This window comes from Alosa pseudoharengus, unplaced genomic scaffold, assembly GCF_046254945.1.
Source record: "Alosa pseudoharengus isolate Yale_2024_CS ecotype anadromous, Long Island Sound unplaced genomic scaffold, YU_APseudo_1.1 YU_APseudo_1.1_scf_12, whole genome shotgun sequence".
NCBI classification, from domain to species: domain Eukaryota; kingdom Metazoa; phylum Chordata; class Actinopteri; order Clupeiformes; family Clupeidae; genus Alosa; species Alosa pseudoharengus.
In genome coordinates this window covers 31396256-31468344 of record NW_027468587.1, presented here as the reverse complement: position 1 = coordinate 31468344, position 72089 = coordinate 31396256, and the positions used below count along the sequence as shown (strand labels likewise).

Sequence of the window (72089 nt, the reverse complement as noted above, 5' to 3'; positions counted from 1 at the left end):
AGAACGAGGGGAAATAAAAAAGAGGGATTAAAAGAGAGAAAGAGAGGGGGAGAGGAGGTGGGGGAAGTAGAGAGGGAGTAGATGTGTAAGAAAAGAAAGAAAGTGTACGGAAGAGATGAGTGGAGATAGAGAGGGAATAAAGAGGGGAAATAAAAAACAGGGCATAAAAGAGGGCGAGAGAGGGAGAGAGGAGGTGGGGAAGTACGGAAGAGATGAGTGGAGATAAGCATGAGCCCTGAGCAAGGCATTAATGTCCGCACTGAATCTGGCATTTATTAATAAATATTTATCTGCGTGCTGCGGTGGGAAACAAAAACAGCCCCGAGTGAATCGGCACCACTCTGACCAAACATGGCCGTGTGCGCATGATGGGCAGGGAGGCGAAGGACGCTGTGCCTGCGTGCATGAAAGGAACAAGGGATAGAAGGATGGAGGAAGAGGAAGACAGCATCCGTGTGTGTGTGTGTGTGTGTGTGTGCTCTTGTCCTGAAATGGCTCTTGAGGAGGGGCCAAGCTGAGGCCAGTCTGCTGGTGAGAGGGCGAGAGGAATGCACTCTGCTCCGAGAGAGAGAGAGAGAGAGAGAGAGAGAGAGAGAGAGAGAGAGAGAGAGAGAGAGAGAGAGAGAGAGAGGCCACTGGCCTCCCACCCTTGCTGAGGGCGAGCCACGCGACTCACCCGACTCTCCCTAGCCCCAGCAAACACAGCAGCAACACAAAGAGCTCCAATCATCACACGGTGCCCTCGCCAGCCCTGCACTGCCCTCTCCACTGTTCCGTGTCATTCTCTGAGAATCTTCTACTGAATTGCTCTGCGTCATTACCCCTTCTGTTGCTTCAATTTTTCAATATTCTTTTCAATATCTATCATCTATCTCTTTTCCCACTCCATCCCCGTTTCCCATTCTATATTCTCCTCTCCTCCTCATGCTCCGTTTAGCTCTTGTCCATCCTCCTTCGCTTTTTCAGCACAATATTATGTTCTCTCTTGCTTGTCCATCCTTCTTTTCAGCTCCTTCACTTCTTCACCTCCTCTGGTCCCTCTTCCTCATCCCTCATCCATCCTCCACCCCCCCCCCCCGTTTCCCCCGCATCTCACTTTCACTTCCCCCTCTCGCACTCCTCTTCCCACTCTTCCTCCTCGGCAGAGGCCTCCCCAGGGCCAGGGCCCCAGCTGCTGCAGTGACATAAGACGAGCCACAGACAGAGGGGAAGGAACAGACCGCAGCACAGACAGAAGGGAAGCAATAGACCACACAGTCTGGAGGGAAGAGATCTTTTTTGCTGCAGTGCCGCTGTCCTACTTTTTAACTCCCCAACTTTGCCTTCTGCCTTAAGAAGATATGATGCAGAATTACGAAGGATGAAGGAGTTCACAATCCTACCAACAGAGTGGTGTCAGGGATTAAAAATATAACCACACATCCCATGCACAGACTGTGTCGTAACTCAGTCATAACTCACTGAACACTGATGTAATGAAAGCCGTTAGAAGAGATCACAATGGTGTGTCTGTGGTAGAGCCTGACTGATCGGCAGTTGACTGGAGCATGTTTTGAAGAGCCCACTCATAGTCTACGCAAACTAAATGGACAATGTGCCCCCATCAGAATCACATGGCTCAGTGCTCACTCATTACAAACAAAATTGGTCAACAAATTTTGCTACGCAAGTTCATGCCACACCCATCATGCCTAGCTCTATGAGATCATGTTGATTGTGTCGAATCTGCCCTTACTCCCTCACTGGTGTCAGGCTTCAGTTTCTTGCATTTCAACAAAAGTGTTTACACCAAGTAAGCAAAAGCATAGTTTATAGCTGCTGGGTGAAAAATGTTTTGCTTGCATAAAGCGATAGCATTTGCGAATACCTTGAAAGCAGTTATTGTGACAATAGAGGTTATCAAATAACAATGACCTAACACTACTTATTTAGTAATAATCATTACAATCAAGAGCCCTTTCATTACAATACCAGATACTTAGGCATATTCAAACACATTCTGTCCCACCTTGATCAATATGGTAATTATTATTGATGAACAATAAAATTGTACTTGCTGAAAATTAATATCTGGCGATTTATCAGTTATCTTTTTTTTAAATCCTCAGTATCGGTTTTTAAAATCAGTTGGGCTCTAGTCTAACATTTATAGACATGACGAGAGATTGTTGACAGACCGTGTGATGTATAGTCACACAGTTTATTCGTTCATTTCAAATAACATTTTACATGAATGCTATTGACACAGACCAATTGTTTCACAATAAATATTACCAAAGCTTCCATTTCATTTTCAAATCGCACAATATAAGTTTAATTACTCATGCTAGTACTAGAACCTCCAAACAAACTCTAAGTCACTCAAAAGGAATGATTGGAGATGAGGTCAGGGACCGCAGAGGGGAGGGGAGAGGATCACTGGTTGTCAATGCAGCATCTTAAAGCTTAAACCAGCATTTTCTCCAGGAAGTGCCATATCCTCCTGATATCCCTGGAGCTGAGCGATAGGACTTACTGGAGCACTGCCTCGCCAGAGAGAGGCAGAAGAGCTGCTAACTAAGGCATGAGCAAGCCCTTCTCTTCAGGCAGAGACCAAGAATTAGAATCGCCTTTGGCTCCTAAAATAGCAACACACATAATCAGCCCGCTAAAGTTAGACATGAGTAACTCTGCGTCTGACGATGGAGAGAGTGGGAGGGAGCAGAAAAAAATTAATTGTGGGGAATAAAGGTCACCACAACGTTGACAGCATTCGGCAGCAAGCTGACCCTGCCATTCCAGAGTGTGTGTGGGGGGGGGGGGGGGGGGGGGGGTAGGGGGGTAGGCTGTGTTTGACGATGTTGGCATTCCAGGGACTGGTGCCAAATCTGTCTAATGCTGGAGCACTGGTCACTGTCACTGTGACTGTGGTGATGTCATGGCAAAACCTGCGTGGTGATTTCTCTGCACAGGAACATCTGTTTAACCACTGCCAACAACTGTGTGGCAGTTACACAAGCACAAGTGTAGGGACCTCAGTGGGACTGTGTACCAGTAACAGTTTCTGGAACACTGACAGTGACTCCAGCAGCTGTGCTGGGGTAGCAGACCCTCTTTCTGAATACAATTTTACATAGGTACAAAACTCAAAGACAATACAGACTCATGCGAAAGTTCTAGAACATGCCATCGTGTTCTGAGGCTTGCTATCAGTATCACATTTCTCTCCCTCGACCCAACAGAAGAAAAGGACGTAATGACGCTGAGAGGAACAGAGAGAGGAAGAGAGAGAGAAAGAGAGAGGGAAAGAGAGAGGGAAAGAGAGAGGGAGAGAGAGAGAGAGAGAGAGAGAGAGAGAGAGAGAGAGAGAGAGAGAGAGAGAGAGAGTGTCCTCAAATTCCTGACAGTTCCTCCAGGGTTCTCTAGGATGAGTTCATTATCTTCTGATTGAGTGATCACTGCCCTCCCTCACTCAGACAGAAGGCCCTTGAGCAGGACAGACACAAGTAGCAAGGCACTCTGAATCTGACAACTCAGCACTCCAAAACAATTTATTCCAATCAGTGTGTTCTGTCCAAATTCCATAAAGTAAAAGGACATGTCTAGGCTTACGATTAAACTGACACAAATCAAGTAGATGTGGCCTACTTAGAATTAGGGATGCACCGATTGTGAAATTCTGGGACGATATTGACGTTTAAAACAACCTTTTGGCAGATAAGTGATGCTAATTCCAGTGTTTTTCTACTCATTTGTTTACTTGATGTTAATTATACCATTTATTTGAAAACAAAAATGACCATTAAAAAAAGTAACTGAACCATTTCGAAATTCTCTGAATGCCCCAGTCCGCACATAACACAACATTAGGCTAGTGCAGAACTGATATAGATAATAGATAGGTAATAATAGGTAAATGTCATAAATTTGCAGATATCCATCAACAAGGCTGATAACGGATGCCAGGTTGATAAATTGGTGCCTGATCCCTGCTTAGATTGTTGCCAATAATTCAGTTATCGGTGCAAGTAAAACACATCTATTTTCAATTACCATAGCAGACATTTCTCATAGTGTAGGCCTATTATATTTAACTGAATGCAACGGTCACTCCTGTTGACTAACACTGGATGAGGCTAATCCACTGTGATCACAGACACTGATAACTAGGAAGATTCTGCCTCTAAAGCAGTGTTTCTCAAAGTGTGGTCCGGGGACCACTGGTGGTCCGCAAGCTATCCCAAGTGGTCCGTGAGCAGACGTGATAAAATATAATATAGATGAGTTATTTGAAATATTGAACCAACTTGTATGTAAATCCAAACAGTTCTGCAACACTGTCTATGTAAGATATGCCAGTTTAAATCACATGAATCCTCTGACACAATAAGCAAAGTGCAGAGACAATAAGCAAGGTGGTTCAGTGAGTAGGCCTATTGTGTAGGCTAATATACTGTTGAAGTAGGTCTAATCTTTTTTTTTTTTAGCTAGGTGCACTGTCCGTGCATTTCTTTTTTATTGGTTAAGTGGTCCTTCGTCAGAAAAAGTTTGAGAAACACTGCTCTAAAGGGATGTGATGCAAACAGCTCAATTTAGTAATACAGTGTGTCAGAAATGTGGCCTGTGCCAACAACCCAAAAGGAGAATGAAGAAATCCTCTACTGAATCGATGCCAACATGTTTTTAAGCAAAATGAGACCAATAACATGCAGTAGCATGCTTGCCGGAGGTAGTCCAAAAGATCTGAAAATAGAACACACTCACACTTCACCTCAGTAGTCATTAGATGTGAGATGACTTAAGCACTTAAACATCAACTCCAACTAACGGGGCACACTGCCACAAGACAAAGCGAAGCTGAATCTTCTTTAGTGTCAACAACACTGATTATGTAATTCACATATAGGCCTAGCGAAGGCTAAGGATGAGCTTTTCCACAAATCCACAGTGGTCTCGCTCATCTCCACAAGAAGCCTGACATTTCCAAACTCTCTGCTCCTCCATAGCAGTCCTTCCCTGGGGCAGGATGAGTGAAGACAGTGTGAGCACTGCAGTAAACACAAGAGTAGATAAGGGATGCTGATGGATGATTTGCATGATTGCTTTCCTACTTTCCAATAACATTATCGTAATTTCCCAACTATTAGCCGCGGCTTATACATTGTTTTTGCAAATTTCTTCAGCTATGAAGTTAATACACGGGGACAGTTCACATGGTATTAATATGGTTTTGTTTCTTTTCACTTGCATAAAACACTGTCCTGCGGCTTATACACAATGTGACTAATACACAGGAAATTGCTGTAATACCATATTGGGTGTGCTGCAGTAACCCATGTGTGTTGGCCTAGGCATACCATGGTAGATGCATCCTGAGAAGACAATTTACTGGCCAGCTTGAGTGGAATACATTTCACAGAGCCAAGGCAACTCAGAGCCAGTTCAATTTAGCAAATAGCCAAGAGATTCAAACATAGAATCAAACATGATAAGGCTTGGTTCACACTCCTAGTTGAAGTAGTTGTTTGTGTGGAAAGCTAGCCTGGAAATCCAGAACCAAATCTAAAAGAATTTAGGGTATGACTATGAGTAATGAAAATGGCCCAACTCGAGGGGCGGCACCAAGCATGCATTTGAAAAGATCACTGCACGCAATTGGATAACACTACGACCAATGTTGACTGACCGATTCCTGGACTTTGACGTTGCAGCGCTGTCGTCATCTGTTTAGCTCACCTCTGGCCCGCCTATATCAGATTTACCGATGTGATTGGTGCAGCTCGGATTCAAGGGCATGGGTAATGAGCATTATTACTGATTTCCAGAGTGACTCGCTGAGCAAATTCAAATTGTGCTCTCGCGAGAACTCTGGATTTCCAGGGTAGTGGAAATAAAAAAAATAGATGATTCTATGTGACACATGAGACATGGGAAATGACATCAGATTTCTAGGGTGCTTTAGACGACATCATGAAAATCCCATAAGAGGACATGAACGCAAAAACTGAAAAAACGTCTGTCAGACTGAAGATAAGTGCTCACTCGTCACCTCCTCTGCTTTTCTTCCACTCACGCCTAAACCCCTTTGGCTCCAGATCGGAGTACTCATAAGAGCGTTAGATTTCGTCGGGCTGTCTAGGAATTGATGAGGGCTTGGGGGAAAACAGAGACCTTTGTACCATTTAAAATTTGAAAATAATTAAACACTAGCCTAGACTGGTTTCTTTGAGCTTGCACTTTCAAACTCTTACCATATTTGGAAAATGTCCTAAAAGGAACTACTGATGTGACCATGACTCCTACTATGAGCAAACTGTTAAACCACAGCGCACAGCAGCACAGAGCCTGCATAAAGACACACACACAGAGTACACCTTCTACACTCTGCATCTGTTACTACATCAACACTGCTTCTGGCTAACAAGTTACTAACCACAACTAATAGCTCCATTCGCTCTATCCTTCAGAGTGGCAAATAGAGCCTTTAAGCTCAAACCCCCTCCTTCCCAGACACACACACACACACACACACACACACACACACACACACACACACACACACACACACACACACTCACACTCTCGCTCCCTCCCTCCCACCCTGCCGTGTGTCTCACTCATGTGAATCCCCACGTGCTTGCACTCCTGCTGCTGTCCTGGCAGCTTTACGTCAGTCTCCGTGATGTCAGCCACAGCCTTGCGGTCCTCCCAGAGGGAGGGTGTGTGTGTGTGGGGTTGGGGGGGGGGTAGGGGCGGGGGGTTGGATTATGGCCTGCCTGGATGTGTGGCTGGGCTGACTCTGCCGCGGAGTGAGGCAGGGCGGGGGAGGACGAGAAGGCCATGTGATCCGCGGTTCTCGAGTACACCGCATGCTGAGCACACAGACGCATGTCACTGAACCTCAGCATCCCTTTGGACATTCAGGGAGCTGATGTTGCTCTCAGGGCCCTGCGACATACTTCTCATCCCAATGAATGTGGCCAGATAAAAGAGGCGTGAACATTCTGGCATGTGGCACAATGTAACACAACTCTCTCTCTCTCTCTCTCTTCCTGCTAGGAAACCACCATTGGCCATACGGCCATTCCAACGCCTTTCTCAATAGTACTCTGCACAGAAAAGCCCATAGAGCAGCAAGGTGTGAGCGATGATCAGGTCTCGCCACCACCACCAACCATCAAGAGCCTTCCTGTTAGCGGACGGATGCAGGGAGGCAGGGAGGCAGGGAGGCGGGCCACCCTGTTGGTGTGGTGCCTGTTTTGGGGCCTCTCTTCTGGCGACACAAACAGGCTTGGGCATTCAAGAGGCGTCACATGGCTGGCTTGTGTCCAGTGGTGCCGGAAGTGGTGGAGGTAAACAGGGGAGTTTTGGGGGAGGGGCTTTTTACGAGTGGCTGCCTGCAGACAGGGCAACACAGCATGGGGGAAGCAGGAGACACAGGCCTGCCATTTATCAGAAGTCCAGTGCCAGTCACAGCAGCAGTGTGTTTCATATAAAAAACATCAAGTACTACAGCATAGCCATTCAGGTTTGAAAGCTGTACTTACATTATCCTTAGTCTAACCTGAAATAGCTAAAATGAGACAGAGAGACGAAATTCTTCCACCTCAAAATATGAAAGAATAGTGCATAATTAATTGTAGACTTTTAAAGAATAGCAGTTCATGAATGAATTAGTATGTCTCTAAGAGTATCACGCACTGCCATACTTATTGGCATAATCTGCAAAAAAAAAAAAATTCAAGCCTCAAAGCAAAACAATGAGAAAGAAGGTCCTTTAGACACGGTCTACCCAACCTGCCTTTAATTGACTGATAATGAACTTGGCACTACCTGCTTGGATGTCAAAGCCCGTTCATTACATTTTTATTAATGAAAAACATTCACTGAAGGCCTTACAATCCTGTCACTACCATCTTAAATGGTTTGATATTTTCTGTCAACTCTGTTTTACCTGCCCACAGCCAAATACCAGCAAAAGTATGTCCAGTGATTTTCAAAAGCTGAAAGAATCACTGGCTACTTTTAAGTCAGATCTTGTTTATTTTAACAAACATGGCACATTGTCTCTCCATCAACATAGACAACGAACACAGAACTGCAATAGACTGATCAGCTATGAAAAGCAAGGCTAGGTCCAGTTGTCGATATCCTTACATTTCAAATCACTGTTAAAATGCATGTAGTAGCCTATGTCTTAAAGAAGCCCTATGCAGGTCTGGTTATTCCTTCGCTGTTTCTGGGTTTTCGCCTGATTTGGGCTCGCATTTTTCACGACATACTCCCCCTGCAGCTTCGGTAGCAAGTGACTGCTACGCTAAACCCACACTAGCTAGTGAGCTAGCCATCAAGAAACCAAGCTAAACACATACAGGGCTCACAATAAAACGATCGAGCAAACACATTGTTCAAGAGACTATCAAACCACATTACAAAAACGAAGTTCACCCAAGGGTAGGCTACTTACAATTTCAACAGCAACAAAGCCAAGTCGGAGTCCGTTTTGCAGTCTTCTTAGAAACTACAATCTGACTACATTTTCGAGGCGCGATTGGATACTTCGGCTGAATTACATCCGGATGTGTTCGGACCGCGACCAGAAAGTTGCATATTCGTTTTTTCCGCGGAGAAGCACTAGGGGGAGACGAAGCACCCACCAAACGACCCAAAAAGTGTTGTAGAACCATCAGAATGACTCTTAACCTGCATAATTAAGGTCATTTTTGCTCAAATTGTTGCATAGGGCTTCTTTAATGATGTAGTGCTCTCCTGTTCACAGTATTCTTAGAAACACCAGCAAGAACTGGTCAGTCATGCTGCATCTCAGTTACAGCTCTGTTAAAGAACGGAAACGGGTTTATAGACCTGTCAAGACCTCTAGTTAAGACTGAGTCTGAGACAGCATGCCCAATTCCCCTGACGGTGGACTAACTCCATTCTAATGACAAATCCGGATCCCAAATGAAAATGTACAGAAATCATCCACAAATAGACACTAGGTTGTTGTTAGACTGGAGCCTTCCTTTCAGTCTTTTAAAGTTAATAGTACTCAATTCATCTAACTTAATCTGGTGCTTTATAGTGAAGCAAAGAGTTTGCAGGTATAATGATTGGGACCCACTGATGCAAATGGGGTCAATAGAGGGGGAAGCACAAAAGACAAAAACTGGGAGGCTAAAAAAGCAACATGTGCATCAACATGACAGAACACTTTTAGAGGTGACACCGTCACAACAGTTACTGCAGTATGGAGAGCCACTGAGCCCACAGGGATTCAGGTCTTGTTCCACACGCGCACACACACGCACGCACGCACGCACACGCACGCATGCACACCCACGCACGCACACCCACACACCCACACATTTCTGTTCTGTTTGATCCATGAGGTCCGCACCCAACAAAAAGATCAATAGCTTCTCCACTCCTCAAAGAAGATGGATTTTCTCCACGACGCCTTGCTTTTGGAACTGTCCAGAAAGGCAAGCTAGCCAGGTCCCAAGACTGCCCTACTAACCTAGAGATCGCATCGGTTTACTTATTCATTTGACACTGTTTGTGGGGGTAGGGGAGCGCAGAGGAGAGGAGGGAGGAGTGCTTTGGGAGCATCACAGTTCCAACTAGGCTTGGCATCGGCCATGACACCGGATACCAAACCCTTCTCCACACCAAACACACATAAACCCGCCTGGACACGATCATTTGCTCATCCAACAGCTGTTCATGGACCCAGCCTCAGCATGCGCTTGCCTGAGGTATACACCGTATCTTTCTCCGCCACACAGACAGACATAAAAGGGTGTTTTGGTCACATCTAGCAGTCAGACTCAGAGTAGCCGAAGTTATTAAAATAGTTGGGCACTCATGGCTCTAAATCATCATACAGAGAGTAAGTTGGCAGGCTGAAATATAGTCACGCAGGCTATGTCATTTCTGGGTGACTGCAAGATCAAGTATCATGTGACTAATCAAAAAAACTTGATAATGAATGATGATTTCAAAGGACACGCTGACATAGATTGTTTCTTCCATCAAAGTCCAACGAATTGGGTGTTGCTTTAAAAAAAAAGAAAACATTTTCCAAGAATGACTATACATTCCTAAGTGCATGACTAATGCTCAGGTTGATAGGTCAGGGTCCAAGGTGCAAGACAAGCTTGTCAAATAAGTTAGATAATTTCTAGCGCTTCTGATGAAACAGTGTCATGGGAGTATGACAATCATGCTGTGCGGTCACACACACAGGAAGGGTCTTGATGAATTGAGTCAAACAGGTTCAGGAACGTACAGAGAGCAAACCGTTCTAATCACTGTATCAAAGATAAGATGCCAATGCCCTGTTCCAAATAATACAAACCACTCCTATTAGTCATTCAGCACAGAAACTGTTCATGGGATTAAATAGGCATTCACTCTCAAATCATACACACACTGCATTTGCAGTTTCACTTTGCATTCAGAATCTTCTCCAACAAGCAGTGTTGACAGTTCTTGATGGCATTGTATAGTCCAAAAACATGCTCAACGCAAACACAAACCTTGGCATTATTTGTAAAACCAGCTACAGCCTCATAGTAAATCAATGATATGGTCAGTGCAGCCTAAGCTGCATTACTGAGAAGGAGAAACAACCAGCCTATGGTGTCCCTCGCTGTCTGCAGCCGCAGGTACAGTATGGGGTGTGCTGCTACACGCATGGCTGCATTCCTTGAAGAGCTGGAGCTCTTACGTAACAGAGCCTGACGGAACAAACTCCTGTGCGCCCTCACATACACAGGCACACACACACATCCCTTAAGGAAAACACACTTCAAGCAGTGCACTCTCAAAGGCACCTCTAATAATACTCAAAGTGGACAGAGAGAGAGAGAGAGAGAGAGGACGTGAGTGTTCACCTGTGAATGGTAGGAATGAGTGGGATAACTGGACTACTGTCCAGTCTTCCTCCCTCTGACACTTTCATCCTTTCAGGGTCATTTGCCATTCCTATACATGAAGGCTAATAGACATTTGCTTGTAGTGGGGTGATGGCACGTTGAAACGATGCAACAACACACTAAAGTCACCAGATCGATCTAACGTTCTATCATACCCAGTGCACACTTTATGTGAAAAGTGTAAAAACCACTTAAACTTTGATCAAAGTTATTTTGTTAAAACATAAAAGGTGCAACCAAAATAAGGAATTGTATGTTACTGAAAGGAGCTATATCCAACTAAATGACAAATAGAAATCCTAAACAGAAATTAAAGGTTGGTTGATTCAACCCTTATCTTTTAAGATTTCTCACATTCCTCTGGCGGAAATGAACAGCTTCAAACTATAGACAAGGCCAGAACAAAGAAATCCAAGCATACCCTACACTTTCCAACAAATGATGCCTTTCTTCAAAGGGAGACCAAAACAAAATGCTTAAAAAACAGGCCCCGAAGGCCTGCAAAGCAAGGCCTTGTTTTCCTACTTTCATGTAGAGGTTGGCTGTGGACGCCGGACAACAAGCTGACAAAAGAACTTGTAAATAAAGGCCTAAATAATTCAAACGCCTGGTGTAATGCTAGCCTCTTGTTGCAGGCATGTTGGCTATGGCACCCTGACCGTCATTTGCCGGAGAATTTTAGTTATGGGACTCCACCGGCGCAGAACTATACAATGGACCAATGAAACAACGTTACCACCGGTTTGGCTCACCTCCAAAAGAAAGTCTGACCATTTAACACTGAGGTTGCTAATCAATGCTTTACTTTCCAATAAAGGAGTAATACATCATGATTGAAAGTTGACCACTTCAAAGACATAGAATAAGTTAGCAAACTTAACTTAGATGAGGTTCTCAATCAACACATAACAGAGGCATAACAGACATTTTTTCAGTGCAGTGCTTTCTACATAACAATGGGATTCATGCAACCACGAATCAATTTAATGGATGTTATATTGCGTTTGGCGTCCAAAATGTGTATCTGCTGTCCGAGATATGTCAGCTCCTAACTAAAAGTGTGTGATGTTGTGATGGACCATCGGAACCCGTTATCTCTTGTTAGCTCGCATTGCTGAAGTTTCTAGTTAGCTGACGTTAGGTAGCAAACGCCATCACAACAAAACATCGCCTAAGTTTCATGGTGAAATACCAATGTGTGGGAAATTACGTTAGCCAACTTCAGTAATAGATTTATTGAACTGAAGCCCCGTAGAACAAACATACGGTTACACGAAGAACATGTCGCACTCAGAGAGAATAAGCAAGACAAAAAAGAAAGCATAGCTGGACCATCCATACTTAGCTCTCTCTCAGAGCTAATGTTGGCGAGCAACGCCAGAAGTTACATATTAATGTTGAGTAACGTTAACTAGCTATTCAAGTTATGTAGCGTAGCTGAAAAGCTAAGTAGTTGGAAAGTAAGGTCGTGGCGAACATAGCACCCTTCCAAGTGAATATAATTTGATTGTAACAGCGCAGTTAGTAGGCTACTGAACAGAGATTATATATATCGATAGCAAGCTAGCTACTATTAGCTAACAAGGGGACTAGCTGCTATGTGGCCAATGCTAATGTCAGCAACCTAAGGAGTAACATTTCGCGAACAGACAAACACGTAAAATCAACAAATGACTTGCAATTCACCCAATCTTACAAATTAGGGTATATTTATTCAGATATGAATGTGAGACTGAATTAGCGTCATTGAGAACTATCATTAGTTAACAAGAAGTTTTACAAACTTATGTCATTAGGAATGTTAGCTAAACACAGAATTGGACAGACAGAACCATTATGTCTATGGAAAGAACGGCAGTGAATAGGTTTGCTAGCCCGAGTTACTCAGTATCAACAGTTTCAAACCATTCATTTTGAGCATTGCATGCGAGTAAGTTCGTATGTTTCAGAAATGCTACAGTCATACCACGATACGAGCAACATATAAACATAACTAAAGTCTAAAGAGGTCAAACCTTTACCTGATAACTAATACAACTAGTCTACTGTGCAAAACTGGTCAGACAGATTTCAGTGCTGCAATGCTAACTAGCTAGCTGCGAGCTAGCTTGCTATCCGAATGGCCCTTGTGTGCTTACCTTGAGCAGCCTCGTACATTGGTCTTTCATCGTCCCACAGATTAATTTCATCATCTCAAATATTCAAAGAAATATTTCCAGATTTGTGATGAGTTACTCGTGGGTTTATCTTATAAATTGTAACCACGTCCCAAAGAATAATGTTTAAAAGACCCGACGATAAAGTATATTCTCACTCCCACAACAATGTCAACCAAGGCGCTATAGAGTCCGCCCACCTCTAAAAACTTGAGTCACTTGCCAATGAGAGTGTACGTGACTTTGATTGTCAGTTGACTAGCCAATGACTGTGAAGAAATGTTCTCATGCTTTTCCCGATTGCTTGAACATCAAATGGCTCCAGAGAGAACGAATGACGATTATAATAATTGGCTAAATGAAATAGAACTTCTAAGGTATCAATTTATAAGATACATTATTGTGGCGATAGGGAATATTACACATCAAACCTATCGACATGTGTCTTGAATTTAGCTGGGGAGAAAATATTTGGACTAAGAAATGACACTACAAAACTCCGTAACATGCCTGAACTGAAGCCAAGCAATAATAAAAGGATGTAGAGCTACGGCTGCTGTGGGCACTTGGTAAAAAAAAAAAAAAAAGAAAAGGTTATTGTTATTTTACCAAATTTACCAAAGTCCTGGATGTACCAGAGGTAGATCTACAATAATAATAATAACAATAATTAGATCTACAATAATAATAACAGTAAGACGAATAAACGGTCATAAAGTAGGACAAACACATTTATTTGGAAATGACTTAAAAAACATACAACTCTCTGAGCATTTAATGAAGAATAATGAACTGGTTTAATTCTACAGTTTTTATTTTTTTCAAAACCAGCCCAAGAAATAAAATAAAAACGCTATCCTTAGAACCAAACCCATAAGTGAACATAACAAAAAGCGACACACTCTTTATGGACAGGTCAATGGACAAGTACACAGAAATCCTTTCTGGATATACATTATCCAAAAAGCCACCATTATGGTCATCATGACCCCATGACACCACAATGCTTCAGCGGCGTCTTCTGTCTGGGCTCCGGCTGCGTCTCCGGCCTCCCCTGAACAGAACGCAACAAATGACTTAGTATTGAGGAGGTACACTGTGTACAGAAATTCAAACAAGAAATGACTAGCAGATTATTTGAGTGTATTTGAGAATGCAATCAATGGCCTCACATTTCCTACATTTTCTCCTGGGTGTTTCAGGCCTGACATGCACTTTCCAGGATTTAACACAAAACACTTAACACGGCCCAAATGACTGGGGAAAGAAACACAAACTCACCTTCTCTTGCTTTTCGGGGGTCCCCTTACAAAGCCCCAGTCCACACTAATTGGTTGGCCCATTAGGTCTTGACCATTCAACCCTTCCATGGAAGCTTGGGCTTCTTTGTATGTCTCATACTCAACCAACGCATAGCCCTGTAAATAGACCAGAGGGTATCTTCAGACCACCACTTCAAAAATAAACACTGAAAAACAGGTGGAGTAAGCAGATGAAAACAAAAACACAAACACATATGTTCCAGGCTGAAACACCATCTCTGGACAGTTACACAAGCATCAGCCCCAAGACAAATGATCCCCTGAGTAATGCTGATGTGTGCACTGTGCAACATCGCACATATTTGATAAACTACTGCCATCTAGTGGTTGTGCAATTAAACAAACTACACCAAATGTTCCAGTGTATTTACAATACAACCACAACAACTACCTACAAGTATTACATTATGCCATAACAATGTATAACAATGAAACCATGTACTATAAAACTACATCAATGGAATTGATCAATTGATGTATCTGATAAACAAAATGGGATTTGTGTTCACACAGTTTCATTAATCTATTCAAGCCTCTCATCTATTTTATGAAAAACCAATAAGACGCCCATATATTTGGGGACTATGTAAAGCTGCACACCATTAGGGTTAAGAGAAGGGTGTAACATAAGCTAGATAACGAGCCATCATCTCATTATGGAAATGGAATGGAACAAAGAAATTATTTATATACATCATTAATATTATTTATATAATCATTTGTTGGCTACATCATTAGCTATACAAAACAAAAGACAACCAAGATCGTATTTGGTGAAGAGCCTGAAAGAAACATTAATTTTTCAAAAAGAATTCACCAATATAAGGCAGCCTTGCATTTTAAAGCATCTGCTGAAATTAATAAATGTAAATTTAAAGTGAAACATCAAATATGTTAAATGGCTTCAAACATTTACATTTAACCAGAGGATAGAACTGAACCAGGTGTAGTCTACACGGGTAAAAAGTTAAGCGATTGCAGGGATGTGTGGATGACTATCATGTCTGACCTTAACTGGGGCTATGCAATAACACTTCAAATAGGCCTACTTTGACAATTCCACGACAATTAAACGACAATTCCAACTGAGAGGGCCCAAATGGAAACGAGCAATAATGGTTCTGAATTTAAGGACGTTTCAGCATGCCACATATGCAAAGCTCGAAATTAACCTTTTTCCTCAGTGTCCTGCAGCAGTCCCGAACTCTACTTAGTATTTTCCCGGACTTAACCACCAAATTCCCAAATTCAAGTTCTTGTTTTTTCCATTGTCCATAATAAACATAACATAATAATCTAGTTTCAGTAACTTGCATCACTTAATTGACTCATTCTGGTCCACCATGTAAGTTCTGAACACTTAATTTATTAAACATTTTATGAACATTATTCATTATTAGGGATGCACAATGTATCGGTGGCCGATAAATTATAGGCCGATAAGTGGAAAAAATAAAATATTATTATCATTCCGATAACAGAATTTCGGCCGATATTTTGCGACTAACAGCTTCTACACACAGTTGTGATCCGTCAACGCATGCCAGTGGGTGTTCCCGACGGTAGCTATGCAAATGACTTGAAGTATAACCGTAATTTGATTGGTTGGTGCTGTCCGTCGATTGGCTTTATTGGCCGGTGCAGCCTATTGGTGCAGCAACAGCTGAACTTCTCAACGCGAGCGACGGGAGAAACGCGACGCAACGGACCCACAATTCAGTTCAGGCAACAGATGACGTGAGCCCATGTAAAGTGAATGGGATGCGTCTCCAGCACTGCAACACACGTAACTGTGTGTAGGACCCGTAAAGGCCTAATTTCCCAATTGCGTAAGGCCTGTCTGGCTACACAGTACATGAGCATGATAAACTACTTCTTTCTCAAATTAATGTCAGCTGTGTGGATGTACTTCACCATTCTAACAAGATCTGCGTTGAATCTATGCAGCCCAAAATCCTCTTGTGAATGATCTTCCTTTTAACCTAAGCAGAGCGGAGCTCAGCCTACCCAGAGCGAATTGCTTTCTTGGTTGTGTGTCTACACTTTACCACGCTAGTTGGGGAAACAAATAAACAAACTCTTTTTGTTAGTCAGGTAGATAAGTAATTCTCTAAGTAGTATTATATTTGCATTTTATATTTGCATTTTTTGTTGCAGCTTTATTCAATTACCCGCTGTTGAATCTATACATATGTTTCCTCGCTAGGTTTGCTTGCTAGCTTTTTCCCAGCTTCATGCCGTTTATCTGTGTCGAGTGTTTACATTATTTACTCGAAAACGATTCACACACTGTTGCTGGCCACTCACTCGCAACTCACTGACATCACGTTCACTTAAAGGAGCCACACATAGGCCTAGGCTACAGCTATTTTGTTGACTGCTGTACCATTGAGAACTACTATGAGTTGTCAGTCTTTGGTGGTAGGTAAAATTACTGCACCTAAATTATGCTTATTAAATGATGTCCCCAAATAATTTTTTACTTTTTTCCCCCCAAGAGTAATATTGGTTATTGTATCGATATCGGCCACAACAAACCGATAAATATCGGTTATCGTTATCGGCCTCTCTCTAATTATTATGTAAACATTCCGTCAATAATCTATGCGTCTTTCATGTCTCTTTAATGTCAGTTTGGTGTGATTTCACTGAGAGCTGTGGCCATGACAACAAATAACCAGTAGCCTGAGAAATTACCACGAAGCTGTCAGATACTCTCTGTCAGATCAGCTGGCCAACGCTGCTTTTGTCTGCTGCCCGTTACGCCAGGACAAACCTGCTGTATTTTTGCCATTACATTTTTTTTTTATTCAAACGAGAACGTTAGTTTCCCATGTGAACAGTTTAGGGAAAAAAGTAACGATTTTGAAATTCGCTTTTGATATTTTTTTATACTGTCCCAGCAATCTATCCATTGTGACCCGGGAGCAATTTTTATGGTCCCCGGGAGATTGGGACACTGTTAATTTTGAGCCCTGGATGAAAGGGGTAGAGTAGGTCAGAAAAGTATTTAGGAGACAGAGCATGGAAGGACTTATGTAAATAGAATGCAGAATTTTGTAAATAATGTGGAACTTGACTGGTACTAATGGAGCTGCATGAGGGTGGGGGTGGTGTGCTGCCAGGGCTTAGTGCCTATCAACATCTACATTTACTAGAGTGTAATGATAAAAAATCAGTTCCATTTGAAGGAAAGCTGGAGTATACATTTAAAATAAGACTGGATGTTATTCTTCACCTCCAAACTATTTTGAATAATGAAACCATGTGGGCACTCTAGGAAAACAAGCAATCCCACCTTAAGGTAGCCCGTTCGCCGATCCAAGTTCAGATGTAAGTTCTTGATTTCTCCATACTCTGCGAATTTGTCATGGATGTCCTCTTCTGTAGCTTCCTCGTGTACACCAGTCACAAAAAGGATCCAGCCCTCTACAGCTGAAACATTATTTCATCAGAGTGATTAAAACTTTAAAATAACACAGGGCTTGTCCTGGGTCAAACAAATGGCCACCTGCTTATGATCATTTCCAAACAAATACCATGCAACCACCACGTAGACAGATGAAGAGTTCCAAATAAATGGGAAATGTGACATCTGTCCATGCAAAACAACTAAAACTAATGGCCACCTTACACCAAACAACTTTAACAAGATTTGGGAAAGATTCTTGAAAGATTGTAGTCTTTTAACTAATGCCCTCCATTCAAGCTTTACTCAAAAGACTCCAGTCTTTCAAGAATCTTTCCCAAATCTTGTCAAAGTTGTTTGGTGTAAGGAAGCCATAAGAAGTTATTTTTATCAGATGACTTATTAGTGTTGTTAAGTAAGAGCACTTACATCTTTGTGGCCCAGGCTCATCGCCATCCTGTTCCACTGTGTCGTAGTCTTCCCTCACTCTGGACCTTGCACCTTCATCTACAAATTAAAAACACCACTGACTGAATCATTTTCTATGTTGATTGCTGCGATAAAAAGAACTCTGGCCCTCTCATAAAGTAAAACTTGCCATTTTAAAATAGAGATTATGATTGCCAACTTACCCGAACCAAAACCACGTCCCTTTCTTTTCTTGGCCTTCTCTTTCAACTTATGGATGCTTTCTGGTAAGGGAAACAGAGCATTAGTACATTGTTATCTTGCAAATGTTATCCGTCCAAAAGCACGTTGTTATGTCTTGCTGAACGAACACTGGAAGGAACTGTTAAAATTCAGCAAAAATAATCTTGCTGGCCGCCTGGTAAACAGCTAGTGGTAACATTATGAACACATGGGCTCCCTCTGTTTGGCTAAGTTTTTAGGCCTTGCTGCATACTATGAGCTAATGTTAGCCATCTGCTAACTAACGTGAAGTTCCTTAAGCTAACGTTAACCTACCCAACGCTGCGTATTTGTATGACTTAAGAGTTTCAACAAAAGAAACCAGCAGTTTATCCAGTCAAGAGTGAACAACATGCAACAAAGCATGTTCCCAAATACATATAATGTATGCTATAGAACGTTTTTACTAAGGAAACTTAGCTAATATATAACCGTTTAGCAAGCTAGCCAGCTAGTTTGAATGATTTACCCGGACCACCATTAGTCACTGCCTTGTGAAGGCATCAAGATAGATCAAATCTGACTCCTTTTGTTGACAATAACGGCATACACTTGGTATTGTTTGGAAATGTTAGATATTAACCATCACCATCCTCATCCATAGGAAAATCCTCGCCCCCAGCTTCGTGAAGATCCAAAACGTCCGCCATGATGTCTGTGTGCCTGGTACTTGAAAACGCAATGATTCTTGGGATACATAGGTTGGAAGAAGGAGGGAGGCGCAAATATTTTAGTAGGCTCCGCCTTTCAAATTTAAAGCATTCAAGTCAAGTGTCAAAACTGCAGTTTTCTGAGTAGGCCTATCAGTATTACAGTTTGTTATGCAGGAAATGCAATATTTTGGACATAGAAAAAACTGCATTGTACTAGGTCTACACAGCAGGCTACTGTAGGCTACTTTAGCCTAATTCAGAAATGCAATATTTTGGACAAGAAAATATTATTGTACTGCACTGTAGCCTACTTAATTGTTTTTAACGGGTAGTCTTATTTTATACTGGCAATGTAAGCCGCCCGCAGACCGTTTGTTGTAATAATAGGCTATAGTAGGCTAAGGCTTACTGAAAATATCCTGTAGCATGTTCTAGCCTAGGCTAGGCCTACATTTGGGTTGCCTGGTAGAAAATCTGTGTGGACAACATAGCAAAGCGGTAACATTGTATCAAAATGTTATTTTGTTGAAGAAAATGGCTTCATATCTTGTATCAGAACATACTGTACTTTGTAGGGTCTTTTTGTAGTTTAAAAATACTGCCAAATATTGTTGGTAAAACCAATAGCCTACTTCTGGTGATGTGATGACACTAGTGGGGCTGGAAAATTCACCACCTTCAAAGTAGGGAATGACAGAAAAAGTTTGAGTACCACTGGTCTAATCAAATAAAAATTTAATTAAATATGCCTAAAACAACCATATTCATCTACGGCTAAAAGCTTTTGGATGTTTGAAAGATGTTCGTGCCACATTTTTGGCTGGCACTAGGCTGGTAGGCTGTCCTCCTTTGTGTAGCCCAAAATGTTTCTGTAGTCAAATGGTTGGATACGGTTATGGATATGGTTGCTATGGCAGTTGCTAGGTTGACATTATGATAGTGGTTTCTAGATTGTTGCTAGGGTGATTGAGGTGGTTGCTAGGGTAGACATGGTGGTTGTTATGCTAAATAAAGAAGTTGCTATGCTGGTTGCTAGGGTAGTCATGGTCGTTGCTAGGTTGACATTATAGTAATGATAAATGCATTAGCCTACATCTGAATAACAAAGACCATCCAACCCATCTCAGATCAATGGTAAACATGAGGATGTTCAGGGAAAAACTGGACAGCCACTGGCAGAGCAGAACAAACAACAGAAATGGCAAAGACATGAAGAAGCTGTGAAGTGCCACATCCTGCACTGCCAAGCCAGCAAAATGTGCCTCCTCCAAGAGCCAATGCAGGCAAACATGCCTCGTTCTGCAGTACCGAATCAAAAGGTGCAGCGTCCTGCAGTGTCAGAGGTGCCTCAACATGAAGAGCCGAAGCCACAAGAGCCTGAACAGGCTGTAGCAGTGTCTCAGCTTGAAGTGGAAAAGCTGGTGCACACTGTGGTTAAGGAGATATGGGACATACAACCTCGGATGTGTCTGCAGAACGGCTGTAATTAAGATGCCCAAGCCACAGCCCTCTGAACAGTTCCTGCAAAACTTAACTTCTGCACCCAATGTCAAGACGAGCGTCAGGAACAGTTACTGCAAGGTTAGGCGATTGGATCTACTGTATCAAAGGGATGGAGATATACTTATCAAACAAATTAGACTTTGATTAGACTTAAACTAGCCATAAGCCACAAGTCTCAACAAATAATATCACCAGATTGACACTATTTGTGTGTCAATCTGTCAATTTGTGTGTGAAGCATATATTTGAACTCTGCTGGGAGATCCTTTTGGGCCTGTTTCATTACATGACATTACATTACATTACATTTGGCTGACGCATTTTTAACCAAAGCGACTAACAACATGGTAAACAGTTTAAGTTTTAAAGCAATTCTCAACAATTTTAGGACCATTTAAAAACGGTAGAGTACAGTAAGAATAAGTGCATCAGTGAGTGCTGTTTTTAACTGTTACGTGTCAGTTCAAGACGGCTGGTATATGTGCTAGGCAAGTGCTAGTCAGGAAATTATTCAGGATATGCTTGGTATAAGCCACGGCCTGAGGAAAATATTCAAACAACTAGATGTACCGCATAGCGGTACAAAATATGACCGCCGCTCAGTCCTGTACATCCATTCCACGAAAATAAATCATATTAATGAATTTGTCTCCATCTTCTACTACATCCCCCACTCTTGAAACTTTTGTGTATGCTTGTTTGGAATGTGTGGGTGCGGGCCACACACAAAGTCGCCTACTGGCACTGCAAAGGTGAATAGATTTGTAGCACTTGCCAAAAAAATTGTAGCATTTTTATAAAACTTTTAAAATCTCTAAACAATCACAAGTAGGGCAGTTCATCACAGTTCATCCATTGCAACTGGACTGATGAAAGGTACACATGTAGGCTACATTGTATTTGGGAAAAACAGAAGGTAGCAGCATAATGTATTTATTTATTTATTTATTATTAAACAAAACAATCCCTGTCAGTTCCATGCAGTTTTCAACAGCTATCAAGAAGAGAGGTCATGTCATAGATTTTTGTGAATGTTTCTTCTTCTACATATGCATAAGTTTAGTCATCTAGTTCATATGATATTCAGCTTTATTTTCCACGCACTGGTGACACCCCCCCCCCCCCCCCTGCGACGTGTTCGCCCCCCGGTTTCAGAGCTATTCTAAATGCAAAAATGCATAGAGGAGTTATGACAAAACCGTGACTGTTAACAAACTATATAAGGTAGGCCCTATGCTAGGCCTATTACACAACATAAATGGTAACTAGGCTATGCTGGCGACCCAAATAAAATCTCCTTTGGGAACCAATGGCTTACAGTATCAAGCGGACTTAAGCTGCCACCTATTGGCGAAAAGTTAATAGTTTTGCACATCAGTAGTAATACATTTCACGCAGCTGTGTTAATCACGGAAAGCGCGAATAAAGTGGACTTCTAAATGGAACCCAACCCACTGTACAGTAGCTCAAGGTCTGTGGCTAAAGCAGCCATAATGAAAGCGTTATCATTGTTTGGATATTTCACACACGTGTTTTTTAATCGCATAGACTACAACTACCAAGCTGGAATCAAAGCACATCGACTCCCCTCTCACACCCTAAACACGCACTTCGAACAAACAAAAAGCATCTCAGTCTATGGTAGCCATAGCCAAAACTGTATCGGACCGGTGTAACGTTGGTACTAAATCATCCAACGCAAAGAATGATTTTTGTAGCACGTGCAACACATATGTGTAGGTACAGCCCTGGCTGCCCTGGATACATCTCTCAATGTGCGCTCTACAACATTTGGTTTAAATGGAGATGTAGATAATCACGGGTGCGTTAATAAATCTACATTGCGGCGAGTTGACACAAATGATTCACTTTGACGAATTTATGTAGTTTCAGTCCTAGTTACTTTACTTTGGGCCATGCTCTTCCTTACTTGAATCACCTTGAAGTAGCCTATATGGGTGTTTGGGAATGAACGTTGACTCAGATGCTTTTTGAGACTTTGAGCAGAAATGTCCCAGCCCGGTGTTTAGGATGCATCATAGACAGGTTATCTTTCAGGTACCCTATATATTTTCCATTAAAAAACTATGGAGGGGGATCATCATGCAATCCACAAATGCAATCAAATTGGCCAGCCTCCATCACTCAACCAATGCTAACGGTAACATTATTGTACCTAGGTCCTCTTGATATTATAGGATTAACGTAACTGCAGTAAAAACCAAGCATGTCCGATAAACATTCTCAGATTTATTTCGGCTTCAAGAAGAAATGGGAATTACATTTCATGTGAAAATCGTCCTATCCTTATTAGACGTTATCTGCGGTAAACTACAGTCCTTGTAGGAAGCGTCCATTGTTTTTCCAACCCACTTTAGATTAAAGGGAAACTTGGCAGGATTCCCCCCTCTGCTGGAGAAATTGTGCATTATGCTATTTCAAACTGTGGGAAAAGGTAACGATAAAGCACATGGATTTGTTTACAAGCTAGCGAACGGTTAGCATAAGTTTGGCAGAACTATGTGGATGTTACAAGGTAAGAAACTTGATTTAAAATGAGTTTCTTGTTTCTCACTTCTCTTTCCGGGACGGTAGTCTCAATGTTGCAAGGTTGGTTTTCCGTCTGGGGACACTAGGTGCAGCGAAAGTCACCATTTTCACCGGAACAGGTCATTTAACCATCCAAATGATTTCTAAACGGGTTTATTACGTTGAAATAGTTGCCAAGTTCCCCTTTAACTTCCAACAAAATTACGTCTCACTGCAACAATGCGCCATCTGGTGGACAAACGACTACGTATCGCGAATACTGGAAATGCAGCCATGATGATGAATATTTGGTTTTCCTTTAATCCTACTGAATTTGTAATTATGTATCGGCCGTTCTAATTGCCGATACCGATAGTATGTGCGTGCCTGTGTGTGTGTGTGCGTGTGTATATGTGTGCATATTCATCTACAGGCCAATGAGTGCACAGTCACTAAATGTACACATAACTTAAATTGTTTTTAGACCCCCCCATGGATGAAATTCTACGAAACTTGGCATACCCCCAGAGAATGTCAGGTTAATCATACACATAAAATTTGGTGCAGTTCTGAACATCTTAACTGAAGAGAGGGGCGATTAAAGCAGAATGATATTGCATTTTCATTTTTTACCCGGGGGGTGCAAATCACAAATGAGTGATTATGGGCTTGGTTGATGTGGGCCCTTGAGACCAACATACCATAAAAATATCTTCATCCTCGGTGCCACGGTTCAGGTAGTTATTTAGGAAAAACTGCATTTTTGGGGTTTCGGGGGGCCCAGCGCAGAGGGGGAGTGGCCCCTGGGGACCAAACAAAATTTTTCCGTAAAAGTCTAGTGGGGCTACATACCCACCAAATTTCATTTGCCCCGGTGTTTCGGTGTCCCGGGTATCGTTGACCAAAAATTCAGGAAGTAGATGACGAAAAAAAAAAAAAAAAACGTTGACAATCATTATATGACCGCTTCACTAGCTTCGCTAGCGGCGGTCATAATAAATTCCTCCATTGACCTCTCCAAGATTCAGGTAAAAATTCAGAAATGGCTCATAGATGTGTCCTTTTCAACACAGTCGTACCACAAAAGACATAGAGTCTTTATTGTCCTATAAGGATATTCTTTTTCACACATATCATTATTACATTCCATGCAGGATATACACAGCCTCATACATATAACATATAACATAACACACCCCATACCCCCCCCCCCCCCAGTTTCCCTCCCTCCTCAACACCATACAAGCAAAAAGGTGGACAGTGCAGACAACTTAAAACACAAAAGAATAGGGGGGATGGATGATTGTCACAGGAGTTTATTTAGTGCAGTGATTGCTGAGGGTACAAAACTTTTATTAAAGTGCGTTTTTTTCCAGTCCAGGGCTCTGTATCTGCGGCCAGATGGGAGCAGACATGGGCAGTATTTGAATTATACTGTATGTATTTCAAATACGTATTTAATTACTTTAGCGTATTTTGTCATTTGTATTTTGCAGGATTGGAAAAACTCAAATGTAGTTTGTAACAAAATACTTTGAGGGATTGTATTTGAGTATTTCAACTACTTAAATACTTCTCAAATAAGCCAAAATGTCATCACTCAATTAAATATACTACCCGCTATAACCATGGCAATAGGCAATGCTTATCATAAAGCCAAAGGCCAGAATTTTGGTGAATCTGGTTTTAAGAATAGGATAGGGTGCCTGGAGATATCCTTTGGGCAATTCCCTATATTCAACTGTAAAGTTGACCCAAACATTTCATTACCTTTTTGGAAGAAAAGTATGAAATGTTTACCCATTTTCCATTTTCCTTGCTGTGGTATGCCACATTGTGACCAACTTAAAGGTGTGAAAAGTCAATTGTGGGAGCCAAAATGGTTAACTTTATCACCCTTCTGTAAGGACAACATGGGGTGTAAACCCAATTTGTTTGTTTATGTCAATTTTTGTCACCCTAGACAACTTAAAGCCCCTTAGAACCCCTTAGAACATGTCAGGAAGTTGAAAGAAATTAAAAAAGTAACTAGGAGCTTGAATTGTCAGGTGCGTTACTGTAAGTGCTACAAGCCTAAAATTTGAAAACGATACAGATAAGATACTGAGGGAGAATATTAGGACCACGGCCTTTGACCCCATGACCTTGAGTACCTAATAGCTGATGTTCATTCTTACTACAGGACAGTATTAAAACTTGGATTTGACATGAGGATTTATGTAAGGAGTAACATCCGCTGAAGTGTCCAGATATTCAGAAATAATGGAGGAGATGGAGACAAAGACCTCCCGGAGTGGAATTCTCTCCCAAGTTAATTCATTCCGTATATTGGGACACCTTATAGGTTGTAATTCTGTTTATCCCCCATGTTGCGAGCAGGCATGCATTTATAGCACAACAAGGGAAATGTAGTTCAGTTTAAAAAGAGGCCGACCTGTTCAATTTGTTGTACTACTTTCATTGGTTACGGAAAATGATGGTGGGTAGTTTGCTTTGTTACAGTTGATTCCACTGTTGCAAAGCCTGCTTGTCAGTTCAATCATTGTTTACATTGATATGGGATGGTGATTACATTTTTTACCAGATCTATTCATAGGTGCCCCAATGTACAGAATTAATAGCCCCGTGCCAGCCAATCAAAAATAGTATTTCTTGTCTCTTGGGGATACATTTTCAATAATATGCCTTGTTAGTATACCATGATTATTGTGTGGGTATTTTTGTATTTCCAAATTACTAATTACTTGTATTTTAATTAAATACATTTTTCACATCAGTATTGTATTTTATTTTGTTACATTTCATGAGCCAGTATTTGTAATTTGTAACAAAATAGTTTTTGATGTATTTGTGCCCACCTCTGGATGGGAGTAGGGTGAAGAACCGGTTCAGGGGATGGTCAGGGCTGCTATGGTGCGTGCAAGGCGTGTGTTGGCTGTGTCATTTGCATCAGTGAGGCTGGGGGTGGGAAGCTGTATTATCTTGGATGCTAAGTGTGAGATTTTAATGAGTTTGTTCTTGCTGGTGACATTTAGTATGGTGAAGAACCAGGAAGATCTTTCGATTGTGTGGATATCCAACTGAACTGAAAGAAGCAAAGCATACTCAGTATCATGTTGAGGATGAATACAAGCTTTACCCAAGACCCAAGTGTACAGTTTCCAGCATGCAGTGGAGAATTAAACACATGTTTGTGATGTAACTTTGTATACATATAATAATTAGTCCAAATATTTAAGATACTCTTGATCTAAACCAAGCGAATTCACATAGGCCTACTTTATGATTTCAGATACGTTTTGCGGTACTGAGAAATAAGAAAAAATTAAGTGAAGATTAAAGTTGCCAAATGATGTTGTTGACTACTTAATGGAGCACCTTTAAAAGCTTCAAAATATTTTGTAGTATTATTATTAAATAAAGGCCAGAGCATGAAATGGTCAACAGTGACACCCTGTGGTCTATAATTTGGAATGACTGAGGGAGGCAGTGTATTATGTATTGGAGGCACTGAAAGGAGCATATACATGATATTTTATTCATTGTGGTGTATAGGACTGCCATTGTGCTATTTAGGACTATCTGCCAGGCCTACATCTTTTGTGTTTACAACCACTTTCATGGAATCATGTGGAATGTATTATTTTATACATTAAGTGTAACAAAAATATACTTTGGATTTGGAATACTAATGTATCTGACATTAAACACTATTGCAATTCATTCAGTTGTTTAGAGTCTTTCAACCCTTTTGGTCATTCTGTCAACTCATCGTAATTCTTTTCAGTAAGACTTATGTGAATGCCATTAATTCCATCACTGTCTGTCTTGATAACAACATTTACGATTGTTATCATCTTTAACCATTAAATGTAGTCAGTAATAAAAGCTAAAAGCTATAGAACCAGGCTGAGTTTGTCTATAGCATATCTATATCTGTCAAGAAATCACAATGGACGTTTGAATTGGTCAATTGTCAAATCACAAAAAATACACAACAAAGGAGATTAATATATATAGGACTTATCTGTGGATTTACAGTATATTATTTATAAAGAATCTTACCAAAGACTAAAACTGAGAATGTCAGAAAAAACAGGTCTGTTTGGATTCCAGATTTATTCAAAAAATGAATGGCACTCAAGAAGGATATATAAAAATGTATTTTCTTATTTGGCTAAACATGCCTACGCGTTTCGCCTGACTGGCCATCATCAGAACAATTGTCAATCAGCCTAACTGGCCTTCAATCAGGACAAAAGAAAATATATTTTTTATATGCATCCTTCTTGACTGCCTCGGATTTGAGAATGATTCAATTTCATTTCTATTCCTAGACATTTTTAAACTTTTTTTGGTAAGTAAGGAGAATATTTGCCTATTCAATTCTTTTTTGTCTCGGCCAGTAGGCAGATGAAGCTGAAAAAGATTAGACTTTGTACCCTGAACATGAAACTTACATGTCTTCTGTGAGTGAGTGAGTGAGGACATAGCCTTTGTCCTCACATACACTGATACTTTGCACTATTATAACCTCCTGACTACGTACAGTACACTCCAGAATTATTGGCACCTCTGCTAAAGTTGACTAAAAAGAGGAATATAAAATCATATTTTGGAAATGTATCTTAATGCCTTAAGTGCCTTAAGATTGGCGTGCAGGGTTCTAAATTAACTTTTTTGATCACCAGCCAATGTGGCTGGTAACTTTCTAAAGGTACTAGCCAACAGTGGCGCCGCAGCCGTTATCCAGTACGCACTGTGCGTAGGCTACAATTTTTCAACGCTTTATTCATGAAATTATTAACAATAAAAATAGCTTGTGTACTGTCTTAATTGAAACATGCTTCGGCCACAAATGATGTTTAGGGCAAAGAGAATGGACATCTCAACATAAGGATACATTAGAAGATGATTGGTGTAAACTTTGTCACGACATGATAAGCATGTCTGGCGCTTAAAAACGCAACGTTCCGTTCAGTCATAAATCATTCAAGCGTAGTGCTCGTCATGAAAAGCAGCAGCTTAATATTTTTCAGATGTTTAACAGTAATAGGAGCACTGTTCTTAGCAGTTATGCCGAAGGCAGTGAGATTAGGCATTGCATCCTACAGTCATGCTGTTTGGAACATCAGTTCGGGTTTCAAGATTGATAAGATTCAGTTAATGCGGAGTATGGATCATCTCAAAGTTTGGGACAACCAAACAGCAGTGTAAGCAAATCATTATTGTTAGGTTACAATAGCTGTCTTTTCTCTAGGCCTATCGCAAATTGCGACATAAGCTCATTGGTTTCTTTTTTCTTTTCTTTCCCTTGTTCGCGTGTTAGTGAAGCGATAATGCATTTAAAGCAATGTTCACATCATGTGAGCCAGAGCCGATATGGCCAGAGCTGCTTGCTCTGTAAAGGTATTAGGTATTTCTGTCCCACCCAAATTGCGTTAAAATGGTGTGTTTAGCAGCCAGAATCTAAAAATCTCCCTCATCCCATAACTTTTAAAAAGCTTGAAACACCTCTACTTGTAGGGTAGCCACCGTTCTTTTTTTTTTTTTGGGGGGGGGGGGGGGGGGGGGGGATTAGCGCCCTGGGCCATGGTGCGTACTATGGAATACAACCTTAGCGGCGCCCCTGCTAGCCAATCAGAATTTCTACTAGCCATTTTTTTCCCGGTGAAAATAGGAGAATTATGAGTTTATGAGATGAGTGTCACTGAATGCTTTTGATCATTTTATTAATATGAACATACCACAAAAAATGCACAGAAAGTGCAAACACTTCGCGCGTCTAGATTTCTAGGCTATCATTCCTCTTCTCACCCCCATAAGTCTGTCCCAAACACTGGCGCATGATGCGTTCTCAATTAAATGGAGTAGCATAGGGCCTACGTTCCATCTTCAGCTAATGCTGCTTTTTATTTGTCTCGTAAATCCGCCGCCCGGGTTGGAAAGTGTAAATTACCCAGCTTTCTTGCGGCATTTTGGGAAGACACGCCCCCTTTAGGTCGTAATATCAGCCGTCCGACTCGGGCTCCTCAGAGTACTCCGAGCTGAACCAGAAAGAACGTACGACTCGCACAACAGAGATAAACAAAGATGGCTGCGCCCACATTTCATGGTAAGTTGATTTGTATTGTCTTTGTATGTGTACTACGTTGGTCGTTTTAATGTCGTTTAAATTAATGTTTAAATGCTCGTACACACCTATTTACATTGCTGCTTCAGTCCGGTCACCAATGTATGCATTACACGGTTTTGCTGTGCGTGCAATACAATGTAACGTTTTGTTTTCGAACTGGTTTGCTAAAAGGCTAGTTGCTAACAATAACAACAACTGCCCCTGGTGGCTCGAGAAAAACGCGACTGCACTTGTTGAAAAATTAAATAGGCGAAAATGGCAAAATAGTACTGAAATGTAAGACTTGCAACAATGGAATTACTTGAAATGTTCTGTAGAAAAACATTATAATGTGTGTTGCTGCTAGTGGTTTAGTAGACAATGGACAGGCATAGGGCCTACTATAGAAGTACTATATGACTACTTTTGTGATTACAGTACAGCTCAGACGTTTGTTATGTTCTGTAATACCTCTATAATATCCTAAAGCCACTATAGTAGTTTTATAGTACTTCTATAGTATGTCCCAAAATACAATAGTATTCCTATAAGTATAGGAATACTATATATGTTACAATATCTGTAACATGTATTGTGTTTATTTTCCTGAGGCTCTGAGGCGGTCCAGCGCACCACACTCGAATCCCTCATCGGCTCCCTCTCCAGTGCAGTCCACCAGCTCCTCTTCTCCATCTTCACCATCCTCTTCTCCAGCTTCACCATCAGCCAGGCGAACACCAGTTCGTGACCCCACCACACCCTCAGTGTGTGACCCCACAGAGCTCCCTCTCCAGTGCAGTCCACCAGCTCCTCTTCTCCATCTCCAGCTTCACCCTCAGCCAGGCGCACTCCAGCTCGCGTCCCCACCAGACCCTCTGGCACCCCGAGGGCGCCGAAGCGGCAGAGGCTCGAGGATGGCCTCTTGGCCTACCTCGAGAGGTCTGATTCTGCTGACACACGTCTGCTGACTGCTGCACAGAGGCTTGCACAGAGCCATGAACAGACCCTGGCGGAGATGAGGGCGATGAGGGAAGATAGAAGTGCCCTCATCCAGTTGTTCAGCAGGATGGTGGAGAAGCAAGTGAGGCGGGAAGATTTGTGAAGATTTTTTGACTATACTTTTTTTGTAACATTTGGTACTATTTTTTAACTTAAATTAACCTTTTGTGTTGTAATCTTATTTTGCACTTTTGTTATTGTTGTAACTTTTTTATTCAAAATAAACACATATTGTGTAACTTATCCAAGCCTGAGTGTTTATGTCACCCAAGTATGTTTAGTTACAAAGGCACCTCACTGCAGTCATGCAAAGGATACCTTGCATTGTTATCACACCCATAAATCATATGAGCCATCACACCCGCAGATAATGTGAACCATGTCAGTGCAAAGTTGTGGCCAAGGATTTCATAATGGTATGTATCTACATAAGAGTGACATGACACTGCCACTGTATGGCCCATTGAGTCTGGAATGTGAACTTTCCATTTCCCCCCATTAAATAGACTGGTCTATAATGACAGAAACATTAATTGTAAGTAGGTGTGATGAAGCTGGAAGGATTTCATAATGGTATGTATCTACATAAGAGTGACATGACACTGCCACTGTATGGCCCATTGAGTCTGGAATGTGACCTTTTCTGATGCACACACAGATTTAAGTGCTTATGCCTTTTAAAAATAACAGGTGCAAATGGCTGAAATGGCCCATTTTGAGTCTGGAATGTGACATTTTCATACACATTCATTGGAATGGCTTTATTTGGTTCTACAATGTGATTACTGTGCGACACAAGCCTTTCCATGTCCCCCTCATTATACTGATTTATAAATAAAGAAACATAAAATGTAATGTTTAACACTTTTATTACAAAACACAGGAATAGTGTCAGCAAGACACGTCATATACGTAATACAACCAACACAATGTTGATAGAAGCATATATTTAACTTTGTCTTTGGTTTTGGCCAAACTTTTCTAGAACACCACTTCTTAGTCGTTTTCATCTTCCTCTTTTGGACATCCAAGACGGAGTTCTTCACATCCAGCTTCTAAAATGCATTTTCTTCTAAAGATGTTAGAAGATATGCGTTGCATAGAATACTAGAAGCAGATCAACACTCACAGACAACAGTCACGTCGCTATTGTTTTTAGCACACTGGTAGCTAGTTGCTAGCCTTCGAGTTAAAAATGCATTTGCAAACAAGTCTGTACACGACCAAACATACTGAAATGTGAACGTACCGTTTTCGTATTCTATTTTCTACTTCTGTCGCCTCTTTCTGGAGCTCCAGGAGCTTGTTTAGATGAGCTATGAGCTTGTTCTCATGTTCTAGGAAAACGTCCAGCATTAGCATGGAAGCTGCTGCACTGGTGGCATCCATGTTCTTTCCAACTCGTCCTGTAGCAAAAGCCCAAAGACGCATTTGGAACACTATAAGTGGCAATTACGTCACGTTTACGCGTCAGAGCAACTCGGGCGGCGGATTTACATGACATCTCGAAAGCAGCATAACTCCATAGACAATGAAATAAACAACCTTGCTGCTTCAGGTTTTGCAGTCTCCGTTACATGACATCAGCCCCCCACAAAGGAAATAGGTAAACACAATGTGTTAATTGGTTAATATTTAGTAAAGCGTTATGTATTTGTGTTATGACATGTGTTATCCTACTTTTACTTTACTTTTCTGGCTAACTCCATCCTCGTTCGTTTCCATCGTCTCTCGCGCTGGTTTCACTGCAAACTGCGCACAGCCAATGGGCATATGAAACGTCATCACGTAGCATTACGGCACAGTGGTCATGGGAAATGTAGGAAGCACTGCCAGGGTGATATATGACCAAGAACAGAGCCTTATCATGCATGTAATGTCTCATGCATTACCGGCCAAACTGGCTAGTATGTTTTTATTAACACCCGCCAAAATGAATTTTAACCCTCATTTGGCTGGTTGGCGGGTGTTCATTTAGAACCCTGTTGGCATGGTTTAATTTTTATGCTCATTGGGCTCAATGCAAATCAAAACCTTAGCAGAGGTGCCAACAATTCTGGAGGGTACTGTAGCTTCTCAAACTTCTCTATTATCTAACAAATTTTGCAAAGACATCTCCAAAAGTTAAAGTTAAAGTAAAAACGTAACTTCTTGTCCATAAATATTATATATAAATAAATATTCTTTGTATGTTATTGTATAATATTGATATACAGTATGTATAGTTACACAGTTGTTACGTATTTATTGTGTCAAATACAAATTATATGCTCTTCGTCTGTTGCTTAATGGGATGGAGTCAAAGACTGGTGATCAACTAAAGGAATGATCGCTCCATGTTGTGTTCAGAGAAAATAATTAAAGCGATGACTGTACTGCTGATGATACATGTACTTTAGAGAACCTGAAAATAACTGATAGTGAAAAAACACTTCATCATATTAGCAATAGCTTAAACATACCCACATGACTGTCTTCAGAGAGTCTTGGACTTTGAGAAGACACTCAGGCTCATTTTAGCCTAACATATCAAAGTTCGGCCAACTCACCAGTCTGACCCTCTTTACTGCTCTCAGTCTGGTGATTTCATCAAGTGCACAATCTAATCCTAATCTTGTCCATCTGGTTTGAACCCCATTCTTTGAGGCAATATAAAAGCTCTCCGCTGCAAGAAGAGGACACAACAAGCTGGTAGAACCTCTGGAGTAAAGGTATGTCTAAGTTACTTGCTTTTCATTAATCCTCTGTTTTGTTCCTTATTGTTACAGTGACTATGACTGTCATCTTAAAAGGATGTAACTAGGGTGATGCATTTGTGCCTAAAATGCAATAATAATAATAAGATGTACATTTGTTCTAGAGATCAGCTGGCCTCATCATCCTGCAACAATGAAGTTCACTCTTGCTATCACCCTTCTGATGCTGGTTATTTCTCACGGTAAACATCTACCTCTGTTCCAAGTTAAATCTGTGACCAATTTAAATGCAAGCCTGAGAGAAATTATTTAATTAATGTCTTTGATTGTGTCCTTGTGTCTGACTGTGGCATTTTGTTTTTCCCCAGGCACTGAGTCTGCATCTATGGTGAAGCGTGATGTGCCCGCGGAGATTGAGAAGATCACCAAGTACCTCCAGGACCTGAGCAGCATGCTCACCACCACCACCGCTGAACTGGTGGAGAAGATTAAGGCCGCTGACTTGACCAGCCAGGCTGAGTGAGTATCCACAAAAGAGCAGCATTACAGAGACTCTGATGTGTAGAGCTTAACCACGGTTGTGTGTGTGTTTGTTTGTTTGTTTGTTTCTGTGTGTGTTTATTTGTTTGTTATTTTGTATGTATGCTTGTGTTTGTTTGTTTTTGTACAAAAGTTTAAAAGATTGTCAGCAAATGAGCAGACACCAATAAATAAATGGAAAGCAATTTATTTAATTGCAAAAACTTTCTTGATTATGCCACGAATGTCAAATGATCATGTGCTAAATGTGGCTAACGCTTCCCTCTCCTCTGCTTTAGGGCTTACCTTCAGGAGGTCAAGGCTCAGGTGCAGCCACTGCTGGAGAAGGTCCAAGAACAGCTGAAGCCCCTGACAGCCAACATTGATGAGAAGCTCAAGCCCCTGTCAGGGCCCATCCTGTCCCAGATCCAGCCTCTCGCTGCCTCTGTCGAGGCCCAGGTGGAGGATCTCCTCAGGAAGGTGATGGACCACACCAAGGCCCTGCTCCCTCCTCAGTAAATCAACAGGCCCCTGCTGACTCCAAATGTGCATGATCTTGAAGACAAAAACTTTTGTTGTTGCATCATGTCATGTATTACTGCTATGCTGCTCTGCTGAGCCCCTCTCAGCCTTGGAATGAGTTTACTGATTATTTATCTGAATCATTAAAACGCTTCAGTGGTGACCATCTAATGCGTGTGATGTGTTTGTGGAAGAATGGCTTCTCTAGAATGGTGTATGTTCTGTGATGAAAATGTTGAAAAACAAAAACTCAAAAGTGGTCTGTGGTTACAAATATCCACTGTGATGGTTTAATCACTGAAACCATGATCAATGGATCATGTGCATTAATGCATCTGATGGATCAGCAGAGTTTAGATGTGGATTTAGGCAAACAATATCAGGTAGTGAACTTAAGTAAACATACAGAAAAGCGTTGACCTGATATTTCTGTCAAAGCAGGGCTTAACATATGCATATACAAACAGCCACCAGTGCAAATAGTGTGTTATTCTATATAAAATCAGTACCTCTACCCCTAAGATTATATGTCACTCATATGCAATCAGTACCACATGCTGTGAGACATACAGAAAAGGTAAAGATAAACCTAGCCGACAAATGCTATGAAAACAGTGATTTCTTTAATGTGTTCAGAATGTATGACTGTCTTCTTGTATCTCTGCTTTATAGTCAGTACAGCTTTACAAAGGTCTCTGTAACAAGGAAGAAATATTTTTTACTTCACTTTGGGCAAAAATAGCCCAATCTAAGACCTAATGCATGTTTGAAATTGACACAAAAGGTACATTAATGGTACTGTACATCAAACATTATTTCAATGCTTTATGACAAACCAAGTTGTCAATGGTGTCTTTCTACAATCCATTGATTAAAGGTGCTCTAAGCCATCTAAGCCACGCGCTAAAACATTTTATGTCACTTACTGCAAACATCACCTAACCAACCACTAGCTGTCTGTGCCCTGAATACACTGTAAAAAACGTAATCTCTGTGGACAGCACAGGCTCCAAAACCAGCAACAAAAACAACCGGCAAACCTAGCCCATAAAAACATAACAAACTGTTCCAGCAAATCACAGACGAGATGCGCGTTTAGGAGAGTTTCAATCGCACGGGAGCAACACGGGAGGGAGGGGGAGGAAGTAGCGAACTAGCTCTCTGTTTTGTTTGAAAGTCAACAGAAGTGACGTTACATCGCTTAGAGCACCTTTAAACGACATGTAGCCTTACTGTGTGCTGTAGATTGTGCTATCACTGTGCTTAATGCATCATCAATAACCATAGTGTTGTGATGCAGATGTTGCTGTCTCCAAATCTCTGAAGTACAAAAGAGGAATCTTAGTGATTCAGAATTCATTTCTGCCACTTGTTATGATGACATGAACTGACATGACCAGCATGTAATTGTTGTAGATATGGTGAGAGCAATACGCTGCATAAAATGGATGTGGTAAAAGATGTGGTGTTAACGTTTGAAAGACAATAGCTTCTCCAAATATCTGCCTGTGTTTCACTTCATTCTAAAACAGCACAATATAATCAGATTTAAATTAACTGTGATCTCTGACCTGCAGTATAATAGTCTTCTCTAATAATACGATAAAGGGCTACAGATAAGGGACAGAGAAGTCTTCTGTTTGAATGATTAGACTCTTCAGACAACTAACTGACCACAAAAAAGAGATTGTAGACGATTGAATGGTGTGGAATTTGACATAAAATAATTCCAGCAAACGTGCTGTTTTAATATGCAGAACGAAACAGGATAAATGGCTTAATTTCCGTGTTCAAACTAGCCAATAATTGTCTTGAGGTCTGCAAAAAGATTAAATACCTTGGTCATTTTATTACAGATTATATGAATGATGATGATGACATATACAGACAGTGTTGTAAGTTATATGCACAGGCAAACACCATAGCACGTAAGTTTAGCTACTGTTCCAGTCAAGTTAAAGTGGCTGGGTTCAAAGCTTACTGCACACCACTCTATACTGCCCATCTGTGGTCTTCTTACAAAAAATCCAGCATGCAGAAGTTACAAGTTGCCTACAATGATGCAATGCAAATTTTACTCAAGGTTCCCAGAGGAGGGAGTGCTAGTCAGATGTTTGTATCTGCAGGAGTAAGCACACTGAAAGCACTTTTAAGAAATTTGATGTTTAAGTTCATGCAACGTCTGGATGAGTCAACCAACAGTATCATGGAGGCACTCTCAAATCCATCTGTGAGCTGCTCCAGGTACACATCCAGTCTGAGAGTGCATTGGCTGAAATGTCTGTATGTATTTTAATTGTTGTATTTGTTTTTCTTCTTGTTTGTCTGCTTGTTTTGTTTTGTTTGTCTTTATCTGTTCTGTCTTGCGTAGCTTTTGGACATGAGTCTGGCAATTAAACTGAATTGAATTGAAATTGAATTGAATCAACCATTACCTAAATATCACTGTGTTAGATTTGAAGGATTTTGGTTAATGAAGGTAAGATGTTTTGCATGTAATTGTAATAACAACTGTAATTTAGATGAAGCTCTATGCTGAATGTTTTTGACAGACAGAATCAGTTTTCAGGTAAATGTCACTGTGACCCACCAGGAAGATTTCTGACTTTAAATTTGTTTTGCACGTAGTTTGAAAGAGAGAAAGAGAGAGAGAGAGAGAGAGATGACTCTACATTCTCCAGTTGCGGGGGTCAGAGGTCATGCTGGGCACCTCTGGGTCTCCGTGGCATGAAGATGGCACAGAATCAATCTGTGGTTGTTCCAGTCTTCTGCCTTCCTATCTTGTCCAACCAACAATCTACATTTGATGGCTGAGAAGAACTCTATCTATACTATTTAGCAATCTTGCAGTAAATCTGTGGCCTGTGTAATGCTAATCTTGCAGTAAATCTATGGCCTGTGTAATGATTAATGCTAATCAATGTATTTTATGTTAATTCAGTGTCCCGCTGGCAGGACGGTTATCCCCCCTCCCCCACTTCTCTAGAAAATCACTTGCACATCAGAAACAACAACTTGCATTTACATATAGTGCAAAGCACCCCAAGCACTATGTACTGTAAATGCAACCTCACAATAAGTTGATTATTAACACATTTTCATATTATTTTTATATACTTTTCAGATCTGACTATCTTAAAGACTTTAAAATGAAGACACTGACTCTGACCATTAAAGGTGTTTTCAGCAAGAGCTGAGTTTTATTTGTTTCTTTTAAGAAATCTCCTTAGCATCTGTCTGAGGGGAATGCAGGTGGTGGACTCCTCCTGAGCAACTGGGCAGTCCTGGGTGGTGGTGGGGGCCGTCCGCTTTGTACATCTGAACCTGCTCCAGACCCTTCTCCAGAATGGCTTGGAAGTCCCCTCGGTCCTTCCCAAAGAAGTGGGGGTCTCAGGTACAGTGGGGGTGTCAGGCGTGTCAGGGGCATCAAAAGTGAAGGACAGTGTCTCCTCATGCACCATCTGGATGCTGTTTTCAAAGCTTATGGTTAACAACAGGGACTGATCATCTGTTGTAACATCCGTCTGCACAGTGAGGCCACAGGCAGGGTCCTCCACATCAGTTGCCGGGGTCAGGAGATCCTGGGTGGCTTGAGTAAGGGTAGCGGTCTCAACAGCCTGCTTCAGAGACATCAGAGAGGCCTCAGAGGATGACTGCTGGGGAGATGCTCGCTGCTCCACAGCGTGGTCTGATGTCTGATCCTCAGCGAGATGGACATCATCCACCAAGACGTCGTCGTCGTCATCCAGCAGGACTTCCTGGGATGTTGCCTCATTAGCGCTTTTGGCAGGGGGCTCATCCTCCACCTGTTCTTCCTCCTGTTGGGCAACCTCCTCTGGCATCAGGTTGTCCTCATTGATAAAGAGGAGAACGGGGGTCACCTCACCAGACCTGGGTTCAGGGAGGGGACTGGGTACCTGGGAGGTGGGCTCCTGGGTCTCGGCCCAACAAAGTCGGGGGCTGGGCGATTTGCCCGCGGGAAGTGGTGACTTGTCACCAGCACTGCTGTCGTTGTCGATGTGTTCCATCATGTTTCTCCAATAAAATGTCCGTATAGCAAAGTAGCTTAACAAGAAGTGACAAACAACAAGTTGGACAGCTCTATTTATAGCCCATCGCCATTGTGACGCAATTATATCGAAGTAGGCTACGTAGAAAATGTCGAATTATGGATGTATTGTTGCGTCTACATATTGCAGTAGGTAGCCCTACCTCTAACTCTGGCTAGGCCTAGCCTACGTTTCTTTGTAACAAAACATATACAATTCATACAACGAATGTATTATTCTAATAACCTCTCCCAGCTTAGGCTGTTATACGTTTCGCCGATATATATCGATTAACGGATGAATTATGTCCGCCGAGACTGCCAATCTGTGAAGCATCAGTGTGACTCGGATTGTTATTTTGATCTGGCTGCATCATCATAAGGAGCCCACGCTGTCGAGCCGTCTTTTAAAACTTGACTATCCGCGAAATGAGTAACATTGTAACCCTGTAATGTGCAAATAAACATGACTATGCTTTTGGACCAGTTAGGTGCGATGTGATGACTATAGATTCAAGTGTAGTAGCCTATAGCAGGGGTTCCCAAACTTTTCAACCCGCGACCCCCAAAATAACCGTGCCAGAGACTGGCGACCCACACTATCCCTGGATGTGACTCAAAAAATAAAATAAAATGTGCGCACCGGCCATACGCACTAGGCTTATCCAAACACGGGCTTAACGACAACACAAAAGAACAGAGCAGCCTGTTATGATTTTACATATAGAACTTTACTATATATATAGAACTTTACTATATGATAAAAGCAGAATACCTTAGTCAAAAAATAATATCCATGAGTGCACATTATTGCTGTCATGTGCAAACTTAACTTTGAAACATTACTTTAATTTCCATTTTAAAGCAACACCAAAGCACTTTTCCTGTCGCACGCACGCTTGTTTATCCAGCACTGGCTTTGGAAATAACGATGTCTACAGACAAGGTAGAGTATAATGTATTGCGACATCAGAAGCAAGTCAAATTTGTAGTTTCTTATGTCTCATTCCATCGAACTACAGATCCGCTACCCGATCTGGCAAACTTGCATAGTGCGGTTATAGCCGATAGAGGGTCGCGAAGAGAATGCAGAAGTGCTGTTCACCCTGTTACGAGTTGATGATTTTGGAAACAATATTTTAATGTACAAAAAAATCTTTGGTGTTGCTTTAACAGAAGAATATCTCGGTCAGGGTAATATCCACAAACTGCTAAGATGGATGCGCGCTATGCGCGGAACACAGCAAGTCCATTCTTGGTTTAATTGTGGAGACGGCCACACGGAGATCATCCTCCACATTTAGACGCGATCTGTATTTGTTTTTAATATATGTCAGTGCAAAGAACGGCGTCAGTACGTCCATCGCGGCCTTGTATAGCTGTGGACATTCCCTCTCGACTGAAATCCAGAACTCAGCAAGCGTCTTGGAATTAAAATCTGTCTTTAAAGTGCGGTCACATGACAGCTCAACCAGTGCGTCCTCCATGCCGGCTGACAGATGACTTGCGGTGGTTACAGTGAATGGTGATCTTATCCAGTTATAATTTTTCAGAATTGTATTTTTTCCAAATGTATTTGATTTATAGAAATCATTTCGCGACCCACCCCTCGCCGTCGGGTCGCGACCCCCACTTTGGGAACCCCTGGCCTATAGGCCTATCAGAAAGTTAGAAGACTAGCCTAATATTAAGCCATGTTTAGAGTTATGTTTTAAATAAACTGGCTAAATAAATAAATAAATAAATAAAGGAAATGTATCCTCTCATACAAAAACACTGTATCAAGTAATACATTAGATAAATAATTCTAGGTGCACCCTTATGAATTTAACTATTGCAGTAGGGCCTACTTAACATTTTATGGAAGATGTGTTACTGTCAGAACCTTGAGGATTTCAACCAAAGGCAGTTGGTTCTCAATAATATAGCCTGTTGTTGTTTGATACAAGATCCTTACAATTTTCATTTCACCATTTTCTTCTTTGGAAATATAGTAGGCCTAGTTGCTGATGGTAAGCTCAAGGTTGTGAAATAAAACTTTCATGAAATTTTAACTCTGGGAGTTGGAAGCTTTTGTAACATGGGCTGTCAACGTTGGACACCAGAATGAGGTGCTGCTTCAGAACAGAAATTAAAGGGGTCATTTCAATTACACAGAGGGAAGATGTTACATTTCTCTGTGCAATTGGCTGGGGACTTCTCCCTTGGTAGCTGATTAACAACCAAGACGAACTAGCATAATACAATATGACACAGGATACAAAGCAATCCAAAATTGAGTCGAGAGTGCACAACAAGAAAATAATTACAAATTAGTGGGAGGAACATGTCAAATTTACAAAGGTACAGTACAAGGCTTGGCAGCCTGGGATTCAGGCACAGTTACTGCATGGATTGCTCATGCCATCTCAGCACAAAACTTAAGGTTTCTCATTCTCATAGGACTCAAGCACTAAACACAGACAATCACTACTAATCAACCAACCAGCTACTTGTGTGAGAGCTGTGCTCTGCTTTGCGCTAGGTATACATTGAGGTGTACCCATGCTTGCCTGAGTTCATAATTGTTGCCACTGCCAGCTCCCAAATCTCCCTCCATCAAAAACATACAAAGAAAATACAAAGTGTATGTGAGTCTGAGGTTTCTGATTCATTTGAATGTCTGAAAAGTCTTTTATTCAACGTAATTTCCACCACAGCTGTAACTTTGTCAAAATATGCAAAATAAGTGGAAAAAAACCATAGTTGTGAGTATTTTGGATACATTGTGCCCTATCTCCAAAAGTATCTGGGTATGGCAATGGAATGTGATTATATATGGCTGAAAACTGTGAGAATGTCATTTCCATCACAGTCATTTCCACCACAAATTGAGGTCATTTCCACCACAAAGTCAGCAAGACAGTGATGCAATGTCATTTCCACCACAGTCATTTCCACCACAAATTGACCATCACAACATATGTTTTAAGGGGAAAAAACATAATTCCAGGTAGCATAGACTTATACTATTTTCAGAAACTATAATCCATACTTCATTATTAATAGAAAAACATGTGAGTGACTTTAATAATTTATGTATACTTTAAATAAAGAGTATTTTTGATTATGAAAAACATAATTCATTGTACCGAGCAACTTCAAGCAATATACATTTAATTCACAAAGTCTTAGGATTTGTTATGTGATATGATTAGGTAGTCATAGACATGGTAACTGATATATAATGTAACATAATGAATTATATTGTATAATCTGCAAATAAAGGACATAATTTGAGGTGTGGTGGAAATGACATTTTTCCCTTATGCTTTAGAAAACTGATAAAAAATAACAATATTCCATGTCATGCAATTGTGCCCAGTATCATACTTTGTTTCAAGACATATTAATGAGTGTATCAATGATTTTGAATGTGTGTTTGGAGATAATTAATTTTCTAAAAGTTGAAAGGCCAAAAGTGCCTGTAGTTGGAGAATCACCCACAAACAGCCAGCCAGTGCAAATAGTGTGTTATTCTATATAAAATCAGTACCTCTACCCCTAAGATTATATGTCACTCATATGCAATCAGTATCACATGCTGTGAGACATACAGAAAAGGTAAAGATAAACCTGGCCGACAAATGCTATGAAAACAGTGATTTCTTTAATGTCTTCAGAATTTATGACTGTCTTCCTGTATCTGTGCTGTATAGTCAGTGCAGCTTTACAAAGGTCTCTGGTAGAAGTAACAAGAATAAATATTTTTTACTTCACTTTGGGCAAAAATATGCCCAATCTAATACATGTTTGAAATTGACACAAAAGGTATATTAATGGTACTGTACATCAAACATTATTTCAGTGCTTTATGACAAACCAAGTTGTCAATGGTGTCTTTCTACAATCCATTGATTAAAGGTGCTCTAAGCCATCTAAGCCACGCGTTTTTTAGGCTAAAACATTTTATGTCACTTACTGCAAACATCTAGCCTGGCGAGCCAGACCCACATTAAAATGTAGGGTCTGGGCACTCACCGTTCGCAGTGCTCAGTCCGAGGGTCGGGATAATCAGTTGTCTTTCAAATTCCCTCTGCACGCAATAGGACGCAATAGGATATTTGTTTTCAAGTAGCAGGGAATTCAAGCCAAACCGTTGCAACTCTGCCATCAATCATTATGTTAAGCCCAACAAACGACTATATACACGATTTCAATGCCAGATTTAGTTTTGATTTCTAGAGCTCACAAGTCAACGGAGAGTTGCTAGACTAGCCCTGGCAGCAAATGTAATTTGCTGCCGCTAGGGGCGCGTCTAGATTTCTAGGCTAGCAAACATCACCTAACCAACCACTTGCTGTCTGTGCCCTGAATACACTGTAAAAAACGCAATCTCTGTGGACAGCACAGGCTCCAAAACCAGCAACAAAAACAACCTGGGCAAACCTAGCCCATAAAAACATAACAAACTGTTCCAGCAAATCACAGACGAGATGCGCGTTAAGGAAAGTTTCAATCGCACGGGAGCAACACAGGAGGGAGGGGGAGGAAGTAGCGAACTAGCTCTCTGTTTTGTTTGAAAGTCAACAGAAGTGACGTACATCGCTTAGAGCACCTTTAAACGACATGTAGCCTTACTGTGTGCTGTAGATTGTGCTATCACTGTGCTTAATGCATCATCACTAACCATAGTGTTGTGATGCAGATGTTGCTGTCTCCAAATCTCTGAAGTACAAAAGAGGAATCTCAGTGATTCAGAATTCATTTCTGCCACTTGTTATGATGACATGAACTGACATGACCAGCATGTTATTGTTGTAGATATGGTGAGAGTAATCTAAGTTTGCACGCTGCATAAAATTGATGTGGTAAAAGATGTGGTGTTACGTTTGATAGATAATAGCTTCTCCGAATATCTGCCTGTGTTTCACTTCATTCTAAAACAGCACAATACAATCAGATTGAAATTAACTGTGATCTCTGACCTGCAGTATAATAGTCTTCTCTAATAATACGATAAAGGGCTACAGATAACGGACAGAGAAGTCTTCTGTTTGAATGATTAGACTCTTCAGACAAAAGTCAAAGTCAAAGTCAAAGTCAGCTTTATTGTCAATTTCTTCACATGTTCCAGACATACAAAGAGATCGAAATTACGTTTCTCACTATCCCACGGTGGAGACAAGACATATTTTACCAATTTTAAGTCCACAGACAAACATAACATTCAAGTAAACAAAAAAGTAAGTAAATAAGTAAATAAGAGGGCACATATAATGAAAAAATAAGAGCAGCAAAATTTGGTTGAAATTGTGCATAGACAGTCAATAAAATAAAATACTAGTGCAAAGTCAGGCCAATAAGAGGCTGAGGTAGTTCTGTTTGACCTAAGTAAGAAATAAAGTGGCATAGTGGTGCAAGTTATGTAAGAGCAGCAGAAGTGTTGTGTTTTCAGGACAACAGCAACAAGTTGCAAAGTGTACAAGTGTGCAAGTGGAGTGGTGCAGGCGGCCATTGTGGGTCCAATGTCCAGGATGTTATGTAGCTGAGGGTGGAGGGGGGAGAGGAGGGAGAGAGTTCAGCATCCTAACAGCTTGGTGTATGAAGCTGTTGGTGAGTCTGGTAGTGCGGGAGCGCAGGCTTCTGTACCTCTTCCCAGAGGGCAGTAGATCAAACAGATTGTGAGCGGGGTGACTTGCATCACTCACAATTTTGGTCGCCTTGCGGGTGAGGTGGGTGGTGTAAATGTCCTTCAGGGAGGGGAGTGAAGCACCAATAATCCTTCCAGCTGTGTTCACTATGCGCTGCAGGGCTTTCCTGTTGTATTCAGTGCAGCTTCCGCCCCACACAGCGATACAGCTGGAGAGGATGCTCTCAATGGTGCCTCGGTAGAATGTGGTCATGATGGCTGGTGGAGCACTTGCTCGCCTGAGTTTCCGCAGGAAGTACAGGCGGCGCTGAGCTCTCTTCACCAGTGATGCTGTGTTGGTGGTCCAGGAGAGGTCTTCACTGATGTGCACCCCCAGGAATTTGGTGCTGCTCGCTCTCTCCACCACAGCACCGTCGATGGTCAGTGGCAGGTGCTAAACTTACTAACTAACAACTAACTGACCACAAAAAAGAGATTGTAGACGATTGAATGGTGTGGAATTTGACATAAAATAATTCCAGCAAAAGTGCTGTTTTAATATGCAGAACGAAACAGGATAAATGGCTTAATTTCCCTGTGTTCAAACTAGCCAATAATTGTCTTGAGGTCTGCAAAAAGATTAAATACCTTGGTCATTTTATTACAGATTATATGAATGATGATGATGACATATACAGACAGTGTTGTAAGTTATATGCACAGGCAAACACCATAGCACGTAAGTTTAGCTACTGTTCCAGTCAAGTTAAAGTGGCTGGGTTCAAAGCTTACTGCACACCACTCTATACTGCCCATCTGTGGTCTTCTTACAAAAAATCCAGCATGCAGAAGTTACAAGTTGCCTACAATGATGCAATGCAAATTTTACTCAAGGTTCCCAGAGGAGGGAGTGCTAGTCAGATGTTTGTATCTGCAGGAGTAAGCACACTGAAAGCACTTTTAAGAAATTTGATGTTTAAGTTCATGCAACGTCTGGATGAGTCAACCAACAGTATCATGGAGGCACTCTCAAATCCATCTGTGAGCTGCTCCAGGTACACATCCAGTCTGAGAGTGCATTGGCTGAAATGTCTGTATGTATTTTAATTGTTGTATTTGTTTTTCTTCTTGTTTGTCTGCTTGTTTTGTTTTGTTTGTCTTTATCTGTTCTGTCTTGCGTAGCTTTTGGACATGAGTCTGGCAATTAAACTGAATTGAATTGAAATTGAATTGAATCAACCATTACCTAAATATCACTGTGTTAGATTTGAAGGATTTTGGTTAATGAAGGTAAGATGTTTTGCATGTAATTGTAATAACAACTGTAATTTAGATGAAGCTCTATGCTGAATGTTTTTGACAGACAGAATCAGTTTTAAGGTAAATGTCACTGTGACCCACCAGGAAGATTTCTGACTTTAAATTTGTTTTGCACGTAGTTTGAAAGAGAGAAAGAGAGAGAGAGAGAGAGATGACTCTACATTCTCCAGTTGCGGGGGTCAGAGGTCATGCTGGGCACCTCTGGGTCTCCGTGGCATGAAGATGGCACAGAATCAATCTGTGGTTGTTCCAGTCTTCTGCCCTCCTATCTTGTCCTACCAACAATCTACATTTGATGGCTGAGAAGAACTCTATCTATACTATTTAGCAATCGTGCAGTAAATCTGTGGCCTGTGTAACAATATAATGCTAATCAATGTATTTTATGTTAATTCAGTGTCCCGCTGGCAGGACGGTTATCCCCCCTCCCCCACTTCTCTAGAAAATCACTTGCACATCAGAAACAACAACTTGCATTTACATATAGTGCAAAGCACCCCAAGCACTATGTACTGTAAATGCAACCTCACAATAAGTTGATTATTAACACATTTTCATATTATTTTTATATACTTTTCAGATCTGACTATCTTAAAGACTTTAAAATGAAGACACTGACTCTGACCATTAAAGGTGTTTTCAGCAAGAGCTGAGTTTTATTTGTTTCTTTTAAGAAATCTCCTTAGCATCTGTCCGAGGGGAATGCAGGTGGTGGACTCCTCCTGAGCAACTGGGCAGTCCTGGGTGGTGGTGGGGGCTGTCCGCTTTGTACATCTGAACCTGCTCCAGACCCTTCTCCAGAATGGCTTGGAAGTCCCCTCGGTCCTTCCCAAAGAAGTGGGGGTCTCAGGTACAGTGGGGGTGTCAGGCGTGTCAGGGGCATCAAAAGTGAAGGACAGTGTCTCCTCATGCACCATCTGGATGCTGTTTTCAAAGCTTATGGTTAACAACAGGGACTGATCATCTGTTGTAACATCCGTCTGCACAGTGAGGCCACAGGCAGGGTCCTCCACATCAGTTGCCGGGGTCAGGAGATCCTGGGTGGCTTGAGTAAGGGTAGCGGTCTCAACAGCCTGCTTCAGAGACATCAGAGGCCTCAGAGGATGACTGCTGGGGAGATGCTCGCTGCTCCACAGCGTGGTCTGATGTCTGATCCTCAGCGAGATGGACATCATCCACCAAGACGTCGTCGTCGTCATCCAGCAGGACTTCCTGGGATGTTGCCTCATTAGCGCTTTTGGCAGGGGGCTCATCCTCCACCTGTTCTTCCTCCTGTTGGGCAACCTCCTCTGGCATCAGGTTGTCCTCATTGATAAAGAGGAGAACGGGGGTCACCTCACCAGACCTGGGTTCAGGGAGGGGACTGGGTACCTGGGAGGTGGGCTCCTGGGTCTCGGCCCAACAAAGTCGGGGGCTGGGCGATTTGCCCGCGGGAAGTGGTGACTTGTCACCAGCACTGCTGTCGTTGTCGATGTGTTCCATCATGTTTCTCCAATAAAATGTCCGTATAGCAAAGTAGCTTAACAAGAAGTGACAAACAACAAGTTGGACAGCTCTATTTATAGCCCATCGCCATTGTGACGCAATTATATCGAAGTAGGCTACGTAGAAAATGTCGAATTATGGATGTATTGTTGCGTCTACATATTGCAGTAGGTAGCCCTACCTCTAACTCTGGCTAGGCCTAGCCTACGTTTCTTTGTAACAAAACATATACAATTCATACAACGAATGTATTATTCTAATAACCTCTCCCAGCTTAGGCTGTTATACGTTTCGCCGATATATATCGATTAACGGATCAATTATGTCCGCCGAGACTGCCAATCTGTGTAGCATCAGTGTGACTCGGATTGTTATTTTGATCTGGCTGCATCATCATAAGGAGCCCACGCTGTCGAGCTGTCTTGACTATCCGCGAAATGAGTAACATTGTAACCCTGTAATGTGCAAATAAACATGACTATGCTTTTGGACCAGTTAGGTTCGATGTGATGACTATAGATTCAAGTGTAGTAGCCTATAGCAGGGGTTCCCAAACTTTTCAACCCGCGACCCCCAAAATAACCGTGCCAGAGACTGGCGACCCACACTATCCCTGGATGTGACTCAAAAAATAAAATAAAATGTGCGCACCGGCCATACGCACTAGGCTTATCCAAACACGGGCTTAACGACAACACAAAAGAACAGAGCAGCCTGTTATGATTTTACATATAGAACTTTACTATATATATAGAACTTTACTATATGATAAAAGCAGAATACCTTAGTCAAAAAATAATATCCATGAGTGCACATTATTGCTGTCATGTGCAAACTTAACTTTGAAACATTACTTTAATTTCCATTTTAAAGCAACACCAAAGCACTTTTCCTGTCGCACGCACGCTTGTTTATCCAGCACTGGCTTTGGAAATAACGATGTCTACAGACAAGGTAGAGTACGTTGCATGATTTTATGAAAGTATAATGTATTGCGACATCAGAAGCAAATCAAATTTGTACTTTCTTATGTCTCATTCCATCGAACTACAGATCCGCTACCCGATCTGGCAAACTTGCATAGTGCGGTTATAGCCGATAGAGGGTCGCGAAGAGAATGCAGAAGTGCTGTTCACCCTGTTACGAGTTGATGATTTTGGAAACAATATTTTAATGTACAAAAAATTATTTGGTGTTGCTTTAACAGAAGAATATCTCGGTCAGGGTAATATCCACAAACTGCTAATGAGATGGATGCGCGCTATGCGCGGAACACAGCAAGACCATTCTTGGTTTAATTGTGGAGACGGCCACACGGAGATCATCCTCCACATTTAGACGCGATCTGTATTTGTTTTTAATATATGTCAGTGCAAAGAACGGCGTCAGTACGTCCATCGCGGCCTTGTATAGCTGTGGATATTCCCTCTCGACTGAAATCCAGAACTCAGCAAGCGTCTTGGAATTAAAATCTGTCTTTAAAGTGCGGTCACATGACAGCTCAACCAGTGCGTCCTCCATGCCGACTGACAGATGACTTGCGGTGGTTACAGTGAATGGTGATCTTATCCAGTTATAATTTTTCAGAATTGTATTTTTTCCAAATGTATTTGATTTATAGAAATCATTTCGCGACCCACCCCTCGCCGTCGGGTCGCGACCCCCACTTTGGGAACCCCTGGCCTATAGGCCTATCAGAAAGTTAGAAGACTAGCCTAATATTAAGCCATGTTTAGAGTTATGTTTTAAATAAACTGGCTAAATAAATAAATAAATAAAGGAAATGTATCCTCTCATACAAAAACACTGTATCAAGTAATACATTAGATAAATAATTCTAGGTGCACCCTTATTAATGTAACTATTGCAGTAGGGCCTACTTAACATTTTATGGAAGATGTGTTACTGTCAGAACCTTGAGGATTTCAACCAAAGGCAGTTGGTTCTCAATAATATAGCCTGTTGTTGTTTGATACAAGATCCTTACCATTTTCATTTCACCATTTTCTTCTTTGGAAATATAGTAGGCCTAGTTGCTGATGGTAAGCTCAAGGTTGTGAAATAAAACTTTCATGAAATTTTAACTCTGGGAGTTGGAAGCTTTTGTAACATGGGCTGTCAACGTTGGACACCAGAATGAGGTGCTGCTTCAGAACAGAAATTAAAGGGGTCATTTCAATTACACAGAGGGAAGATGTTACATTTCTCTGTGCAATTGGCTGGGGACTTCTCCCTTGGTAGCTGATTAACAACCAAGACGAACTAGCATAATACAATATGACACAGGATACAAAGCAATCCAAAATTGAGTCGAGAGTGCACAACAAGAACATAATCACAAATTAGTGGGAGGAACATGTCAAATTTACAAAGGTACAGTACAAGGCTTGGCAGCCTGGGATTCAGGCACAGTTACTGCATGGATTGCTCATGCCATCTCAGCACAAAACTTAAGGTTTCTCATTCTCATAGGACTCAAGCACTAAACACAGACAAATCACTACTAATCAACCAACCAGCTACTTGTGTGAGAGCTGTGCTCTGCTTTGCGCTAGGTAAACATTGAGGTGTACCCATGCTTGCCTGAGTTCATAATTGTTGCCACTGCCAGCTCCCAAATCTCCCTCCATCAAAAACATACAAAGAAAATACAAAGTGTATGTGAGTCTGAGGTTTCTGATTCATTTGAATGTCTGAAAAGTCTTTTATTCAACGTAATTTCCACCACAGCTGTAACTTTGTCAAAATTTGCAAAATAAGTGGAAAAAAAGCATAGTTGTGTGTATTTTGGATACATTGTGCCCTATCTCCAAAAGTATCTGGGTATGGCAATGGAATGTAATTATATATGGCTGAAAACTGTGAGAATGTCATTTCCATCACAGTCATTTCCACCACAAATTGAGGTCATTTCCACCACAAAGTCAGCAAGACAGTGATGCAATGTCATTTCCACCACAGTCATTTCCACCACAAAATGACCATCACAACATATGTTTTAAGGGGAAAAAACATAATTCCAGGTAGCATAGACTTATACTATTTTCAGAAACTATAATCCATACTTCATTATTAATAGAAAAACATGTGAGTGACTTTAATAATTTATGTATACTTTAAATAAAGAGTATTTTTGATTATGAAAAACATAATTCATTGTACCGAGCAACTTCAAGCAATATACATTTAATTCCAACCTGGTCTCACGGGAATCCGTGAAATAGCCACGGACGCTTAACTCAAAATCCGTGGTGGGCCCACGGAATCACTGAAATTTCCGTGAAACTCACACGGATTTCGATTCAATGCAAGTTAATGACACTCATATCCCGTGGCTATTTCACGGATCCCCGTTTAAACAACTGTTATCTTATTGGGAAACACACTTTTGATACATTCAGTTCGATTTTTATTGCCTTTTTTAGTGTCTGTGTAATGTTAGCCTGTCAGGCGTTGCATTCCATCCCTGTTTCAACAACTGAGTGCAGATTTCCTCTCAACGGAAGTTACATTTCCGTGAAACACACACGGATTTCGTTCCAATGCAAGTTAATGACAATATATTCCGTGGCTATTTCACGGATCCCCGTTTAACAACTGAGTGCAGATTTCGCTCAACGGATGTTGTTATCTTATTGGGAAACACACTTTTGATACAATCAGTTCGATTTTTATGTAATGTTAGCCTGTCAGGCGTTGCATTCCATCCCTGTTTCAACAACTGAGTGCAGATTTCGCTCAACGGAAGTTACATTTCCGTGAAACACACACAGATTTCGTTCCAATGCAAGTTAATGACAATATATTCCGTGGCCCACACACGGATCCCCCGTTTCAACAACTGAGTACAGATTTCGGTCAACTGACTTTTATAACTTTGGGATACATGGATATTGAATAATTACAGTCGTTTCAGGACTGCATATTTGCCGTTGGCTTAAATGATGCCCTTATTTAAGTGGGATATTTAATAAAAACGTTCTCACTTCTCATTTCAGCGAGGCATAGTAACCGTTGCTAGGTAAACAAAGCCCATGTCAGAAGCGTATCCCCAGAGAATGTCAACTTAAAAAGAATAGCTTACTGATAGCACTAGTTCTTTCGTCTCAATACTGATTATGAAGTTGTTATAAATGTAATACACTACTGCAGAAATGTTTATATTGCTTAAGGTGGAAATAAAGTTCTTTGGCAAAGAGATGCATTCTGGGAAGTGATGTGTTTAAATGTAATGGCTACATATACCCAAGTTTCTTTCATTCGGAGATTTATGCTCATTATTTTACAAATTTGAGCAAGGATATAAAATATTAAGACTGTACTTTTTCATTGCTATTGATATTTTGGCGCAATTTTGTGCATCGCGTCACTGTGTGCGACGATCCCAGGGCGACGCTCGAAAAAGGAAACAGCCCCAGTGTGATAGGCTGGTTGCTGTCATGTGACACACGCCACCACAAGAAAGCGGAAACGCATCGTAGAGCGAGAGCTGGCTGGCTATGTGGGGTAAGGTAAGTTAAACTACGTTAATTTAGTAAATAAATAATAATGGTGTTGTTTTTTGTTGTTTCGAACAAAATATAGGTATACTTATCATGACCAAAAACCCTTCATGCTGTAAAACAACTAGAATCACGCGAAATTAGTGCAATTTCTTAGTGAATGTCTTATAATGGTAAAAGACGTGGAGAAATGTGTGATAATTAGCCAAATAAATAATTGTTATGGTTATTTGGTTAAATTATCGAAATGAGTGCGATGGTGATTGAGATGGTGTTTGACATTAAATTATAAGCAGGTCAGTTTCACGTAATAAGCTATTTGTTTCTTTGGGTCTGGGTAATTCATGTGACAAAAAATTCTGTTATGCTACTACCGTTTTTCTGAAAAACAAAGCAACATTTCTATCTCCAAAATAATGCATTTCTGAGTGTACTACGTAGTGCATGCAGCTTTTAATGTCCAAAGTAGCCTATACTGATTTTCCTGCATAAGAACTACAAATACTCCTTCAAAACTACAGTGTTGACACTTGAAGTTGTGGAGTTATATTTTAGTAGCCTATTCTATAATAGAATAAATACCCACATCAGTTTTACCCTTGTCTCACCTGTATACAAGGGTACAAGGTGTATGAATTGCAGTAGTGATCAAATGAAAAAGGAAAGAAAGGTGTCCTGATGTGTTGTTTAGGGATGGTGCTGCAATGTTTTCTCGACATATCTTTATGTCTTTTTTTCTCCCCTCTACTTATGTTTTCACAGATCCTTGCTCCTGATATCCTGATGTATGGGTTGCATTTCATTAAATTACTCCAACAGAACACTCACAGAAAGGAGAGTGGTGTCAAACTACAAGACAGCCAGTATGTAAGCAAGGCCTTGTTTGTCCTTGTTTGGCTACTCATTTGTCAACTTCCTGAAGAGGCTGAAGCATGCTGGCCTTGACACCTCAGTCCTTGCTTCCATTAACAGCTGTGTTATGGAGTGCATCCTCACATCATGGTCTACTGCAGCGGTGGATACAGAGGACAATTGGCAGGTATTTTACATCACTTTTACATTACTTTTACTGTGATTTTGCTAGATATGGTTGTCGCTGTGCTAAATATAGGCCCATATTGTAGATTTAGATTGTTTCTACAGATTGTAGAAAGTAGATTGAACTGATACATTTAGGCCTACACTGTTAAGGGACAGCTGAATTGACCACCTAAACCATATATTTTCTGAAAGCCTATAGCCTCTAGATGTCAATTAATATACATTAAGACATGTCCCACCTTCCCACTGACTTTGGTGCATCATAAGGCGTACATAGGCCCATATTGTAGATCGAGAAACGCATTGTACAGCTGATATATTTAGGCCTACACTGTTAAGGGACAGCTGAATTGACCACCTAAACCATATATTTTCTGAAAGCCTATAGCCTCTAGATGTCAATTAATTAAGACATGTCCTACCTTCCTACTGACTTTGACATATCAAAACTCCACCTCTGAAATGGGAGTGGTCAACTTTTTTTATGTTTTTCCTTCACAGTTTTTTTTGTGGGTGTCTCAGAGATCCCACCTTTGGAACACTTGTCAGGGGCCTCAAGGTGGTGCCGTGCGTTTTGGTCCCATCCCTCTAGCACCTAGCTTTACCGCGCCAGCAGAGGGAAACCTTGTATGTTTCGAACCGTTTATCTCCTTCCGGGAATAATCCACCGACTCCAAACTGAGCCTGGCTTGTTTGTGATGTCCTGTTGTTCAACATATTCTGATTTCATACTGATCGGATCAACATAAGTGTGCTTTTTGGCTAAAAATTGAAAAATGGCTAAATGTTAAAGCAACACCAAAGAGTTTTTTGTACCTTAAAATAGTGTTTCCAAAATCGTTTCAGTGGTTCATCAACTCGTAACAGGGTGAACGGCACTTTCTGCATCCGCTTCGAGGCCCTCTATCGGCTATAACCGCACTATGTAAGTTTGCCGGATCGGGTAGCGGATATGTAGTTCGATGGAATGAGACATGAGAAACTACAAATTTGACTTGCATCTGATGTCGCAATACATCGTACTTTCATAAAATCATGCAACATATTCTACCTTGTCTGTGGACATTGTTATTTGCAAAGCTGGTGCTGGATAAACAAATAGTGCGTGCGACAGAGGAAAAGTTCTTTGGTGTTGCTTTAAATTGCCAAAAAAGTAGGCACAATGCTTTGCGTTACAGCTAGAGCGATGAAACTTTGCACGCTCTATGTGGGTCTTGTGCAGAAGGTCTGACTTGAATTTCAGCCTCGTAGCTCCATGCTACCACCCAAAACTCCACCTCTGAAGTGGGAGTGGTCAACTTTTTTAAAGTTTTTCCTTCACTGTTTTTTTTGTGGGTGTCTCAGATATCCCACCTTTGGAACACTTGTCAGGGGCCTCAAGGCGGTGCCGTGCGTCTTGGTCCCATCCCTCTAGCACCTAGCGTTACCGCGGCAGAAGAGGGAAACCTTGTATGTTTCGAACCGTTTATCTCCTTCCGGGAATAATCCACCGACTGGATGTGTCCCGTTGTTCAACATATTCTGATTTCATACTGATCAGACCAACATAAGTGAGTTTTTTGGCTAAAAATGTAAAAATGGCTAAACGTTAGCAATTCTACTGCTTTGTTATTTTGCCACCATATGTACCCTAGCAACACCCAAGCAACCACCTTAATTACCCTAGCAACACCCAAGCAACCATCTTAATTACCCTAGCAACCACTTGTATAATGTCAAGCTAGCAACCACCATAGCAACCAACATGCTTACCCTAACAACCACCATAGCAACCATGTTATTTTGCATAGCAACCACCATATCTACCTTAGCAACACCATAGCAACCATTCAATTTACCCTAGCAACAACCACAATATGACCATAGTAACCACATGACATGTCCTAATGTATGTTAAATCACACCTACAACTGACCAGCTTTCAGAAAATATATGGTTTGCATGGCTGAAACTGCTTTGCCTTTGAGTTGGAGCTCAAAACTTATCATATGTGTACCTCGTTCGCCAATATACAAAATAGTGCCATGTATAGAGTTATGAACACTGATCGTATGATATGCAAAAGTCTGCAGGAAAGTAGGTCAGGCTTTCAGAATACAGTGGGACATGTCTCAATTCATGCTAATATTGGGTGCAGTGAAGAAAGAAAGGGAGGGAGGCTGCTTTTAAAAGAGAGGGAAAGTATAATATTTTTAATATTGTTTTCAGATGAAGAATTGGTGCGGTGGTGAGGCTGGAGCACCCCTGGCTTTTGCCGTATGGGTTGACTTCAGCAGTGAGTCACCCACCGTTAATTTCACAGGTATATGTAATATGTTTTTATTCAACAACATTTCAATGATGAGATCTATCGAAGATGACATTCAATGGAAGAACAATTATTTTAGTATGGTCACAATCTGGCCCTGAGTTTTGATAAAAATGATATTGACATGGCAACACAAACCGAATTGATAATGGATTTTAAGGGTTTTTTTCCCGGTTACGGTTCATTTAGGGCCAAAGTATCTTGAGGCCTTTTGGACCAATGACAGGAAGGCTGAGCTGCTAAACATGTACACTAATAGGGGTGTGTCAAGTGGTATGTATAAATGAAAGTGGTGTTAAGGTTTGTTTCTGTGTCAATCCTTTCTTGAAGTTCAGAAAAGGAACCTTAACATTTGTTTTTAATGACACTGAGCGTACTGTCTTACAGATGCTTTGGGGGGTGAGAGGCCATACGTTGACCCTGATATCAGTGGCACACATTGCCGGATGGCAATTGGCCGTCTGATAAAAGAACATGGTATGACTGGCATTGTATGTTTTCAATTTCCTTATTTAAAGATCAAAATGATGCAGACTACTGAATCTGATTACACTTTAACACCCTTCTATCTCAGCACTGAGTCAGGGTTTGTCTCGGTCTGAATATCTGCCACAACACAGGCCGCCTTGGTGGCCTGAGGAATTGCCCTTTGCCTCAGTCAGTGACGGTATGTTAATATTGACCAACTATTACTGTTTCAACTGCATGCACACAGCTGTTGCAACATGATTTGACTTTTCATAAGAGTATATGATAAAACCAGTAATGATGCATTGTTTGCCATTTTTTATGGAAAAGGTGAAGGGCGTAAAGCTTTCACTGCTGAAAAGCTGAGGCAGGTGGTACGCTCATACAATGCGTATTACAATCTCCAGGTATATATACAAATGCATGAACCTGTCTAAAACCTTTTGCATACCAGTGTGTTTTACAGACTAAAACAGATTTGTACACACATATCTAACAATAATGTGCTTTTCCTTTAATCTGTTGAGCTGCAGCAGTCTGTTGAGGCACCACCATCACCCCCATCACCAGCACCAGCAGCAACACCAACAGCAGCACAAACACCACCAGCACCACAAACACCACCAGCAGCAGCGGCAGATCATAAAGAAGGATCACAATACTACATGTCATTTCCTTTAATGTGTCAACATCTTTTGGAAAAGTAAAGCATCTATCATCATAAAGCAATCTCACTTTTCTTTGTTGATAAGCTACGTGTTTTTCATCGTAATTGATTCAATATCCAAGTGTGACAGTTTTGGTGTACCATGAACAGAACAGGACAATTGGAAACAGTTAGCCACCTATGTTACAGAGTCTAAAAACAAGCAGATTAGCACTAGCAGATTTAGAAATAGCTTCTTTCCCAATGCAATAACAATAAAGGAATTCATTCATTTAGTCATTTCAGTTTGTATTACTACTTTCATTATTATTGTTGTAATCTCACATGTACTATGGCTATCATAATTAAAATGAGATAGATACATAGATAATGTGTCAGTGAAAATACATATATGAGCCAATGTTCCAGCAGATGGGGTATGGATATCGGGCATGCATATCCACTCCTAGGCCTATTCTCCTACACTCCCCCTGTAGTAGCCAGCATTACATTGAAATCTCTCACTTTGGCCTATAGGACACTGACTGGATCTGCTCCTTGTTATTTTAATTCAATGATCAAGATGTACTTCCCCAACCGCCCACTGCTGTCTTCTGATTACCATTTGTTCTGTCGACCACTCATGAACGCTAAATTCAAGACTCTTCCTCAGTGGTTCCATGTGGGTGCAATAAGTTGCACAGTGCTCTTTGTTCCTGTGATAGTTTACAGTGTTTTAAAAGGGGTCTAAAGGCACATTTGTTCAACATGCACTTAGTCCATTAAACAGTAAGCAACTTGTTATTATATCATTGATTGAATGGGCATTTGTTTATTAGCCTATTGCTTGTCCTTATTACAGTCTGATCAACATCTTAATTTATTCCCTGTTCAATTTAAGTGTTATATCGTTTTATATATTTATATGTTGCTTTGAACAGCAAAGATTAGGATAATGAGCCTCCTTATTCTTCAGCCAAGCAGGTAGGCCTACGGGGCGTTGCCTAGCAACAAGGGTCAGAAGTAGCCTACTGTACACGTTTTTCGATATTTTGTGGAATTATACTTCTTTTCATTGAATGCCAATGAGTCATGTACTAACTTGCTTTAACTATTTCTCTACATATTATACCCAGCAAAAGTCGTCTGTGCCAGTGTGCATCCTAACAATAATTTGTTTATGTTTTAATACAAAGCCGTTTTAATGAACTACAAATTCGGCGCCATTGTTATAAAGCAGCGTTGAAATGAACGCTACACGTCATGGGGCATGTAGTCTAATTACAGAAATAGCTATAATTTCAAAATTACAAAAATATTTGTATATATAACATGAGAAACATGCTTGAATTATTAAGATGTATCACCTGCTTGACTATAAAGTCAAAAGCTTGCAACATTTGTAATATTTTTAAATACATGTTATTTTCCCATTTTTGCACATGAGGTAGCCTACATATATCATTGCATATATCAGATAAAAGCACAATATAGATGTTATGAGGTGCTTGGTTTGATCCATGAACTTGTGTGCATCCAAAATCTCTTATTGCAAAATCCTTAGAGAAGCTGATTAAAGCTGAGCTCCTAATCAAGGTGCAACCTCTCTTGGATCGATCCTTCCCAGTTTGCCTATAGGGCCAAGAGGGGGGTGCAGGATGCTACCATCACTCTACTAAGTCTTCTCTATAAACACCTGGAGGAAAGTGGGAATCATGCAAGGTTGCTCTTTGTAGATTTCTCCTCGGCATTTAACACCATCCAACCCCACCTACTGATTGAGAAACTACTGAACAACTTTAGCCTTGACCCAAGCCTGATTGGTTGGCTACTTGATTTCCTCACGCAGAGTTCAGAGAGTGAGGGTAAATAAAGTGCTGTCCAGTGGCCCAACATCATCCACAGGCTCACCTCAGGGGTGTGTTCTCTCCCCCCTGTTGTACATACTGTACAACAATGACTGCCGCAGCCAGTATGACAACAGGCACATTCTAAAATTTGCAGATGACTCTGTAATTGTCAGTCTCCTGAATTCCCATGAGAATGAGCATGGCCCTGTTATCAATGAATTTGTGTCATGGTGTGAAGATGCTTTTTTGCATCTGAACATCAGTAAAACCAAGGACATGTCCATAGATTTCAGACGCCTTCCCCCTGTTCCAAAGCACAGTGTCATCAACGATCAAGATGTTGAAATTGTATCATCTTACAAGTACCTAGGCACCTTGATTGATGACCGGCTTAAGTTCGACCTGAACACCACCTCGGTGTGCAAGAGAGGGCAACAAAGACTCTCTGCACTTAGGAAACTGGCTAAGTCTCAGGTGGACAAAACATTGATGGCATTGTTTTACAAAGCTTTTATTGAGTCAATCCTCACATTCTCCATTATCTGCTGGTATGGAAATGTCACCATCAGAGACAAAAATGCACTTTCCAAGATAGTAAATGTGGCCAGTAAGATAGTGGGAGTGAAGTTTGTTAGTCTCACCGAATATTTTAATAAGCAGGTGTTCAACAAAGCGATACAAATATATCAAGACACAAGCCATCCCCTGTATTCTGAATACGTGCTGCTGCCACCTGGCTTGCGTTTGTTGGCATCCTATTGCTTTTAACCATAGGTACAAAAATTCCTTCATCCCCTTTTCTATTCAAGTACTGAATGTACACAACAGGAAAAGATAGATTTGTCCATTTAGTGACCCCCCCCCCCATATTCATTCACTTCCTCCTCTTATATCTAACTTATTTAATTAAGTTTTATCTTGGTTTTACTGACTTTTTAGGCATTGTCAGACCTATTTATGTCGTGTGGTATGTGATCCTGTCTGCAATCAAATTGCCCATTTGGGACAAAGAAATAAATTGAACTTGAAAACTGTCAAAAAATGCAGCCGAATAGCTGTGTGGATGGTACTTTGCAGGGCTGTCGCGTAGGTCAAAACTGACCAGCAGAACTGACCATGTCATGCAAATTATGTTTATTTCATATCAAAACACTTGCATCAGGTAAAAGCACAATATAGATGTTATGAGGTGCTTGGTGTACTCAAGTAAATGTACTCCGTTACTGTCTGGCTCTGACTGCGCTGTAGTAGAATTTGCTATATGCACATGATGGGAATGCTCTATGTGTCTCTGCTGTCTTTGAAATGGCAGGTTATCTTTTGTGTGTATTCCTGTTTTGCTTTACTGATGCTAGGGGAAAGTTTGGCTCTCGTTGTTCTCAGATCAGTTTCATCCTTGGCTCTGAAGGCGTTCTCGGCAGCCTATGGACATCTCCTGTCATGTCTTCCAGTTAGCCGGGTCTTTGTGTGTGTCACATCATCGATGCACTTACTGATGTAAGAAGTAACAGGAGCTCCCATGCCACAAGGCACCTGGACCCTCTAGACCACAGTCAAAAACAACAGCAAGTATACTACAATAGCAACAATGACTTAAAACAAATATCAAAAGCAGTAATTACTCTGTGGCACTTTTAAATGTTTAGTGAATGAAAGTTCTTCTGCCAGTTTGTCCTAACAACTGCAATACAAGAAGTAGTGGGAGACAAGCTAACAACACACAACACGGTGATTCTGTTGAGAAAACAGGGTGGTAAAACATGTGTGATACTTCCTATTCAATATGGCAACTAGTAGTCTTTATTAACTTATATTATATAAAAAAATACAAAAGAACAACACTCAGCTAAAATATTTGTTGACTGTTGAGTGAGTGAGTGAGTGAGTGAGTGTGTGTGTGTGTGTGTGTGTAGATCTTTATCTTGCAGGCTCCCAGGTTGGCAGACAGGTTTTCCCGCTGAGAAAAAAGGGGGAAGATGGTTAGTGAAAAAGACTGTAACCTGTATTCCAGTTTGATTAGATATTCTAGTGGAGGGATGTTTAGATTAACCAATGTCATAATAGTGTTACAACTAATAAAATATCTGAATACTCCACAGTATGGAAATAAAAAAAACTGGGCCCTGACATTCTGAATTGACAAAAGTTACATTATCAACATCTCAGGTTAGTACATTTACAAGTTCAGAGTGCAAATGAATAAAAAATAGTTTATAGCTCACACTCACCCCAGACAACACTCTACTACCAATTGCCATAAAACCCTACTGTTCATACTTGAATTTCCCCTTGGGGATCAATAAAGTATCTTTCTATCCATCTAAAACATCAGGTACACAGGAGTGTTACAATATAAACTGATTTACGGTATATATGTTTACATGTAGCCTGCAGTACCGGTATATAACTAAATTATAGCATAGACTATAATAACTAAATCTGGTACATTTACATGTCCTACAGTATATGTATGGCTGCTGGAACAACGTAATTTCCCTTTGTGTAATTGTGAGTATCTGGTGTAAAAGATAACCAACTCACCACATTTTGGAAGGCACCCAATCTATTAGGATCTCCATCTTCCCCTGTGGCAGGCAAACAAAGACATAGAAAAATAGTGTCTTGCTTAAAAAGATAACATTGCACTCAACTTAACATTCAAATTTTAACACTTCACATCAGTGACTATCAGCGTTTTGTAGACACGTAACACTTTTTATGATGTTCAGTTAATATCTCCTCATGGTCCACTCACTTTACATTCCCTATACGAGCTGTAAAACATCCTGGTCAATTTACACAGTCCCATAAACTGGAACATAGAGTAACTGCAGACAAACATTCTGGGGTTGGTAGCATCTCTAACAATACTAAAACATGCCATGAATATTTTTCAGAGAATACTTTATATTATATTTATATATAATATAGGGGTGAGTTATCTCTGGCGTGTCTTGTTCGGGATTTTGAACATAAACACAAAGATGAACAAACGCAATATCTGGTACGATTACTGATACTGACAGTTACTGATCACTGATTTCAATTATTCCGCAGTGCCATTATACATTTTTAAAAGTGATCAAAAAGTACTGTTACATCATCCATTGTTTTATTTGCAATTTTGTGTATGGAAATAACCTTTGTCTTTCTCTTTTTTAGTACTCTTCTGTACTGCTGCTTGTACATAGGGCTGTTGTGGGGGCACTCTTGTTCTTCACTTCCTTTTCTAGAAACTGTTTGACATAAGCAAATAGTAGAATGTTAATCAAAATGTTAACATACATACAGAACACAAATAACAAGCATATCATATAATTCATCATACAGTGTACAGATTAGGGCCTGTATCTTACATTCTCCGCAACTGACTTTCTTCCCTAACGCAATTACCATTGCTAATCTACACTTGGTGGAAAGCCACATTTTCTGACATGAAGATGGCCTCCTCTCATTGACCCGGCAAATTGTTTGGATCGGTCAGCGCTTTCTTTCCTGAAAGAATACAAGCAACACAAACAATACACAATGTACAATAAGGTCAAATGTGAAATGTAGGAGTGATGTCATGATATTTTTCTGTACATTTTGTTATTTGATGTCATCTAATTTTCAGTGTCCCACATTTTTCAGAATTGGGGTTGTATAGAGACGTTATAATGTATAGAAAATGTGGAATCACCTTTAACCATTAAGGTGAAAATGTCCTTAATGTTATTGAGGCATTTACTTTCCCCCCCACTTAACCTCAGGCCCTGAGGGAGAAGCATTTGTGGGTTTCTCTTTGGGTATTCAAGAAGGAGGACGGGACTCCAGCCCACAGCATTGAGCTTCTCAATCTGAAAAAAAAAAAACCCTGTTACTTTAAAAAAACATTTATAAATTGTGCCAGTGATATATGTTTACGTTTATGTATTTAGCAGACGCTTTTATCCAAAGCAACATACATATAAATTACAACACGCTACGGGCTAGCAGATGCTACGGGAATGCACTAGTTGAGAATGTACTAGTTGAGAATGTACTTGTTGAGAGTGTATGTGGGAAAGGTGTGAAAATATGTGCGTGGGTTTGGTGTGCATGTCTATTTGCATGTGTGCATGATTCATGTATGAACGTGTCACTACAGGAGCATAGTAGAGGTATTACTCATTTTGACACTTCATTCTTAAAGGTTGTATCAGTGATCCTGGCGGATATTGCCTGTGTTTTTGTTATTGTTTATGTTCAAATTTCTTAGCAGACGTTTTTGTCCGATATATAACTCATTTTATATTTTGTCTGAGGACCAAACAAGACACACAAGAGATAACTCAACCTTACCACCAGTATTCATTTTTAAAAAATCCATGCAATGCTTGGTTATTGTTAGTGGTGTACTACCAACCACAATGTTAATGTCCGGTAGACTCCGCGGTTTGTGGTGCATGGGCTGCGTAAAAATACCAGAGTCTTTTTCAGCGCCTAGAATGACAGGAGAGCTAGCCGACCATGAGAAAATATTAGCTGAACATTATAAAAGTGTTTTGTCTTTACAAATCGCTCATCATCGCTGATACAACCTTTAACCTAACATTAGTACTATGGTAATGTAACCAGGGCCTGTGCTAGCCATTTGGGTGCCCAAAGCACAAATGCATGGTGCCACTCTGGTGCCCCCACTATTTTGGATACTTTATATTGTTGGTTGGTTTAATAGGCCTACTGTTGGCAATGAAAAGTCGTAAATCTACTATGGGTCTCCAACGTCGCTCTGTCAGTAGCCTGGCTGCCTGCCCCTTCTGAAGGCTAAAGCAGTAGGCTACCTTTAAACATAATTGTTGCTGAGAAGAATCCCAGCCTACGAATTCAATAACAAAATAAATCATGCATAATTAAAAATTACCTTGATTTAGGCTACTTGGGTATGGCATAAGGCTTGGCTACACACAGTAAGGTTAATGTGCAAAAAATGAATGAAGTGGCTATTGGCTCGCAAATAAACAGCGGATGGAAAACCTGACACAGTTTGAACTAAATTTAAACTGAACATTGAAGCATAAAATACCAATCATATTTGATATTGGCCATGAGTTCCAACATTGAGCAATATAATCAAACAATCCAAAAGTTAATTAGGCATAAATCCAAACTAGACCGAGAATCTTCTGCTTTTGATACCATGCCACTCCAAATGTGTCTCACCATAAAACGCAGGAAAAAATACCTTAGGCCTGTTGTCCATGAAGGCATGCCTGGCAAATTGACATTTTATGAAGATGTAACTGGTTGCTTTGCTTTCATTAATGGTTTAGCTAGTCAAGTTTGCAAGGAAGAGACATAACGTGTGAACAGGCCACAATATCCAGTAGGGACGCGCTCACACAGATGCGGTAGCGGGCAGGAGAACTGTTAGCACAGGCTTTACATAAAATTATTCAACAGAAGCCTTATAAGAAATAAATGCCTGCCTCGAATAAAGGCCTGTGGTTTGCACAACCTAAGTAGCCTAAATAAAAGACCCGCCACAATTTGAGGATTTGCGTCATGATGATTTTCTACGAGCTATATTTTTTTGGTGCCCCCCAGGCACTTGGTGCCCCACGCGCAGTGCATGTTCTGCTTGTGCGGAGCACCGACACTGAATGTAGCACAAATGACTTACCAGAATAATAGCATCATCCATCAGATGGGAGGTCAGTTGATTCTTTTTGGTATTGGCCTCCCAGGTTTCCTTTTTTTCATTGAAGCTTTCTAGTTGTTTTTTTTGCCTCAGCTTCTGTGGCTGTGGTGCCGTGCATACTGGGCATATTTTGCACCCATTAAAAATGGATGCAAGACATGCAGGGCATTTTTTTTTTTAACCCTCCCATGACAGGCTGCAAAAAATCAACAAGAAAAGCATACCGGTAATTAGAATTGCTATTGTTTAAAAATACAAATTCCTCAGTTGTTTAGAGAGATTGAACCATTAAACAACATGTTCAGTCTTTCAACTCAGTTGTAATAAAGGCAATCCTGTAATAAACAAGATTTCATCTATTTCAAGACTGATATTTGGGACCAACTCAGGGTATCTAGTATAACACTATGCGATTTGCTGTTCCTACATTAAACGTGGATTGATGATTCGGTGTTCCCCCAATGCCAATTGGATATTTAACAGAATCCGATGCTCTTCAGGTTAACAATAATGAAGTAACAATTTAGTGTCTTTCAAATTTGTGAAAATAAAAATCTTGGAATACTTACTATATGAGAATGAAAGGGTGAGTGTGTGTGTCTGTGTGTGTGTGTGTGAGAGAGAGAGAGAGAGAGAGAGACAAGCATGTATCTCGTAAATTATCTGTAACAAAGACAAAAAACATTGTTAGAATGATATTTTATCTCTACATTATTAGCAAAAATGATAGATATGATATGATTACTAGTTACATGTTCTACAAGAATAGAATCTCCTTGACTCTAATCGCCTGACCATCAAATTGCTCAGTAACCATTCATGTTATATTCTACACAAGAATGATTGAAGCACATGCGTACATTGCACACACATAAGATATCATATCCACTTGGCGCCTACTACTACTACTTTTGCATACCCCCCCCCCCCCCCAAAAAAAAAAAACAACCCCTGCTGATCTGCACCATCTATCTATCATAATATATAAAGCAACAATCGTCTGTGTGTCTGTGGCTCGCTGGGTACTTGTATAAACTTAGCCTTGCCAGACTTATAAACGCTTTAACTTCAAGTAGTAGCATGAACTATACAGGATGAAACCATTTGGCTTAGCTAGCTGCTAATGTGGCATCCAAAAGCCCATGTCTGGTTGCCCAGTTGGCAAGTAGCTGCTACTTCAGAAAGTTAATGTTGAGCCCTGAACACAAAATTTTGCTGGCGCAGAAATTAGGTGGAAGCGTGTTACACATATATGCAAATTGTGCCACATAGCTGGCGATGCCAAAAGTACACGTCCAAATCAATGTAAATAAACCAACAGCAGAGTTCCGAATTAGCTAATCTATCTAGCTAGCAGAGGCTCTGGCTAAGTACGTTGCATTTTATTTTGATGCAACAAAGAATTGTATTATGTCAGTCTCTTTCAAATACAGCTCTTACAGTGGAGTTCGAAATAAACAAATAGGAGGACATAATTGTTTTGGCCAAAACTCAATTTTAGACATGTTAAATGCCTATGCATTTCTCTTGCTTATTAGACCCTTGTACTTACCGCTCGGAATCTCGCCCAGGCAATGGTTTCTGGGATCGTCGCACACAGTGACGCGATGCACAAAATTGCGCCAAAATATCAATAGCAATGAAAAAGTACAGTCTTAATATTTTATATCCTTGCTCAAATTTGTAAAATAATGAGCATAAATCTCCGAATGAAAGAAACTTGGGTATATGTAGCCATTACATTTAAACACATCACTTCCCAGAATGCATCTCTTTGCCAAAGAACTTTATTTCCACCTTAAGCAATATAAACATTTCTGCAGTAGTGTATTACATTTATAACAACTTCATAATCAGTATTGAGACGAAAGAACTAGTGCTATCAGTAAGCTATTCTTTTTAAGTTGACATTCTCTGGGGATACGCTTCTGACATGGGCTTTGTTTACCTAGCAACGGTTACTATGCCTCGCTGAAATGAGAAGTGAGAACGTTTTTATTAAATATCCCACTTAAATGAGGGCATAATTTAAGCCAACGGCAAATATGCAGTCCTGAAACGACTGTAATTATTCAATATCCATGTATCCCAAAGTTATAAAAGTCAGTTGACCGAAATCTGTACTCAGTTGTTGAAACGGGGGATCCGTGTGTGGGCCACGGAATATATTGTCATTAACTTGCATTGGAACGAAATCCGTGTGTGTTTCACGGAAATGTCAACTTCCGTTGAGCGAAATCTGCACTCAGTTGTTGAAACAGGGATGGAATGCAACGCCTGACAGGCTAACATTACATAAAAATCGAACTGAATGTATCAAAAGTGTGTTTCCCAATAAGATAACAACATCCGTTGAGCGAAATCTGCACTCAGTTGTTAAACGGGGATCCGTGAAATAGCCACGGAATATATTGTCATTAACTTGCATTGGAACGAAATCCGTGTGTGTTTCACGGAAATGTAACTTCCGTTGAGCGAAATCTGCACTCAGTTGTTGAAACAGGGATGGAATGCAACGCCTGACAGGCTAACATTACACAGACACTAAAAAAGGCAATAAAAATCGAACTGAAAGTATCAAAAGTGTGTTTCCCAATAAGATAACAACGTCCGTTGAACGAAATCTGCACTCAGTTGTTTAAACGGGGATCCGTGAAATAGCCACGGGATACGAGTGTCATTAACTTGCATTGAATCGAAATCCGTGTGAGTTTCACGGAAATTTCAGTGATTCCGTGGGCCCACCACGGATTTTGAGTTAAGCGTCCGTGGATATTTCACGGATTCCCGTGAGACCAGGTTGTTTAATTCACAAAGTCTTAGGATTTGTTATGTGATATGATTAGGTAGTCATAGACATGGTAACTGATATATAATGTAACATAATGAATTATATTGTATAATCTGCAAATAAAGGACATAATTTGAGGTGTGGTGGAAATGACATTTTTCCCTTATGCTTTAGAAAACTGATAAAAAATAACAATATTCCATGTCATGCAATTGTGCCCAGTATCATACTTTGTTTCAAGACATATTAATGAGTGTATCAATGATTTTGAATGTGTGTTTGGAGATAATTAATTTTCTAAAAGTTGAAAGGCCAAAAGTGCCTGTAGTTGGAGAATCACCCACAAACAGCCAGCCAGTGCAAATAGTGTGTTATTCTATATAAAATCAGTACCTCTACCCCTAAGATTATATGTCACTCATATGCAATCAGTATCACATGCTGTGAGACATACAGAAAAGGTAAAGATAAACCTGGCCGACAAATGCTATGAAAACAGTGATTTCTTTAATGTCTTCAGGATTTATGACTGTCTTCCTGTATCTGTGCTGTATAGTCAGTGCAGCTTTACAAAGGTCTCTGGTAGAAGTAACAAAGAAGAAATATTTTTTACTTCACTTTGGGCAAAAATATGCCCAATCTAAGACCTAATACATGTTTGAAATTGACACAAAAGGTATATTAATGGTACTGTACATCAAACATTATTTCATTGCTTTATGACAAACCAAGTTGTCAATGGTGTCTTTCTACAATCCATTGATTAAAGGTGCTCTAAGCCATCTAAGCCACGCGTTTTTTAGGCTAAAACATTTTATGTCACTTACTGCAAACATCTAGCCTGGCGAGCCAGACCCACATTAAAATGTAGGGTCTGGGCACTCACCGTTCGCAGTGCTCAGTCCGAGGGTCGGGATAATCAGTTGTCTTTCAAATTCCCTCTGCACGCAATAGGACGCAATAGGATATTTGTTTTCAAGTAGCAGGGAATTCAAGCCAAACCGTTGCAACTCTGCCATCAATCATTATGTTAAGCCCAACAAACGACTATATACACGATTTCAATGCCAGATTTAGTTTCAATTTCTAGAGCTCACAAGTCAACGGAGAGTTGCTAGACTAGCCCTGGCCGCAAATGTAATTTGCTGCCGCTAGGGGCGCGTCTAGATTTCTAGGCTAGCAAACATCACCTAACCAACCACTAGCTGTCTGTGCCCTGAATACACTGTAAAAAACGCAATCTCTGTGGACAGCACAGGCTCCAAAACCAGCAACAAAAACAACCTGGGCAAACCTAGCCCATAAAAACATAACAAACTGTTCCAGCAAATCACAGACGAGATGCGCGTTAACCCTTAGAACCCTAAGCTGTTTTTAGGGCATTTTCACTACCTTTATTCATAAGGATTTATTCTGGTCATTGTAAGTGCCACACACATATATTATATATTGTTTTTTTCAGGAGAGTTTAGGCTATTCAGATCTGCCATCATTTCATGTATTAATACTAGCATTGATTTTATTTTGATTTTTAAAGAATTAAAATATAAAAAGTGTATTATAAAAATTCTTATATTTCGACATGTATCTCACCACTGCAAGCTCACAGCTCTACATGCATTTCATGTGTGTGTAGGGCAGACTGTCCTGAATCGGGCAATATAATTGCCATGTTGGAGGGATACTCTGGGGCTGAGCAATTTACAGAAATATTTGCTGTGTGATTTACTGAAATAAATGCCATTTTTTATTTAGTGATGAAAAATGACCTTTCTGCGCTCCATATCTGTGACACGAACTGATCTGACCTGACTTGACCCGAGGTTGCGTGTTAGCCTGCGTGCCTGTGTGTATGCAGTCATAATAATTCTCAACTCTTTACTGCATTGCCATGAACAAAGTAAAGGCAAAAAAGGTGTTTATTTGTTGAACAAATTGGGATGCAATGTGAGCCTTGAATTGGATGCCATGCAGGAATTTGCTAGGATCTCAAAACCGGAATATGAACATGCTTTGCCATAGAGAAACACATGATAGCATTGGATTATAAACATGCTTTGCCACAAGAACAGACACAAACATGGGGTAAGTCCAGCTATATGAAGTTATTATTTTGCTGTCACTTCATCTGTTTTATAACCCAGAAGGATGTACTTGGTATCAAATGATAGCTCTGAGTCTCCTCTTTCATCTGACATGCGTGGCATATCTATGCGATCACGGGTCTGCGAGTAATTCAAACGAGAGTAATGAGTGTGCAGCGTTGGTTTGTGTACATGACGTTATTATTTTGCAGTCACTTCGTCTGGTTTTATAAGCCAGAAGGATCGATAAACATGGTACCAATGGATAGCCCTGTGCCCCCTCTTTCATCTGATATGCTTGCCATATCGATGCGATCACGGGTTCGCGAGTAATTCAAACTAGAGTAATGTGTGTGCAGGTGAATGCAGAGAAGTATAGACTGTAAATATGATGCAATTTGATTTAATTTCATGATTTTTTTTAATTTTCATACTTGATCGTACGGACAAGTGTGTAGTCTCGTTGGAAAGCCCCACTTCTGCTCTGTCGTGCAATAAAGGTTTCATCTCGCTGCGATGAACCGTTCCGGAGCAATGTAACAGAGAAGAAAGGGTGTGTTTTTTGACGCACTTTGCATCAATCGGGTTCTAAGGGTTAAGGAAAGTTTCAATCGCACGGGAGCAACACAGGAGGGAGGGGGAGGAAGTAGCGAACTAGCTCTCTGTTTTGTTTGAAAGTCAACAGAAGTGACGTACATCGCTTAGAGCACCTTTAAACGACATGTAGCCTTACTGTGTGCTGTAGATTGTGCTATCACTGTGCTTAATGCATCATCACTAACCATAGTGTTGTGATGCAGATGTTGCTGTCTCCAAATCTCTGAAGTACAAAAAAGGAATCTCAGTGATTCAGAATTCATTTCTGCCACTTGTTATGATGACATGAACTGACATGACCAGCATGTTATTGTTGTAGATATGGTGAGAGTAATCTAAGTTTGCACGCTGCATAAAATTGATGTGGTAAAAGATGTGGTGTTACGTTTGATAGATAATAGCTTCTCCGAATATCTGCCTGTGTTTCACTTCATTCTAAAACAGCACAATACAATCAGATTGAAATTAACTGTGATCTCTGACCTGCAGTATAATAGTCTTCTCTAATAATACGATAAAGGGCTACAGATAACGGACAGAGAAGTCTTCTGTTTGAATGGTTAGACTCTTCAGACAACTAACTGACCACAAAAAAGAGATTGTAGACGATTGAATGGTGTGGAATTTGACATAAAATAATTCCAGCAAAAGTGCTGTTTTAATATGCAGAACGAAACAGGATAAATGGCTTAATTTCCCTGTGTTCAAACTAGCCAATAATTGTCTTGAGGTCTGCAAAAAGATTAAATACCTTGGTCATTTTATTACAGATTATATGAATGATGATGATGACATATACAGACAGTGTTGTAAGTTATATGCACAGGCAAACACCATAGCACGTAAGTTTAGCTACTGTTCCAGTCAAGTTAAAGTGGCTGGGTTCAAAGCTTACTGCACACCACTCTATACTGCCCATCTGTGGTCTTCTTACAAAAAATCCAGCATGCAGAAGTTACAAGTTGCCTACAATGATGCAATGCAAATTTTACTCAAGGTTCCCAGAGGAGGGAGTGCTAGTCAGATGTTTGTATCTGCAGGAGTAAGCACACTGAAAGCACTTTTAAGAAATTTGATGTTTAAGTTCAAGCAACGTCTGGATGAGTCAACCAACAGTATCATGGAGGCACTCTCAAATCCATCTGTGAGCTGCTCCAGGTACACATCCAGTCTGAGAGTGCATTGGCTGAAATGTCTGTATGTATTTTAATTGTTGTATTTGTTTTTCTTCTTGTTTGTCTGCTTGTTTTGTTTTGTTTGTCTTTATCTGTTCTGTCTTGCGTAGCTTTTGGACATGAGTCTGGCAATTAAACTGAATTGAATTGAAATTGAATTGAATCAACCATTACCTAAATATCACTGTGTTAGATTTGAAGGATTTTGGTTAATGAAGGTAAGATGTTTTGCATGTAATTGTAATAACAACTGTAATTTAGATGAAGCTCTATGCTGAATGTTTTTGACAGACAGAATCAGTTTTCAGGTAAATGTCACTGTGACCCACCAGGAAGATTTCTGACTTTAAATTTGTTTTGCACGTAGTTTGAAAGAGAGAAAGAGAGAGAGAGAGAGAGATGACTCTACATTCTCCAGTTGCGGGGGTCAGAGGTCATGCTGGGCACCTCTGGGTCTCCGTGGCATGAAGATGGCACAGAATCAATCTGTGGTTGTTCCAGTCTTCTGCCCTCCTATCTTGTCCTACCAACAATCTACATTTGATGGCTGAGAAGAACTCTATCTATACTATTTAGCAATCGTGCAGTAAATCTGTGGCCTGTGTAACAATATAATGCTAATCAATGTATTTTATGTTAATTCAGTGTCCCGCTGGCAGGACGGTTATCCCCCCTCCCCCACTTCTCTAGAAAATCACTTGCACATCAGAAACAACAACTTGCATTTACATATAGTGCAAAGCACCCCAAGCACTATGTACTGTAAATGCAACCTCACAATAAGTTGATTATTAACACATTTTCATATTATTTTTATATACTTTTCAGATCTGACTATCTTAAAGACTTTAAAATGAAGACACTGACTCTGACCATTAAAGGTGTTTTCAGCAAGAGCTGAGTTTTATTTGTTTCTTTTAAGAAATCTCCTTAGCATCTGTCCGAGGGGAATGCAGGTGGTGGACTCCTCCTGAGCAACTGGGCAGTCCTGGGTGGTGGTGGGGGCCGTCCACTTTGTACATCTGAACCTGCTCCAGACCCTTCTCCAGAATGGCTTGGAAGTCCCCTCGGTCCTTCCCAAAGAAGTGGGGGTCTCAGGTACAGTGGGGGTGTCAGGCGTGTCAGGGGCATCAAAAGTGAAGGACAGTGTCTCCTCATGCACCATCTGGATGCTGTTTTCAAAGCTTATGGTTAACAACAGGGACTGATCATCTGTTGTAACATCCGTCTGCACAGTGAGGCCACAGGCAGGGTCCTCCACATCAGTTGCCGGGGTCAGGAGATCCTGGGTGGCTTGAGTAAGGGTAGCGGTCTCAACAGCCTGCTTCAGAGACATCAGAGAGGCCTCAGAGGATGACTGCTGGGGAGATGCTCGCTGCTCCACAGCGTGGTCTGATGTCTGATCCTCAGCGAGATGGACATCATCCACCAAGACGTCGTCGTCGTCATCCAGCAGGACTTCCTGGGATGTTGCCTCATTAGCGCTTTTGGCAGGGGGCTCATCCTCCACCTGTTCTTCCTCCTGTTGGGCAACCTCCTCTGGCATCAGGTTGTCCTCATTGATAAAGAGGAGAACGGGGGTCACCTCACCAGACCTGGGTTCAGGGAGGGGACTGGGTACCTGGGAGGTGGGCTCCTGGGTCTCGGCCCAACAAAGTCGGGGGCTGGGCGATTTGCCCGCGGGAAGTGGTGACTTGTCACCAGCACTGCTGTCGTTGTCGATGTGTTCCATCATGTTTCTCCAATAAAATGTCCGTATAGCAAAGTAGCTTAACAAGAAGTGACAAACAACAAGTTGGACAGCTCTATTTATAGCCCATCGCCATTGTGACGCAATTATATCGAAGTAGGCTACGTAGAAAATGTCGAATTATGGATGTATTGTTGCGTCTACATATTGCAGTAGGTAGCCCTACCTCTAACTCTGGCTAGGCCTAGCCTAGGTTTCTTTGTAACAAAACATATACAATTCATACAACGAATGTATTATTCTAATAACCTCTCCCAGCTTAGGCTGTTATACGTTTCGCCGATATATATCGATTAACGGATCAATTATGTCCGCCGAGACTGCCAATCTGTGTAGCATCAGTGTGACTCGGATTGTTATTTTGATCTGGCTGCATCATCATAAGGAGCCCACGCTGTCGAGCTGTCTTGACTATCCGCGAAATGAGTAACATTGTAACCCTGTAATGTGCAAATAAACATGACTATGCTTTTGGACCAGTTAGGTTCGATGTGATGACTATAGATTCAAGTGTAGTAGCCTATAGCAGGGGTTCCCAAACTTTTCAACCCGCGACCCCCAAAATAACCGTGCCAGAGACTGGCGACCCACACTATCCCTGGATGTGACTCAAAAAATAAAATAAAATGTGCGCACCGGCCATACGCACTAGGCTTATCCAAACACGGGCTTAACGACAACACAAAAGAACAGAGCAGCCTGTTATGATTTTACATATAGAA

At 40.8% G+C, this 72089-nt stretch overlaps 3 protein-coding genes and 3 long non-coding RNA genes across 13 annotated transcripts in view; 2 read left to right on the top strand and 4 right to left on the bottom strand.

Annotated features, from left to right (window-relative positions):
• Positions 1 to 13256, bottom strand: part of otud7b (OTU deubiquitinase 7B) — a 38591-nt gene extending 25335 nt beyond the window's left edge. For both annotated transcript variants that reach the window (XM_076280814.1, XM_076280815.1), the window contains exon 1: positions 13055 to 13256. The gene's annotated coding sequence lies outside the window, so the exon portion shown is untranslated. The remainder of the gene's footprint in view (positions 1 to 13054) is intronic.
• A 529-nt stretch (positions 13257 to 13785) lies between these two features.
• rbm8a (RNA binding motif protein 8A) lies at positions 13786 to 19175 on the bottom strand. 2 transcript variants are annotated; one of them, XM_076280841.1, is made up of 6 exons: positions 19077 to 19175; positions 18436 to 18495; positions 18233 to 18310; positions 17693 to 17829; positions 14354 to 14490; positions 13786 to 14126 (listed from the first exon to the last, which is right to left on the bottom strand). In XM_076280841.1, exons 1-6 carry the CDS (start codon positions 19141 to 19143, stop codon positions 14081 to 14083), a joined length of 525 nt encoding a protein of 174 aa, XP_076136956.1. In that variant the 5' UTR covers positions 19144 to 19175; the 3' UTR covers positions 13786 to 14080. The 2 variants fall into 2 exon arrangements, with proteins under 2 accessions (XP_076136956.1, XP_076136957.1); XM_076280842.1 differs by having other exon boundaries at positions 19083 to 19175.
• Positions 19176 to 31144: 11969 nt separating this feature from the next.
• LOC143119377 (uncharacterized) lies at positions 31145 to 31806 on the bottom strand. The gene is made up of 2 exons (XR_012986282.1): positions 31542 to 31806; positions 31145 to 31364 (listed from the first exon to the last, which is right to left on the bottom strand). It is a non-coding gene; the product is annotated as an uncharacterized LOC143119377 (long non-coding RNA).
• Positions 31807 to 33181: 1375 nt separating this feature from the next.
• On the top strand, positions 33182 to 34026 carry afp4 (antifreeze protein type IV). Its single transcript, XM_076280843.1, has 3 exons — positions 33182 to 33230; positions 33357 to 33507; positions 33807 to 34026. Exons 1-3 carry the CDS (start codon positions 33182 to 33184, stop codon positions 34024 to 34026), a joined length of 420 nt encoding a protein of 139 aa, XP_076136958.1.
• Positions 34027 to 50787: 16761 nt separating this feature from the next.
• On the top strand, positions 50788 to 55763 carry LOC143119375 (uncharacterized). Of its 4 annotated transcripts, XR_012986278.1 has the most exons (9): positions 50788 to 51004; positions 51758 to 51862; positions 51968 to 52034; positions 54245 to 54338; positions 54534 to 54617; positions 54732 to 54821; positions 54919 to 55011; positions 55143 to 55219; positions 55346 to 55763. It is a non-coding gene; the product is annotated as an uncharacterized LOC143119375 (long non-coding RNA). The 4 variants fall into 4 exon arrangements; XR_012986276.1 differs by having other exon boundaries at positions 50788 to 50999; positions 51758 to 52034; XR_012986275.1 differs by having other exon boundaries at positions 51758 to 52034.
• Positions 55764 to 59085: 3322 nt separating this feature from the next.
• Positions 59086 to 63613, bottom strand: LOC143119376 (uncharacterized). Of its 3 annotated transcripts, XR_012986280.1 has the most exons (7): positions 63540 to 63613; positions 62953 to 63166; positions 60991 to 61147; positions 60665 to 60803; positions 60450 to 60544; positions 59850 to 59893; positions 59086 to 59265 (listed from the first exon to the last, which is right to left on the bottom strand). It is a non-coding gene; the product is annotated as an uncharacterized LOC143119376 (long non-coding RNA). The 3 variants fall into 3 exon arrangements; XR_012986279.1 differs by lacking the exon at positions 63540 to 63613 and having other exon boundaries at positions 62953 to 63474; XR_012986281.1 differs by lacking the exon at positions 63540 to 63613 and having other exon boundaries at positions 60702 to 60803; positions 62953 to 63474.
• Between the last annotated feature and the right edge of the window lie 8476 nt (positions 63614 to 72089).

Bases quoted from the DNA above. Each gene is read 5' to 3' on its own strand.
- rbm8a (XM_076280841.1), bottom strand. From the start codon at position 19,143: ATGGCGGACGTTTTGGATCTTCACGAAGCTGGGGGCGAGGATTTTCCT. The intron at 14,491-17,692 runs GTGGGATTGCTT...GTCTATTTACAG, and splicing joins GGCGAACGGGCTACCTTAAG to GGCTATGCGTTGGTTGAGTA. The intron at 14,127-14,353 runs GTGAGTTTGTGT...CGTTCTGTTCAG, and splicing joins CCCCCGAAAAGCAAGAGAAG to GGGAGGCCGGAGACGCAGCC.
- afp4 (XM_076280843.1), top strand. From the start codon at position 33,182: ATGAAGTTCACTCTTGCTATCACCCTTCTGATGCTGGTTATTTCTCAC. The intron at 33,231-33,356 runs GTAAACATCTAC...GTTTTTCCCCAG, and splicing joins GATGCTGGTTATTTCTCACG to GCACTGAGTCTGCATCTATG. The intron at 33,508-33,806 runs GTGAGTATCCAC...CCTCTGCTTTAG, and splicing joins GACTTGACCAGCCAGGCTGA to GGCTTACCTTCAGGAGGTCA.